This window comes from Lycium barbarum, chromosome 12 (assembly GCF_019175385.1).
Source record: "Lycium barbarum isolate Lr01 chromosome 12, ASM1917538v2, whole genome shotgun sequence".
In the NCBI taxonomy this organism is placed as follows: domain Eukaryota; kingdom Viridiplantae; phylum Streptophyta; class Magnoliopsida; order Solanales; family Solanaceae; genus Lycium; species Lycium barbarum.
In genome coordinates, this window is record NC_083348.1 from 66,652,519 (window position 1) to 66,723,389 (window position 70,871).

Sequence of the window (70,871 nt, forward strand, 5' to 3'; positions counted from 1 at the left end):
TCCTATTTGAGTTCTTCAGAATCTAAATTATTCCTTATATCATACATTAAAAGTATTTGTTTTTAGCAAGATGATAATATTTACGATATAACCATAAACTTCATCAATTTACTCTACAAGGGAAAATATGTAATTCTTTTTATTATTGATAAGTAAAATAAAGGCATAGCATTTATCCCCGCATATTAGCTAAAAACAAATATGTTTCTATTAAGAAAATGTCATTTTATAATATTAAAAGAAAGAGATAAATACAAACAAACAAAACAACAAAAGAAATTATGAACAAACTACATATTTGTTAAGCTGTGAGAACCTTCATGGAGGACACCTGAAACAAAAAACATAAAAAAGCAAAAGAATATTACAATCGCACGCACACACAAAGTAAAGACACTTTTTTTTAAAAACATTATTAGTAGTACTGTAGTAGTAGTTATAATAATAATAAAGAATAGAAAAATAATAAATTGAGACATTTAAGATCTTATTTATTAAGGAATATGAAAGATTAAGAAGTTAGGATTTTTACCCGTTAACGAAGAGAGGCCATGCTTTTTCCTGGTAAAACATATTGGAAGAAAATTTAAATATAAAAGGAAAAATTTATATTTGGTTTAAAATATACAGAATCAATATGAGAAGCTATTTTGGAGCAACTCAAAATTTAATTGATGGCAACAAATCAGTAAAAAGCTAAGAGCCCGTTTGGATTGGCTTATAAGTTAGCTTATAAGTTGTTTTCAGCTTTTTTGAGTGTTTGGCTGGCCAGCTTAAAGTCATTTTATGCTTAAAATAAGCTCAAAAAAATAATTGGACTCATTTGACTTAGTTTATCTAAAGCAGCTTATAAGCTGAAAACAGCTTATAAGCCAAAAAAAATAAGTTGGACTACCCCAACTTATTTTTTTCAGCTTATAAGCTGCAAACAGCTTTAAGCTGTAAGCCAATCCAAACGGGCTCAGTCTATGCATTTTATTGTTAACTATATTTGATAAAGTTTAAAATTTTAAAAACACATCTCTTGGAATCTATATATAATATAAAGCTAGGCATAGACAAGGTGATGTGACACCTCTCTATGACCTCCATTCCTATTTATCTTTTTTCTCCTTTTTTTGGCTTTTTCTTTATTTTTCCCTATTTTTCTTCCAACTAATCACTCATTTTATCCATTCAATGTTGAATAATTTACTTCATATTGATTAGATCTTAAAGCTCTTCAAACCCTCATCAGTACGTCCCTTTGCTTTCTCATTGTCTTTTTTTTCCCTTTCTCCATAATAACTGTAAATATTTTGGTTTCCTTATTCTTTATGATTAATGTCAATTATTCTGTGTAATTATACGTAATGACTAACCATTATTCCTTTTAATTTACGTTACTAACCATTCCAAAAGTGACTTTCTTCATCCCTTTTAATTTCTCTTTCTCTACTTTCCGCTCCACTTTGTATTAATTTAATGTATATTAAGGTAGTATTCACTTTGTATTCTTTAACCATTGTGTGTATAAAGCAAACAATATAACAACAATTTGGCATTCTACCTTTTCATCTATTAGTTGCACCTATGTATAATAGTATATGGTCTTTTGTTTATTTGTTTGTTAGATTATCTTTTTATACAAGGAAGCTGACCAGATGAGCTAATTCTTAATCCCTTTTTACTTTTTGCTTAACATATTTTATTTTATTTTCTTGATTATAACACCTTCTCTTCCTTAATTTCTACGGCCTTATTGTTTGAATTTTCATGTCACCTTATAAAAAAAAGATTTTTTTTCTAATCTAAGTGAAGGTGTTGTTTGAAGAAAATATTAATATATATATTTTGTGATGAGAATATTTTAAGATGACGAGGCTTATCCACACTCTGGTGGAAAATCTTCATCTGAAAGGTAAGTTGCATAAGATAAATGCTTTTATCATATATCTTTCTACTCATAGACATAGCTATTTCAAGTTTAATTTGACTTATGTTTGTAATTTTTCTAGGAAAACAAGCCCTGGATAAGCTATCCAGTTGACACAAAAGTTGATTAGTGAGAATGATTTCATTGCGGTAGTCTTTATGACCTTTGCTATATTTACTTGAATATAAATTCCACAAGAAGTAGTCAAGAGTTTTTTTTCCTTCTGTAATTCCTTTTATTTTTAGTTCTCTTCTCGTATCAAATAGAGATGTTACTATTTTCAATAGTTGTATAAATGCACTTTAGTTTTTATCTGGTTGAAAACCGTCTTTCATTATCAATTACTTCATTGTTCTTTGAGGTGAAGGATGATCCAGACAAGGGTCAAACTATTACTAAGTTGTGTTTTCGCTAAAGGCATGCTAAAAAATCTTTATTGTCACTGATCTGAAAATTGATGTTAATGAGTCCTTTGTTACAAGTTGTCATTTATTTTGGGAATTGTGTTAGCTTTTGCTTACTATGAAGTTATTATCTTCAATCCTTATATATGTGGAAGAGTAGAGTGATTGCAACACACGTTTGTTGTTTGTTGTTAGCCTTCTTTTTTCCATTTTAGTTCTAGAAGTTGATGGTCAAAATCTGTAAAAATCTCAAGTATTCATATTTTACTTCATGATTCACTGCTTATTGAACTAAATATTTATCGGTGGAAGTGAAAGTTTTAAAGTACTTATTGAATTGAGTACAGACTACTTGATTATTGTCAATAGCAATGAGACTATTCTCTCTTAATGTATTGACAATCTAATCTTAAATTAGTATCTATAGGCAATCGATGTACGGGCCTTTGGCAATATCTTGAATGTTAAAGGTGTTTTTAGGCTCGAATATTGCACATATATTTATACATTAGTGTTTACAGTCCAATTGACGCAAGTGCCTTTTGCACTTTCTTGAATGTTAAAGGTGTTTCTAAGCTCGAATATTGTACATATATCTACATGTGAGTGTCTATAGACCAGTTCATGATGCAAGAGTGTCACTTTCTTGAATGTTAAAGGTGTATTTAGTCTCGAATATTATACATACATCTATACATGAGTGTATACAGTCTAATTGATGCAAGGGCGGCCTTCGACACTTTCTTGAATATTAAAGGTGTAGGCTCAAATATTGTACATATATACGTGAATACTAGGTTGAAATTAATTTAAAAAGAATATTCTAAGTTGAAAATATAATTTTGTAAATTTAGCTATACGTTGATTTGTACTTCACTTAGCAAAGGAAAAAGGTTTGGAAAATTTTAAGCCTGGTATGGCTTCAGCCTCTGCTTTGTATTGCTGCACTTGGTAGTTAACAAACCTAATAATAAGTTGGTATTTTTTTTTAGTTTTGAATTCACGTGTTCTCTTATTTGAATATAAGAAAAATGATACTTAAAGTAAAGCATGTATTAGAACTCTTCTTCTTTTACTATTTCTTTAGAAAGAAATTGATAATGAAAAATGCAGTTCAACTAACAACTAATTCCAAACAGTAGTATCTTTTTTATTTAATCAATATAATAAAATTAAACTTTCTATGCATATACAATGATTTTTTTATTTTATTTTTATCTATTCTATCTAAATTAATTTTATGAAAACTTATTGGTATTTTTATAATCGCGCGAAGCGCGAACAAATTTACTAGTTAAATAATAGATCATGAGAACAAATCTTTCTTTAGCACTTGGGGAAAATGGCCCTCTTAAGAGCTTTAAAGACCGGCTATTTTCGGGTTCTTCTCATAGGCGCAACATAAAATTATGTGTAAAAATCAATTAAAATTACAATACATAATAGATATAAATTCATAACTTTGATATATAATGGGTTCAATGTGAATCTTAAAAACAAACTCATACAATTTAAGTCCTAAATCTGCCTCTAACTCTTCTTATACATTTTTTTTCACCTGGCGTGGACATGTCTTTGACAGTTGATGCTCAACTAGTCAAGGATTAATGACATCAATCACCACCTTCATGATGGACGCTCATATTTTATCCCAATCACATGATATGACTATGTGTTTGTAACACTACTTACATGAGGATCATATGTTTACCGTCTAAAATTGGACGGATACAAAAATTGAAAAAGATATTAAAGAAATAATTGATCCAAAATATACACAATATTTGCACCTTCTGGGCTAAAAATACTGACATCAAGGAATATGAAGTTCTTTTTGCAATTATAAAAAAAAAAAAAAAAAAAGAAGTTGGAGAAGCTCATGAAAGTTGCATAACAAAGGAAAAACTATGCTACCTTCTCACCATGTATTATAATAGTGCATTCCTTCAATTTCTTTGCATTCCTTTTGTTTCTCAAATCGATCATGGAATAACTATAGAGTTTTGAAGTTTATCAGATCACCAAATTTTAATTACAGAATAGCTTCTCTAGCTTGGTCGGAAAAATAAATCTCCCTTTCTGCAAAATAATTGAAAAATAAATTAAACAATCTATTTAAATAACTGTATATGCTCTATCATACATATAAAGAGAGCAAGCAAACAAAAGATTTGTGAAAAAATAAATTTTCAGACATAAGATGAAAACGACAAACTGAGCATTGCAATGGCAGATGAATGACAAATTTGAGGGGAATAACTAATCTGGAAGAAAATAAAAGGCATAGACATATTAATTGTTCAATTTAATTGGAGGTTGAAATTGTTGTTGACACATGAACAGAGGCGAATCTAGGATTTCTGGAATATGGGTTCACCACTAAAGAAAAAAAAAGAATGTATTGGGACTTGATCTCTAGTCCTCTAGGTAAATAACTCAACCTTCAATCAAATGCATCATTTAGTCTTTTTGTAGCATGTGTTCCAGCATATAGTATTATACTAATTTTAGAAAATACATACATAAGAATCCAATTTTACGGAGAGACCATGTGTTCACGTGCCCCAATTTTAGCACTTAAAATCGCCCCTGCACATGAATGGTAAAAGTAGCAAGATCCATAGAATATAGAAGAAGATGAAAAGCATAGTCATTAATATGTATTAATTATTCAGTTTAATGAAAATGATTATGGAGGGAATTTAAGAGTATCTAATTTTGTGAAGATTTTTAACCATAAAATAAGAAAAAAAATTAAAAATTTGAGAAAATAGATAAATAGGAATGGTGACCATAGAGAGGTGTCACATCACCTTGTTTATGCTTAGCTTTATATTATATATATAGATATAGCTAGATTAATGATTAATTGCAACAATCTTCTCAAAACCCTTAATCACGAGCTAGTACTAGTGACGTCTTTTCAGGAATGATGATCTTTAAATAGTGATCATCCGATTGATGCCGTAAGTAAGTGTTGGGAAGAAACAAGCAATAACCAAATTGCACGACGAGGTAACAGCAGAAGAAATACCCAAGTCGAAACTTCCTACACTATTTGAACAAAGAGAAGACAATAAACACTAGCACAAATGAAAATCCAGGCAGCAGCTATACCAACAATAAAATAGCAAAGCAAGCAAAAATAAATCGAATGGAAGAGACACCAAATTCACGTGGTAAAACCCCTTCAAGGTGAAGAGGAAACATCCAAGGGACCTCCGGCCCACAAAAGCTCCACTATAAACAACAAGAGTTACAACAATGTTCTCCAAATGGCTATAACAACAAAGCCAAGCACGGAGCAACAATACATAAAAGATAGCACCAAAACTAGTGAAGAAAGGAGAGAAATCACCCCAAAAAATGAGCTACTGTTCGTACTCGAAAACTGGAGCTACAGACAACAAAATACGATCTTCACCGTTGAAATCGAAGAACCAGATGTTGAGAACCCCAGTTCAAATTTCAGCACGATCCAACGGTTAACAAATCGGGAAACGCAATTTAAAGCGGACTGCTGTAGCAGAAAATTTCTGGACGAAAATCTGCTTTCTCTCTCACGTTTTTCTCTCTATAAGGATGCTATGAATTCACTCTTGTGTTGTGAAAATAAGACCTAGATTGATCCTATATATAGAGGAAATTTTGGGAAAAATTGGCCTGGTCCAAATTGGATTGGGTTTTATTAATCCAATTCCACATAGGAAGGGAAAACCCAAAAACCTAACAACTCTCCCCCTCAAGACTATGTGGAGGAAACTGCCATCCCGGCGATCAAATAACATTCTAAATCTAGACTTGCAGCCAAGCCCAGATCAACCTGAATGGATGACATCTTCACAACTGGAGAAAAGATTTCATCAAAATCAACTCCCTTCTTCTGATTAAAGCCCTTGACAACCAATCTAGCTTTGTACCGTGGAACTGGGTTACCATCTTCATGTTTCACCCTAAAAACCCACCTATTTTTCAAGGCTTTTCTATCTCTAGGAAGCTTAACCATATCAAATGTATGATTATCATGCAAGGATTTAATCTCATCTTGCATAGCATCAAACCACCTTTCTTTTTCTTCACTATCCATGGCCTTATCAAAACTTTCAGGTTCTCCCCCATCAGTCAAGGGTACAAACTCATTGGGAGAATAACGAGATGAAGGTACTTTGTCTCTAATAGATCTTCTGAGAGAACTCTCTGGAACATCAATAGCAGCTGGTTGCTGGCCAACCACATCATATTCCACTAGAGCATCAACAACATCATGCTGGTCATTCTGGACATAATCACTATCTTCATTATCAACTTGATCTTCATTATTTTAAAGATTTTCTTCAGGTGCAATAGTCACAGGAACTGGATCAACATCAACTAAGCTTTCATTGCTCTGAGAATCAACCTTCTCAGCTTTGTCAAAATCTTCAATTGTTTGGTGTTCAAAGAACACAACATCACAGCTTCTAACAAGTTTGTTCTCAACTGGATCATAGAAACGATAGCCAAATTCGTCTTGACCATAACCAATGAAGATACATTGCCTAGTTTTAACTTCCAGCTTTGACCTCTCATCCTTAGGAATATGCGTAAAGGCCTTACACCCGAAGACTCTCAGATAAGCATACGAGACATCCTTACTAAACCAAACTCTGTCAGGGACATCACCATCCAAAGCAACAGTAGGAGATAAATTGATAACATAAGCAGCAGTATTAAGTGCTTATGCCTAAAATGAATCTGGCAACTTAGCATCTGAAAGTAAACATCTAACCCTCTCAACTAGAGTTCTGTTCATCCTCTCTGCTAAACCATTTAACTGAGGAGTCTTTAGAGGAGTTTTCTGATGCCGAATACCCTGCTGTCTACAATAATTATCAAAGGGACCGATGTATTCACCACCATTGCTTGAGCGAATGCATTTTAGTTTCTTCCCTGTCTGTCTCTCAACCAAGGCCTGAAAAGTCTTGAACACATCAAGTACTTGATCCTTGGACTTCAAAGGAAATACCCAGAGTTTGTGAGAATGATCATCAATAAAAGTCACAAAGTAAAGTGCACCACCACGAGAGCTTACTTTAAAAGGACCACACAAATCAGAATGTACCAACTCCAGCAAATCCAGCTTTCTTGAAGGTGAATGACTCTGAAAAGAAACTCTTTTTTGTTTCCCGGCTAAACAATGAACACATCGCTTTAACTTTACTTGTTTCACTCCAGAAAGAAAATTCTTCTTAGCCAAGTTATCAATCCCCTTCTCGCTCATATGACTCAGCCTTCTATGCCATAATTCTGATGAAGTATCATTGTCCACCAAATTTACTGAGTCACCACAAATGGAGCCCTGAAATAAGTACAAGTCAGATATCTTGTTACCTCGAGCCACAATCATTGAACCTCTAAAAAGCTTCCACTGGCCACCACCAATGGTTTGATCATAACCATCATCATCAAGCTTTCCTATAGAAATTAAATTTAGACGAACATTTGGAGCATACTTGACATTGTTAAGAACCAACCTTGAACCGTTCTTATGTTTCAAGCAAATTGTGCCAATGCCAAATACCTCAACCTCACTATCATAGCCCATTCGTAACATTCCAAAATTACCCGGAGTATAAGAAGAAAATAATTCCTTCTTTGGCGTGACATGAGAAGTGGCACCTAAATTCACCAACCAAGTAGACTCGTTACAAACAAGATTGATATCATTTTTACCACAAGCAACAAGAAGATCATTTTCAGCAACAACAGCAACACGATTTTCATTATCGCCTTCTTTCTTTTGCCTTTTTTGGTCTCTCTTAAACTTGTAGCAATGTTTCTTGATGTGCCCTTTCAAGTGACAATAGTCACATGTAAGATTCTTGTACCTGGAGGATCTTGACTTGCTTCTACTTTTGCCTCTGTCATTCTGACCTCTGAAGTTACTTCTCCCCCTGTCTTCAGTAACCAAAACATCGAAGTGTGAAGTTGAAGAAGACGAAGCTTGAGATCTTCTTCTCATCTCTCCATTCAAAACACCACTCTTAGCATATTCCATAGTTACACCATCACTGGGAGCAGAATTAGTCAAAGAAACTCTAAGGGTTTCCCAAGAGTCTGGAAAAGTATTAAGAAGCCAAAGTCCCTGTATTTCTTCATCAAACTTGACACCCATTCCAGACAGCTGATCAAGGACACCCTGAAAATCATTGATATGAACAGAAATAGGGCTGCCTTCTTTGTATCTAATATTCATCAATTGTTTCAGTAGGAACAACTTATTATTGCCAGTTTTTGAAGCATAAAGTGTCTCGAGCTTTTCCCACAAGCTTTTAGCATTTGTCTCATTCACAATATGATTTCGAAAATTATCTTCAACCCATTGCCTAATATAGCCACAAACCTGTAAGTGCTCAAATTCCCAATCCTTATCTTCAATAGACTCGGGTTTCTTAGAAGCAAACACAGATAAATGCAATTTCTTGACAAATAGAAGATCTTTCATCTTGCTTTTCCAAATATTGTAATTACTACCATTTAAACAAACCATCTTGCTCATATTTTCCTCCATCATTCAAATAGACAATCAACACAACCAAATACAACCGCAAGCTCTGATACCACTTTGTTGAGAAGAAACAAGTAATAACCAAATTGCACGACGAGGTAACAGCGGAAGAAATACCCAAGTCGAAACTTCCCACATTATTTGAACCGAGAGAAGACAATAAACACTAGCAAAAATGGAAATCCAGGCAGCAGCTATACAAATAATAAAATAGCAAAGCAAGCAAAAATAAATCGAATGGAAGAGACGCCAAATTTACGAGGTAATACCCCTTCAAGGTGAAAAGGAAACATCCACGGGACTTTCGGACCACAAAAGCTCCACTATAAACAACAAGAGTTACAAAAATATTATCCAAATGGATACAACAACAAAGCCAAGCACGGAGCAACAATACATAAAAGATAACACCAAAACTAGTGAAGAAAGGAGAGAAATCACCCCAAAAAATGAGCTACTGTTCGTACTCGAAAACTGGAGCTACAGAACACAAAATCCGATCTCCACCATTGAAATCGAAGAAAACGATGTTGAGAACCCCCATTTCAAGCTTCAGCACGATCCAACGGTTAACGAATCGGTAAATGCAATTTAAAGCGGAATGCTGTAGCAGAAAATTTCTGGACGAAAATCTGTTTTCTCTCTCACGTTTTTCTCTCTATATGACTATTATGAATTCACTCTTGTGTTGTAAAGCACGATCCAACGGTTAACGAATCGGTAAATGCAATTTAAAGCGGAATGTTGTAGCAGAAAATTTCTGGACGAAAATCTGCTTTCTCTCTCACGTTTTTCTCTCTATATGACTGTTATGAATTCACTCTTGTGTTGTAAAAATAAAACCTAAATTGATCCTATATATAGAGGAAATTTTGGGCAAAATTGGTCCGGTCCAAATTGGATTGGGTTTTATTAATTCAATTCCACATAAGAAGGGAAAACCCAAAAACCTAACAGTAAGAATAATAATATTAGTTCATGAAAATGAAAATATGATATAATAATAAGTTTTTTTTTTTTTAATTTTAAATTTGGGGGTAGGGGAAGGGAAAATGGGAGAGGTGATTACAATGTGGGAATCAAACTCTCACCAATAAGGTGAAAATTCAGATAGCTAACCAACTGAACTACTAAGATCCCCTCTGAGTTAATAAATCACTCAAAAGTAAATAAATAAATCAGAAATTAATGCTTTGTAAAGTTGTACGGATTGGACTATATAACATATTACTGAACTAATTTGGTTCGGCATCATAGGCCAACTAACTTTTGTATAGGATTAGGCAATAACTTATTTATTGGTTCAACTCATTTTAACCTGTGTAAATTTCATCCAAGTCGATCATTTATCGCGCCTTGACCATAAGGTATCAATCTATTCATCTTCATGCGTTGGTAATACTTTCATTTGTCCCAAACTAGTCGTGTTAACAAATTAATTTATTTTAAAATATATATTTGACATTTTAAGTAATAGGAGATATTTGTTACATTTAGTTTCACTATTTAACCTAATGCTATATTCATTGAGACGTTTAAGAAAGAAAAAGAAAAGAGCTTTGATCAATTTACAGGATACTAATTATCTCACACCAGTATAAATATCGGGTAACATTACCCTTCAAGACTTATATGGATTGTAAGAAATTACTTTTATTTTAATTTTTTGATGAAATTTAATTCTGATCTTCAAAATTATTTTATTGACCAATAGGTTATATCCTTTCGGTGGAAATAGGCTCATTTTACCTCCATTGATTACCATGAGCTCGTCTTTAGTTCTCTCTCGTTAAATTTAATGGATTATTTTGAGGTAGACACACTCATTCATACCTTATGTATTGTCAAACTGTGGATTTCTTCGATGTCTGATAGCAACTTTCAGAAGTTTCTAGCTTATATATGTACATCTATATATAGCTAAAAGATATGAGTTATGAGGGGAGAGATATGGTTATTTGGCCCTTTATAATTTTTTTTAAAAGTTTTATGACCCTTTTGCAAGAAATCTTCAGTTTCCTCAATTTCTGCTATTCAAATTCTAAGAGGCCAAGAAATTTTATTTTCTCAGTTTATGAGGGACAAATTAGATAAAATATACATAAAGTGGAAGGAAAGATGAGAAGATTCCCACTAGTTGAGTTCTTGACCTCTTTCTAGTAGCAGATTGAAAATTCAGTGTTCTCACATATATATGTGTACGCCGTTGGTTTACAATCCATAGCGTCGGTTTGGCCTTTATTACCCTCAACATGCCTTCCATGCAATAGGCTCGACTTAAGTAATACTACTAAGTAAGATGTCGATTAGTAGTAACAAAATAGGGTCAGAGAAATATGACCCACAATCTGTTCAAGTTTGAAGAAGTTAATGATCCGTCCATTTATTAACTCAACTTATTTTAATCCGTTTAATTCAGTGCATAAAAAAATTGGGCTGAGCTGGTGAAATATATAGTCAAATATATATATATATATATATATACATTTTGAAAAGAAGCAATAAGCTCAATTGTTATTCAAATAGTAAATGAGTAAATCAAAGATGGGGGATGCACAATTCACTCCATAGCATCAGACATAGAACCTGCAGCCCGGGCTAACATATGGGCACACTGATTCGCTGGCCGTTTAACAAAAGACAAAGATATAGATGTAAAGTCACACATGATTGCTTTACAATCTTGCACAATAATATCAAAATAAGAATTGTCGTTCTCAGGTCCAATGCTTGCTTCGACAAAAGACAATCCATCTAAAAAACAATTGGGGATGTGCAGTAATAGTTCTTCAACCAGCTCAAAGCTTCACGGACTGTTAGGATTTCAGCCATTAGCGCATCATATGAAGCTTCCGGTGGTGAGCTAAATTCTCTAACAAAATTTCCATGAGTATCACGGATTAACATACCGGCCCCTGCCCTTCCAGAGTTAATATCACACAAAGCATCAATGTTGCATTTCATAATAACCGGATCAGGAGGAAACCACTTAACAATAAAATCAGGTTCAGATACAGAGTAAATATTACCACTAATACGTGTCGCAGTCCACTCTTTCCAGAAACGACTGGCTCTATGTATGACAGTGTGTGGCCGTGTATTTTTACCATTCCATATTAGGTTGTTGCGAGCATTCCATGTCTCCTAGAGGAGCATGATAGCCTCATGAAGTTGATCATGCATCACAACATGTACCAGTCCATTAACGATTGTCCCACTAGCGGCCAGCCCAAAGAATACTTAAGCCAAACCTGTTTTGCTTTATTACACTTTACTAGACAATGAACGATGATTTCGGCTTCCAGAAGGCATGCCGGGCAAACATTCTGCTAAAGGACCTATCGAGCAAGTAAGTTATCACCTATCGGTAATACTCCTTTCAATACTCGCCGAGCAAAATTTAAGATCTTTGGTGACATTTTTAGCTTTCAAATTTTCTTCCAAATATCACCATCCAAACTAGGGATATTATTTTCTTGTAGCACCAACTACCCACTCTTAATAATATATCTTCCTTGTCTATCTAGCCTTCACATCCAACCATCATCCTGGGACGTAAATCCCAATGAATGGCTTTGATACAATTTATCTCATCTATAGTAAAGAGGATTTCCAAAAGATGTAGCTTCTATTTTCTTGTATCTTATATATCAAGTCCGCAACACAAAGATTCATGGACTCATCATCTGGAGCACTTTGAATAAACATAGCTTGGCCTGTTGGTAGCCATGGGTCATAGTAAATCCATGTATCAAGCCCATTTCTAATTCTCTTTACACATCCCTTCTGAAGAAGATATTTTTCCGCATAAAGAGACCGCCAGATAAAGATAGGATTTGACCCGTTACCTGCATTAAGAAAGTCCGAGTTGCGATAGTACTTAGCCCCAAGGACGCGACTTACAAGAGAAGATGGTCGTGTTAAAATCAACCAGCCTGTTTTGGCTAGCAATGCCGTATTTGTATGTCGATGACTCCGAAATCTCATACCACCTTCATTTTTGTGCTTGTTGAGACGCTCCCATGAAATCCATTTAATTCCAGATCCCTCACTACCTCCATTGCGCCACCAAAAGTCATTCATAGCCCGTTCAATAGTAGTACGGGTGTCAATAGGCAATGCAAAGAGGGACTATCATGGGTGGCTTTACCGCCATACCCAATGACCCCTTGGTCGCACCCCATGGCCCCAGTGTCATGGACGACCCCGTGGTCTCGGTCGCACCAAGCGACAAGAATGCCTATTCCAATGTCGCCCTATCGTTTGCTCAGGACCGAGCCCACCAGCCGGCAGTGCCCAAAGCGCCCATCAGCAAGCAGCGCCCTCAACGCTTGCCTGCAGTCAGCGCCCAGGTGCCCATGCCAGGCAGCCCGCGCGCAGTGCCCGACCCTCTGCGCCCCAGCGCGCCCGATGCCAGCGCCCCAGCGCCTGCGCACAACAGCCTGCGCCCAAGCGCGCCCGACCGTGCCCGCACCCCGGTGCGCACGGCAGTGCCATGATCCGAAGATGCTGTAATGGACCTGCTCTAGTTTAGGTAATTTTTGATGTAAATATAGAGTAGTTTACTTCCTGTTCTTGTATTATGATTTTCTAGCTTTCTTATGTCTACTCGTGTAACTTGGGTTATTTTTTTTAAAGCATTATTAGGGGGGATATAGTCGGTGAAATCAAAAAGCATTCAAATCTTCTACAAAGGTGTTCTCTCCCCCCTCGAACACCCCAACTCTCTTGTAATCAATTCTCTGTTAATACAAGCAAGCAATTTTCGTTTTCAATTCTCTCATTGCAATTGTTGACGACACGGTTTTCCTACACGACATTGACAGTCTAGTCTAGCGTGTAGAGGGGACCTCAGGTTGGCGGATAGTGATCACACGGAAGTCGGATTACTTAGCCTTATGTCGCCCTTCTAAACATCTCAAGAAGGCGCCACGTAACAGTTGGTATCAGAGCCAAGTTTTGGACTGGCTAGCAAACGAAGGAAAAAGTTTCGACGGGTTTTGTCACCAGCCATGGTGAGGACTCAAGGGGAACGTATTACGGACCTTGAAGCAGCTGTCGAGGGACTGAGACAGCTAAATGATACTGTGCCCGCTCTGAGGGCCAGTATGGGTGAAAGGATGGATGACCTGGACCGAAAGACAACGATGGCTAGCAACGACATCGTGCACATGAGTCGTGATTTTGAGGGAACACGACTGATTGTGGAGGAGTTGCGACAAGGAAGGACTGAGGATGCAGCTACCATAGCTGTAATGCAACAAACTATTGATCAGTTGACGGGCCAGCTTAATATCTTTCAAGTGGCCCTAAATGGAGTACTCTGAGGAGGAGGAAATCAGGGTGGGGGCGCTGGGAATCATGCGCCTGCGCCCCAGAAAATCAAGATACCGGAGCCAAAGGCCTACCACGGTGCTCGAAATGCCAAGGAAGTTGAAAATTTCATTTTTGACGTTGAACAATACTTTGAGGCCGTGGGGGAGTTGGAGGAACCAAAGAAGGTAGCAACTGCTACCATGTATTTGCAAGGTGATGCTAAGCTTTGGTGGCGGGTAAAGTTTGAAGTCATTAGGGCCGGGGAAGAGAATCTAACGACATGGGAGGAACTAAAGGCGGCTATCCGCTTGCAATTCTTTCCAGAAAATGTCGAGTACAATGCGCGCAGGAAGCTCAGGGAGCTGCGCCAGACCAAGTCAGTTAGGGATTATGTGCGTGAGTATTCCGCACTCATGCTGAGTATTCGGGACATGAGTGAGAAAGACAAGCTTTTCACGTTCATGGAAGGACTGAAGCCTTATGCCTGCGCAGAGCTGCAAAGGCAACGGGTGGACACAGTGACAAGGGCCATGCAAGCTGCTGAGTGTCTTGTCGACTATCAGGTGGAGCCCCGAAAGGACAAGCCACAACAACCTCCTAGGGAAGGGAATATAAGAGGAGGCCAACACAACAACTATAACAACAACAACAGGGGTGGCCCTAGTAGAAGTGGGGGAGACCGAGGGTCTAACCAATCTAGGGCCTCCTCGTCTGGCAGTGTGAGTGTTGCGTCTCCAAACAAAAATCGTGGGAAAACGCCCTATGTTCCAAAGGGCGGATGCTTTGAGTGTGGTGGACCGCACATGAGGGCTGATTGTCCTCAGGTTAGAAAGTTGAATGCTGCCCAGCAGAGCCAGGCAGAGGAGGAAATCGAAGAAATAGAGGAAATGGAGGAACCCATGGGTGCCTTCACTCAATTTCTCAATGCCATATGTCAGGAAGAGGGCTAGTCTAGTGCCAGCCTTCGCAAGAAGAAAGATCCTACTCCTGCTGCCATAAAGAAGGCCCCAAAAGAGAAACTCCAACGCTACGTCAGTAAAAGCAAAACTTTGATGTTCGTTGATATGCGAGTGAATGGTAAGCCCGTTAGGGCCATGGTGGACACAGGTGCTACCCACAACTATCTAGCTTCTACTGAGGTGGAGTATTTGGGTCTTGTTGTGGAGAAAGGCCAGGGTCGCGTCAAAGCAATCAACTCCCCAGCCATACCAGTTGGGGGAGCGTCAAAGGGAGTGCCGTTCAAGTTGAGTTCTCTAGAGGGAAAGATGAATATGTCCATTGTCATCATGGACGACTTCAAGCTGATACTGGGATTGGAATTCATGAGGGAAAATTATGTCATCCCATTTCCATTTGCGGATGCACTGTTGGTGTTGGGAATAAATGGGGCCAAGACTTGCCTCATCCCTGCGCTACCAGGAAAGATGAAGGACGGGAACATCTCAGCATTTCAACTGAACAAGGGAGTCAAGAGACAAGAGCACACGTTCTTGGCTACCTTGTATATTGAGGATATGGAGCGTTCTTCTGGCCCTATGCCTATGGTCGTGAAGAAGCTCCTGAAGGAGTTCGAAGACGTGATGCCACAGGAGCTGCCAAAGCGCTTGCCACCAAGGAGGAATGTGGATCATGAGATCGAGCTGGTGCTGGGTGCGAAGCCACCTGCTCGTGCACCTTACAGAATGTCACAACCCGAGCTCACCGAGCTTCGGAGGCAATTGACGAAAATGTTGGACGCAGGGATTATAGTGCCATCAAAATCTCCGTATGGTTCACCAGTGTTGTTCCAAAAGAAGCATGATGGTACCTTAAGGCTCTGTGTTGATTATCGAGCCCTAAACAAGATCACGGTGAAGAACAAGTACCCTATCCCGCTGATGGCGTACCTATTTGACAGGTTGGGTGGTGCCACGGTATTTACAAAAATTGATCTTAAGACAGGGTATTGGCAAGTTAGGATTGCCGAGGGTGATGAACAGAAAACGACCTGCATAACACGATATGGGTCGTTTGACTTCTTGGTCATGCCATTTGGCTTGACAAATGCTCCTGCCACGTTTTGCACTTTGATGAACCAGGTATTCCGCGAATATATCGACGAATTTGTGGTGGTCTACCTGGATGACATTGTAATCTATAGCAAAACATTGGCGGAACATCTTGGGCACCTGCGGAAGGTGTTGACTCGGCTAAGGGAGCACGAATTATATGTGAAGCTATCCAAGTGCTCCTTTGCCCAGAAACACATTGACTTTCTTGGTCACGTCATTGAAGAGGTGCGGATCAAGATGGACCAGCAGAAAATTCAGGTGATTGCGGACTGGCCGCCGCCCAAGGATATTCATGGCTTGAGGTCATTCCTTGGTTTATGCAATTTCTACCGCCGGTTCGTGAAAGTTTACTCGCTCATTGCTGTGCCGTTGACAGAACTTTTGAAGAAGGTCACGCCGTGGGATTGGTATCCCAGGCGCCAGGAGGCCTTTGATTTGCTGAAGAGGGCTATGTCTAGCAGCCCAGTCCTGGCCCTTCCTGATATGGCCAGGCCTTTTGAAGTACAGACTGATGCCTCAGACTTCGCCTTGGGTGGGGTGCTGTTGCAAGATGGGCACCCGGTTGCTTATGAGAGCCGGAAACTAAAGGATGCAGAGCATCGCTATGCTGCCCATGAGAAAGAGCTATTGGCTGTCGTCCATTGTCTACGCCTTTGGAGGCACTACTTGTTGGGGACCGCGTTCGTTGTGAAGACGGACAACACGGCTGTCAGTCATTTCATGACCCAGCCAAAGCTGAACGGGCGACAGGCCAGATGGCAGGAACTTCTCGCAAAGTTCAACTTTAACTTGGAATACAAAAGCGGGAAGACTAACCAGGTTGCTGATGCGCTGAGTCGAAGGGCTGACTTAGCGTCGGTGTGTTTACTCGCCGCCCTTAGGGGAAGCGAAGTTTCCACACCCATAAAAGATCTGATAAGGGAGTGGCTCCCCAAGGACCCTGCTGCTCAACATTTGATTAGCCTCGCAGAGCAGGGAAAAACTCGCCAGTTTTATATGGAAGATGGGTTTCTCAGAGTCAAAGGGAACCGTCTTTATGTGCCTAAGGGAGGTGATTTGCGGTGGACCCTTCTGAAGGAATGCCATGATACTCTTTGGGCAGGCTATCCGGGAGAGGAAAGGACCATGGCGCTGTTGCGTCGTGCATATTATTGTCCCCAGATGGCAGATGACGTCGCTCAGTATGTGAGGACTTGCTTAGTGTGTCAGAAAGACAAGTCCGATCGATTGACCCAGGTGGGTCTGCTGCAGCCTCTAGCTGTCCCAACGAGGCCTTGGGAAAGTGTCTCACTAGATTTCATCACTGGCTTGCCCAAGGTCGGAGATCTGACCACCATTCTGGTTGTGGTGGATCGGTTTTCCAAATATGATACTCTCATTGCGGCCCCTAAATATGTTTCAGCAGAAGAGACGGCTCGACTCTTCTTTGCCCACATTGTTAAATATTGGGGTCTACCCAGGGATATTGTTAGTGATCGCGATTCTCGCTTCACTAGCAACTTTTGGACCCAGCTCTTCAAGTGCATGGGTTCCAAGTTGAGCCACAGTTCGAGTTTTCATCCCCAATCTGACGGCCAGACGGAACGGTTCAATGGCATGCTGGAGGACTATCTTCGGCACTTTGTGACTGGTTCTCAGAGGAATTGGGTGAAGCTCTTGGATGCTGCTCAGTTGTGTTTCAACGCCCAAAAGAGCTCGAGTACCAACAAGAGCGCTTTTGAAATTGTTACCGGGCAGCAACCACTCCTCCCACATACCGTTGATGCCCCAAATGTGTCTAAATCTCCTAGAGCTGCTAGCTTCTCTAAGGAATGGAAGCAGAACCTAGAGATAGTGCGGAGCTACCTTGAGAAGGCCCAGAAGCGGATGAAGAAACATGCTGATCAAAATCGCCGTTTCGTGGAGTATCAAGTTGGTGACAAGGTGATGGTGAAAATCCCAAAGCGGTACCTATTTGCGGGGACTAGCGACCCTCGCCTGTTGCAAAAATATATTGGACCTTTGTCCATTGTGAAACGCATTGGGGAAGTGGCTTACCGTATTGATGTCCCAGCTTGGTGGAAGATCCATCCAGTTTTCCATGTTAGCCTATTGAAACCTTTTCAGGAAGACAAGGATGATCCCTCAAGGAGCCAGCTCACAATACCCGGTATTCGAGCAAACAAATCATCTGGCAAAAGAGCAGTAGAAGCCATACTTGATGATCGGGTGATTCATGCATCACGGAAAGACCACCAAGAGTTCTTGGTGAAATTGATAGGATGCGATGTTGAGGAGAACACATGGGAAAGGGCGAAAGACTTGAAGGCCTTCCAGGATTTGATTGATGATTATCTTGCAAAGAAGGCTTCGAGGACGTCGCCAAATCAGGTGGGGGAGAATGTCATGGGTGGCTTTACCGCCATACCCAATGACCCCTTGGTCGCACCCCATGGCCCTAGTGTCATGGACGACCCCGTGGTCTCGGTCGCACCAAGCGACAAGAATGCCTATTCCAATGTCGGCCCATCGTTTGCTCAGGACCGAGCCCACCAGCCGGCAGTGCCCAAAGCGCCCATCAGCAAGCAGCGCCCTCAACGCTTGCCTGCAGTCAGCGCCCAGGTGCCCATGCCAGGCAGCCCGCGCGCAGTGCCCGACCCTCTGCGCCCCAGCGCCCGATGCCAGCGCCTGCGCACGACAGCCTGCGCCCAAGCGCGCCCGACCGTGCCCGCACCCCGGTGCGCACGGCAGTGCCATGATCCGAAGATGCTGTAATGAACCTGCTCTAGTTTAGGTCACTTTTGATTTAAATATATAGTAGTTTACTTCCTGTTCTTGTATTATGATTTTCTAGCTTTCTTATGTCTACTCCTGTAACTTGGGTTATTTTTTTTAAAGCATTATTAGGGGGGATATAGTCGGTGAAATCAAAAAGCATTCAAATCTTCTGCAAAGGTGTTCTCTCCCCCTCGAACACCCCAACTCTCTTGTAATCAATTCTCTGTTAATACAAGCAAGCAATTTTCGTTTTCAATTCTCTCATTGCAATTGTTGACGACACGGTTTTCCTACACGGCACTGACAGTCTAGTCTAGCGTGTAAACGGGACCTCAGATTGGCGGATAGTGATCACACGGAAGTCGGATTACTTAGCCTTACGTCGCCCTTCTAAACATCTCAAGAAGGCGCCGCGTAACAGATAGTTTGGGATTGTTTGTACAACTATTTTCAGTAAAATCTCTTTCCCTGCTCTTGACAGGATTGCTCGTTTCCAACTCTGAAGCTTTGAGCGCACCTTATCCATTACATAACTGAAAACATCTTTCTTGTTATGACCCACGGCAGCTGGTAGCCCAAGATAGTGATCAAGAAGAGGATCAACCATCGATACATTTAGAATAGAAGCAATTGAGTCCTTTACTACACCATTAGTGTTTCTACTAAAAAAGATCTTCGATTTAAGAAAATTCACCTGCTGGCCCGATGCTTGCTGATAGATCATAAGGCAGTGCTTAATAGTATTTGCTTTATTATCAATTGCCTTAAAGAAAAAGAATGCATCATCTGTGAAAAAAAAAGGATGAGAAATAGGAGGGTAATGCAGTGCAATCTATACACCATGCAAACTACCACGTTATGTATAAAATCTCAATAGTGCCGAAAGACCCTCAGCCACAATAATAAATAAATTAACGTGATAGAGGATGACCTTGACGGAGGCCTCGCGATGGAATAATATTTCCAAACTCCCTGCCCGCATGAGATATCCGATACGACACTGCGTTAACCATCCTCATGACCTTCAAGACCTACTCTATAGAAAAACCAAGTTTAAGCATGATGTTCTTCAAGTAATCCCACTCCACTCTATCATAGGATTTGCTCATGTAATTAGTTTTCAAAGCCATAAAACCTGTTTTCCTTGTGTTTTTCGTTTCAAGTAATGATTTATCTCCAACGATATCATGGCATTATCAATAATAAATCTGCCTGGGATAAATGTACTTTGAGCCTCAGAGATAATATCATTTAAACACGATTTGTCATCATTTTACAAGTAATGCGGTCAATAACATTACATAAGTATATAGGCCTAAGATCAGACACTACCTACGGTTGCTGCTTTTTCGGGATTAAGACGATCTTTGTATTGTTATGGTCAAGTATGTTGCCATTGTCATTAACACAATGTAAAATCGCATCTGAAACATCCTTACAGACCAAAAACTAAGATAGAAGCCCGAGTTTAGTCCATCAGGTCCTGGAGCTTTATCGGGGACCGCGTCCTTCACCTCATTAGCAGTAAAAACTCTATTCAAAGATAGGTTATGGGTCGTCTTCACTTTTCTCTCAACCAAGCCAAGAATTATATCTATAGCATCTTGTTTAGATGTGAACAAAGCATCATAGAAACCCGTGATCACATCTTGTTAGCCGTTATCCCATCCACGCCATTGTCCCTGTCACGACCCAGCTAGGGACCGCGACGGGTGCCCGGGACTAACCACCGAGCACCGCTCGTACTATTACTTCTTAGACCCGTTCCACAATCATCATCAATTTCATGCTTATTTTACAAAAGAAACTGCTTTCCATTTCAAAACATCATGCTTTTATACAACAACATATATCGATATATTTACACAAAATCCACGTTGTGAAACCACATGACCCACATTGAGTATCTACGAGCCTCTAAGGGATGATATCTACAATTGTACACAAAATAATCATCAGAGGCACCTCCGGAACAATGGAGTGCCTTCAGTCAGCTAGCGGCCTCTAAGAATCCGGAGCAAGGTCTCCTCCCTGTCTACCTGTGGGCATGAACACAGTGTCCAAAGAAAAAGGACGTCAGTACGAATATTGTACTGAGTATGTAAGGTAGGAATGAAATAAACAAACATAATGGAAAGATCATGCGTCATGAGACAAGGACATAACCTACACAAGTGTCATAGGCAAGTGTAATACTTACTTATATCACATTTTATACAATCATAGTATACATGTTATCTCATCCCATACATCATCGCGTACATCATCATATACATCATCACATCATAATCTGTATCGTCACCCGCGTCCGGGTAACCCACATATGCCGCCCACTAGTGGTGATCATGCCCGGCCCTCTAGGTTCGGTGTAACATCGCAGCCCGCATTAGCGGTGACATGCCCGACCATATAGGCGCGGTGGAATCATACGCAGCCCGCAATCACGGTGACATGCCCGGCCAGATAGGCGCGGTGGAATCGTATCATCACAAAATCAATCATAACATATCACTATTTCACATCGTCATCATATTACCACTAGCATTGTTAATCATCTTTTAGGCATCTCATACATTAGCATTAAGAACATACATTAAGCCTTAAGGGCAACCACACTATGTCGGGGTGACGTAAGGTCGTGAACCCCCGAGTGTATTATGGACCTTTATGAGTATCTTGCCTCGCCTTGAAGGAAATAAAGCATAAGGCGAGTGTTAACAATAGTAGCATCATTAGCATTGTAAGAACATCGTGTCACAGTTTATCGAATCTCTATACTCTAGCTCATTATCATCATTATCATGTTCATGGGTGATTCAATATATAGAAGGGCTCATAAGCTTCATCTTATAGAAGGATTTTGGAAAACTTGAAGGATTCATGCCTTTTTGGAAGAAGAGTTAAGCCTCACATACCTTTCTCGCTTAAGCAATCTAGCGTTCGCTTATTCTTCCTCAATGTCGCGTCTCTACCTTCAAAAGAGGATTCGTACTAACATTAGTCAATCAACCATAAGAACGCACTACTAATTCTAGAGAAAATTGGGCAGAACTTCCTTTGTTTATACTACCTTTCCCGTATTTCATATCAACTCCCAAACATCTACAACACAACTCACAATATCGCAAGCAACAATCATCATTTATATACTTTAGGCAAAATCCACCATTTCTCTCCAATTTCTTCACATTTATGGTTATAGGTTCACTATCGTATTTTCCCACGTATCACACTTATCTCATGGTCTACATATCATTTATAACGTATTCATACTCACAACACCCTAACATTCATGATTCAATTAAACTACCATTCCAACTTGACACTATTCACTCTTGAATGACCCATTTGCTATGCTTCTATACAAGTCGGGTACCTTAACCTTCCAATACCTTAAACAATATGTAATGGTCATGAAACTTACCTTGGATGATGGTTGAACAAGCCTTGAGTGGAGTTTCCCTTTTAGCACCAAAACCCTATCTCCTCTCTTTTGGGTTTTCTTGAATTAGATGCACTTTGGTTAGGTTTCATACACTTGGGTTCATGGATTTGATGTTATTGATCATGGATTTCCCTTGAATTCTCTTGCAGATGGATGTTAGAGAGGGTTCTAGAGGGTTTCTTGGCCAAAAATGATGAAAAAAATATGATTTTGGACGAGTTGGGTATATTTAAAGTGGTCCAGAAAATTCTGGACCGACACAACATGCGGCACGCTTTGCGAAACGCAAAGCATGCTATGCGAGCCGCATGTTGGGTCGCAAAGCTTGACAGCTGACCAACTTTCACTGGCACACTTTGCGGTGGAACTGTGTAGCCGCATGTCGTACTTGCGAGCCGCATGTTGCGCCGCAAAGTGCGCCAGAATGTGATATTTCGCCCCGAACTGTCTGTCGTAGAATGGCCATAACTTTTGATCCCGATATGCTGTGAGGGCCCACGACCTATGGTTGGAAAGCTATTTCAATTATCTACAACTTTCATTCTTGGTGTTTGCCCAAATTCCAACTTTATAATAGCTTTTTGGCCCCTCCAAACCAGATCATCTGAAAATGTTTTCCTTTACTCGCCCTTTTGGATGGCCTATGCCCATATTTGGCTTATGGGTCCTTCTTGAAACTTACTTGACACTTCATTACCAATATAAGGGACATTATAATTCTTCTCTAAAATGTCATTAAGACATCATTAATTCGATACTCGTATTTCTTGCCCGATACACAACATATACCTTGCTTTCCTTAACAACTTTCGTCTCTTACCTCAAATGTCCTTAAAATCTCATTCAGAATCATTAAATATTATTTCTTACTTATCAAAACATCGTATGCATCATGCCCTTCGTCAGTCAATTCACTGTGCATGAACGAAAAATTTTCCGAGGTGTAACAGTCCCGAACCATCTTTCAATTACGTGCAATGTATTTTTGTTTCGCCTATTCGAGGCCATAACATGAAAAAATCTTGTGTTGGTGTCACCTTCTGTCAACCAATGTTGCTTAGCTCTCTATTTCCAATAAATATTTTGTTATTCAAGTTCCTGTAAGTACACCTCTTTAGCTGAATTAAATAACTGCATATGATACGGGTTTGAGCTATTTCTATATCTTGTCATCTGCTCCTTGGCTTGCTTCAACTTGGCCTTAAATTGTTATCTTTTGTTCTTTCCCCATTCAAGGAGATAAGCACCACAACTCTTTATCATCTCGTCTATAGGCTGGCCTTTTCCATGTTCTCACGCGGTCTGGACTGCTTGCTTAATATCTATCCCTTTCATCAAGGAATTTTCAAACCAGAAGGGTTTTGCAGCGTAGCAAATCACATTCACACCCAAGGTTAAAAAGATACATACATGATCAGATGAGGCCGATTCAACATGGAACACTTTGGCATTTGGGAAGTTATTTTGCCAATATCTTGTTGCCAAAGCACGGTCGAACCTCTCTCGAACCCAGTTTCGGGTGTTTCTTCATCGTTGTCTCGTAAAGCGGTTGCCATTGTAACCAAGATCAAAAAGCCTACAAATATTTAATGCCTCTCTGAATCTGTTTATCCTCCATTCTGGCTGTTGTATTCGACCAACTTTAACCCCATAGTCGAGTATATCATTAAAATCATAACAGATACACCATGGAAGATTGGATTTGTCCTTCAGGTATTTTAATAGATTCCACAATGCACGTTTTTGGTGTGTTCCTGGATAACCATAAAAACCTATAAAAAGAAACGTGGAGTACCAAGTACATGTACTTCTACGTCAATAAGCTGCTTGTGATAACTAATAAGAGAGCAGGAGCTCTTTTCCTTCCAGAGAAGTGCTAGACCCCCACTGGAGACACAATAAATAATCCTTCATAATTTAATTGAGTCCGAATTTGATTTAAAGTGGTCTAACATTGTCTTCATCTCTTGGAGAAAAATGATACTGGCTGCTTTGAAGAGACCATGTCCTTCAATTCCTGAATTGTCTATGGGTTCCCGAGCCCACGACAATTCCAACAGAGCAAACTCATTGATACTGACGGGCCTGGGATCCAGAACCCGCCACTAACAAGTTTTTTGAATCATCCACAACTTTTATGGCACCCAACTCATCGAGTTTCCTTTTTTTATCCAAAGGAATTTGCTCTCCCACTTACTATCGTTTGTTGTTCCTCCTTAACATTCATGTTTCCCTCATTCCCCTTACGAGTACTCTTTCTTCCCTGATTTTCCGGATATTTTTCTCTCACAACTCCCTCATCTCTCGTATTTCCCTTCCCAGTCCCCCTTCCCCAAATTCCCATGATTTTCTTCCCTCATTCTCGGCATTGTATCAGCAATATCACGTGGAGCTTCCATCTTACCATACGTACCTTCCATATTTGCTGCCCCATTCCTCTCCGCCCAATCCCCCATCCGTATCCATCTGGATCCCCCTATACTCGATAGTCGGCATTCTGTTCGTAAAGAAATATCATATTAATATTGTGATTTATCCACTCCCCGAGCCTGAAAAAGCTTGCGGCAGAACTTATCAGTATGGCTTAGCATACCACAGTAGAAGCAGAAGGTTCCTAGCCGCTCATATTTAAACGTGACCTCAATGCATGTTTCTTCTGGTCGCCGAATCTTCATGTTCTTCCTCAAGGGATTACACACATCAATGCTAGCTAATCATGACTCGTATATACTCCCGCCAAATGGAGTCATGGTTTTTTGAATCAGCACAGACAAAAACTCCAATTGTATTCCCAATGTCTCGAACAACCTTTTCAGATCGTAGGCCACCTACTAAACCATGTATTTGCACCCAAATGTTCAACCGTGTCAATTTAACCTGTCTAGGGTTTTGTCCCAATAAGAGTTGCCGCATGAAAATAGGGCTCTGCATAAAGTTCTAGGAAGCATCGGCCAAGGCTCTCTCATAATCTAATTCGTCAAAGAACTGAAAGGCAAACACATTATTCCCAAGTTCTTTCAAAATCATACCTTTCATCAGCCGTATGGCGTTTCCCATCGCGTCTTGAAACGATCGGAGCACCATATTTCTTTCAGTAAGCACACGACTGATGATACAGAATTGTGGATTATCTTCATGTTTGTCAGATATATGCGGCAACGTCTTTGTCATCAATATAATCCAGTTCGACTGGCACATCATTGATATTCAACCCCGCACATCTCTTCCAAAGGCGTATTGTCAATGTTTGGTCGAGAGGAGGAAGCCATTTTCGTAGTTGTAGGTGGAAAAAATTGAAATTAGGGCAAAAATAAAGCAAAACTAGGGCTTGTAGTCAACAAGAGTTCCGGCTCTCACGTAGAGAGAGAAAGAAAATATGTAGCCCTAATAAAGAAAAAAATAGTAAGTAATTATACAAATCAAATAAAGAAACTTTTTAAATTCTGCAATTATTAATAAAAATTGCTAATAGGCATAGCCTGTTAGAGCACAATTTAACCAAAAAAAAAAAAAAAAAAAGAATCAAGAAACTATGTAAGATTTGAACGATTTGGGCATTGACCGATATCACTTAGACTATTGATGTAGTCCATCTTAGCCCAAGTAACATTAGGGAGTGTCATTTGACCCGCGTATTTTAATTCGCCCAAATTTGATTCAACCCGCTTATGTGACACTTATAGCTATCTAAACATTCAAAACATAGGTAGGTGCGCGAAAAACTACTTTTACAAAGGAGTAATATATACTCTAGTGGATTCCATATTATACAATTCTCAAGTGGACTTTTCAGTTTTCTTTATGAAATAATTTGAATTTGAAGTTCAGACTTTCAGTTACAACTCTAATGTGAACTACATTAATTTCAATTTTAGTAGACATGTTTACATGCCAACTGTGATTCTCATGAATCATAATTAACAACTTGTCCGATGAATTAGTCTGAAGTGCATACGTACACAAATTCGAATGTTACTGTCACGAGGAATTAGGAGTGGTGGTGGATTTTTAAAGGGTTATTTAAAATGTTATGTAGGCCATTGAAGGCTTTACACTGACCTGTGGGAATTTTCTTGAGACGTGTGAAGGTAAACTGCAAATGGATCACAGGTGCTTAATGCTCACATCACCCATTGCTTGCTTCAATAGAGTTGCACCTGAACGGCTGATGTTTTTATCTGGTCATTACGATCATATATATTTCTTAACTGATACGTTCTAAGTGTCAGCCATAATCCATCATCACGTGGAGGCCCATGCTTCTTCTTGACATGGCTGCACAACTGGTATAAAGTTTCTTTTAAATAAATAAAAAAGTTCCATTAAATTGGCCGGGTATTGAAGAAAAGAGAGGATATTTCGAAACAAACTTGTAGATAATGTGAGAAGTACTTATCAATATCACTGCATTATAAATAAGAATTGGGAAAGGAGGATACATAATAGAAACATGAAGTCATACTTATTATGTGAGCGAACACCTACTGATATTACTGGACTGTATTATTATGCGAAAAGAAGTCACACTCGAAAAAGAAAAAAAGTAAACAAAATCACACAGACAAAGTTAGGCATAAAGAATATCTAGAGCAAGCTGTGAGTTGCTGCATAAGATTTTATTATTCGACTTATATATGCTTTAGTTGATACAAGCTTGAGGACGCAAATACACGATTGAGTCAAATTTGGGCGGAACAAAGCAGCTCAAATCAGTAACATGTCATGGTCCAATCAGCTAAAAAGTTGTTTGAATCGAAATGAATTTAGTTGGTCAAATAACGGGTTATAACAGTATTCATCCAATACGGCATAACTTCTCCTATTTTTTATGTTGGTTTTTGAAAAAAGAAAAGGAAAATTATAGCCAAATATCATTTGGCCATCTAGTTTACAAAATATGTACATAGCGCATAGGTAGTGTATACTTTATACTAAATATACATATACTATACATATAATATGCATAAACTATACATACATATACACAATATATACGGCTGAAGTGCAAAGACGGAGTCAAGATTCGAAGCTTGTGGGTTTAAGGTTCTAATTCTTTAAAGTTAATGGATTCTTAATTAATAATTTGTACATATTTGATAAAAAGATTAATATAAATATATGATTCAGACAAAAGCTACTGGGTTCGGCGTAACCCACACTGGAAGGGCTAGCTCCACCCCTGCTGAAGTGTATACTTCGGCCATGTTGGTAAATTAGTTGGCCAAAGAGTACATTCACTTAAGTTTCCGGAAAAAAAATGTGAAATCTAATATATTATTTCTACAATTGTTAGTTTGAGTTTTTCCAAATTTCCAAATTATCAATATTTGGATTGTAGCGCAACCCGTTTAAACTTGAGGATTAAACGGGTTACTAAATATTACTAGTTGTTGATTTTGCCACCTCTGATACAATTAAATGATAATACAAAAAATCCAGTAAAATAAGAGATTATAAGGGTCATGTATACGGATTCAACTATCAACTCTTTCTATCATTTTTAGTTTTAAGTTTGGATACAAGATTTTCATATTCTATTTCATTTTCATTTCAAGCTTAATTTGTTGATGGACAAATCAGATTGCATTTATCAACTGATATTTGGTATTGAAAGGTTCAGTACTCGAGAGTTATTTTGCCGTGAAGGGGAGAGCCCCCCAGCCTCCGTTATGGTACTTCTAATGTAATACTTGTACCTATTTATGCAGAGGCGGATCTAAGGCCCGGAAAGGATGTTCACTCGAACACCCTCACCAAGAAATTACACTATATATATAAAATATTTTTTAATTTTTTATGTACATACATAGATTTTGATAACTCTGAATACAAGAGAAGAGGTTGGTTAAGTGGTTTAGGGGGTTCAAAATTCACCTTAAAGTTTCAATGAAATCCCAGGCTGTATATATTTACTAGAATGCACGCATAGTTGAAAATTAAAATAAACGAACTTACATTTCAGAACGAAACTGTTATTACAAACTAATCTAACAAGTCAAAATAGTAGATAATCCTCTTGACCACCCCACACCTTTCACCAAAAGAAAGGAACAAAAGAAAACAGAGTTTTGATCTCTGCATGAGAATTAATATAAGATATCTCTTTCTTAATTTTCGTTATGGTAAATGTGATGGCTAGAGGTGTATAATATAGAAGTTTATTTATTCTGAAATAATAAAATGGAACATATATTGTACGTGTACTAACACGCACGTCCTACTGTGCAACCAAGTGATCCTGAGAACTTAGTAAGAATTCCAACTCTATACGATGGCTCTGCTGGCATCAAATTGAGGTTCTTCAATTTGCTTAGTGCATTTTGATCACCAGAAGTTCTAAAGAATGCACCATTTTGCATATCATCATCTACTGATAACCAAGTCCAGTTTTTCCATTCTGATTCAACTGCCTTTTCCCTGTGTGTCACCTCTTTAATTGCAATATCCTGTTGAGCAATAAAACGATTTCCCTGGCTAATGATTGTTGCTTCACTGCTGCCACCAATAGCGTACCTGTTGGAAATATAGATAAATAGTTTCAGTGGATATGACAAGCCTTTTGAATTTCTACTGACAAAATTGTGTTTAAGTAATTTCAAGGATTACCTCATCCAGTGGGTGTAATCGTTGTTGACAAGATGGAAGAACCCAAGCCTGCATCTAGGCATCCTTTGATCCAACCTCTTACCAAAATGGTTGTAAGCTAAAGTAATTTGCATTTTCTTGTCATCGAGGTAGTTATCGTTAGCACCAAACAACATTACTTTATCGTGATCGGTGAAGTGACAGTTGGAGATGGTGATACCGGTTGATCCTTGGACGGCATCAATGAGCCCATCCGCAGCACGTGACATGGAAACGTGGTCGATCCAAATATCATGAGATGCGAAGATACTGATGGCATCGCCTTCATCATTACCCCTTATGCCAATGTGGTCTACTGAGTCCCTGATCATGCCACCTGAAGAGATACCAATGTTGTGAATGTGAAGATTAGTGATGATAATGTTGCTCACACCTTGCATCTTAATTCCAGCTCCTTTTTCGATATGGACATTGAATCCACGGGCATCGATGGTTTTGTAGCTTTGCATGAGTAGTTCCCTGCTCAGCTTAATATGCATGTGTTTTGCGAATGTGATCCACAAGGGCTCCTTTTGGATCACGGCATGCCTGAGGGTACCTGTTTGAAAATTTACCAATAAATGAATGAAATGCTTTGATGGATATAAGTATTTGTTTAATTTTAAAACTTGAATATACATTTACCAAATTTCTTAATATGTCAAATGTTCAAAGTCATTTTCTTGAATTTTGATGTTGTCCAAATACACTTTATATATATTACAAACCAGTATGTAACAGTACCTGGTTTGGGATTCTGGACGTCATCGTCAGAATTATCAGTGACAACGTAAACCCGTCCACCTTTTCCACCCATAGCATTGCGGCCAAAGCCCATGGCACATGAAGCATATTTTTCGCGATAATCAGCCCAACGAGGGTCACATCTCCAGCATTTGTCAATAAGATTAGCTGCTACACATGGTCCTTTGTATTTTTTGGTCAAGTGCCTTCTCGTGCTGTTGTCTGGCACTGCTGCCCCTACAGTGACAAATGTGATGAACAAGAGGACAAGAAGCCCATTCATTTTTGTTATGGAGATTTCCATATTTTTGTTTTGTAATTTTTTTTTTTTTTCGGGGTTTTTGTGGGAAGTTAGAGTTTGGTCTATGGTCTTGGTAAAGTTCGTAGGGCTGATGACTGATCTTCGTAGACCAAACTCAAGATGTTCCCTATAACATTATGGCTTCTTATTTCACGATTTGTTTATGTTAACAAAGGGTTCCTTATATATTGATTCTTATCACTATTTACATCCATAGCTTGAAATAAGGAAACGAAAATTAAGGTGGATCATTTATCAATTAGTGGATTCGTAGAGATCGATGTGTCTTGGCTTAAATTTTTATGGCTCTCTTGTTTTCCTTTTTCTGGCAGTGAGAGTGAGGAAAATACAAATGAAAAAGGAAAGTGTTAGAAAGGAAACAGGAAAAATAGAAAAAAATATACGCCCTATCAAAAATGAGTTTTAGTTATACGGTATTGACTGATTCTACAAGTTATATTATCATCCGCTCAAGCATTTAAATTATTGTGTTTCTACTGCAGTTGGACTGTAGAGGAAGGGTAGGTATTAAGCCAAATATAATAAAATCATGTCCCGAGTTGAAATATCCTTCAGTGTTTTAAGTACTTCAATAATAATAATAATAACCATGATATATGAAGATATATGCATTACACTGACATTATTGATGATTGCAAGCAGTCTGTCTTTACTAAAATCTAAAGTTGGGCTTGCCAACGCCCATTACTCCAATCACGTATGTCTGAAGTTGTCATATTGCTTGACCAGTTCAAACACTAGACATTTATGCCTAAAATTAATTAGCTTGAACTTCCAGATATGTATAGCTAAAGTTTGAAAGCCTTAATGTCCTTTTATTTTCAACTTTGATATCGATCAAATACTCGTACTTTTCGCGACTCCGTTGGAAAAAGCTATCAATTTTAGTAAAGACAGACGAAAAATACAATTAATTGTTTCGGTTTCGCATGGTTCCGATCAAAACTAATTCCTAATTCGTGATTCCTACTGGAATGGGCATCATAATTAGCAATTACAAACGTTAAATTATCTCTAGAGGATCAAAAGTCAACAGAAGAACACTTCCAAGACAAATATATATATATATATATATATATATATATATTCAAGAAGAGAGCAGTAAGTTTTGTATGAAGTTTATCAACCCTAGTTACAAATTAGGTATTTTGAAAAAGTGAATATAACTTAAATATTTCGGTGGCGAAGCTTCCCCGAATGATACTATAAATAAAGATCTCCATCTATTTTGAAGCAGGGCCTTGGAGATAATAAGGATACAGGTGCAGACCATGTAGATCAAGTGATGGATTGTCAATCAGAATTTTACAGACCTGAGGATGTTCAGAAGTCTCAAGCCAGTGTAGAAGAGATGCATATACAAGCAGCTGAGTCATCTATAGGGGCAAAAAGTATTGAAAAGAAGCATATAAGTTCACCAAATCTTGCAGAGAAGCCATCCCATCAGAGTGATAATGATGCAAACCAAGTCATGGTCAGCAGTCCTTGCAATGTACAAGTTTCATTATTGAAGAAGTTTCAGTCCTATTTCAATCAATTGATACCTCTGGGGGGCAAATAGTGTAGAAAAGAAGCATTCTGATCTCTCTCTTCAAAGTTCACCAGGAAACATTCTTGCCGATAAGACAAATCAAATAGTTGTGAATTCTTCAAGTCCTGGCAGTGTTAAAGTTTCAATGTTGAAGAAGGATTCTCCAATGAGGAAGTTGCATGATTTAATTTCTCATGATATCTCAAAGGAGGAGATGATTCATTTGCTAGAAAATTCTAATGCAACAGTCATAGGTGAGGATAAAGAGGAGCTGATACAGGATAGAGAATCTCAAGTGGCTAAAATGGCAGATATCTCTCCAAAATCAATCTCCAAGGGAGGAAAAAAAGGCAGGAAACCAGGAGCAGCTGAAGTTCAATTATCTACAAGGGTATTGCCAAAGAAAGGTACCACTAAATCTAACTGTAAATGATGATGAAAGCTTTTATATGGAATATCAGGTCAGTAAGGACACAACAAGCTTTTCATAGGCTTCAGATGTTGCATGGGCATCATAAATTTAGTATTATAGCATTGGTGGAGCCAGTTCAACAAGCTAGATACATAGACAAATACATGAGGAAATTGGAATGCATCAGGCTAGGGGCAAATTGTTCTAGCAAATTATGGCATTTTGTTGAAGACAATGTGGAAGTGGAAGTTGTTTTTTATTCTTCACATGAAATTTCTTTGAAGCTACTGTTGTATGAGCAGAATAAACCAATGATTATTACATTGGTTTATGCCAAATGTGATGAATTTGAGAGGTTACATCTATGGGACAATATTTATCAGGTAGCACATTCTACTAATCTTCCTTGGTTGGCCGGGGGAGACTTTAATGTAGTGCTTAATGAAGAAGAGAAGATAGGTGGTGTGCCCATTCAACCTCGGGATCATGAAAATTTTGCATTTTGTGTGAATTCTTGTGAACTCTTTGAAACAAGCTTTAGAGGCCGTCATTTTACTTGGTGGAATGGTAAAGCTAGTGCTGATTGTATATTTGAGAGGTTGGACAGGATTTTTGCAAATCTTCGGTTGCAACAGTGGTTTGAAAAAATTGATGTGGAACACCTCTCCAAAACTGGTTCAGATCATGCTCCATTGCTCATTTCTATGGGAGAACAAAGACAAGATGATATTAGACCCTTTAGATTCCTGAAATTCTGGATTGATCATAAGGATTTTTTGGATACTGTCAGGAATAATTGGTCTGGAGCCTTTGCAGGATATTTTGAAATTGAAGCATATTAAGGGAGTTTTGTTAGCATGGAATAGAGAAGCCTTTGAGGATATTTTGAAGTAGCTTATTATCAGATAAGAAGTTGTGAGAGTTAAAGAAGAGTTGTTTGAAGAGGATCATTCACCCTTAAATAGAATGGTGTTTCAACAGGCTCGAGCAGAATTGATGAAGTACTTGCATTATGAAGAAGAGTTTTAATTTGGAGACAAAAGGCTAATGTAACTTGGTTTGCAGAAGAAGATAGAAATACTAAATTCTTCCATAATCTGGTTAATGGAAGGAGGAAGAGATTTCAAATTAAGAGGATCCAAAATTCAGAAGGGGATTGGATAGAGGAGGAAAATTAGTTGGCTAGTAAAGCATAAGCTTTTTTTAGAAAGCAGTTTTCTCAAGAAGAGGATGCTAGATTTTAGTATGCTGAATCATATCCCTTCTATGGTTTCAGAAGAAGATAATGAGGTCCTTTGTGCAGCTCTTTGTATTGAGGAAGTGAAAAAAAAAAACAGTTTTTGAAGTAAATGGGAACAATACATGTGGTCCTGATGGTTTATCTGGTTCTTTCTTCCAAACTTATTGGGAATAGTGGGATCAAATGTGGTTAATATTGTGAAAGTCAATTACTCACACAAATCTGGTTCCTTTACCAAAAAAAAAAACCAGTACTGCAGACTTATGCAGATTTGAGACCTATTAGCTTAAGCAACTTCATTAACAAAGTTATCTCAAGAGTTGTGCATGGGAGATTGGAGTATATTGCCTAGATTAATTTCTCACAATCAATCAGGTTTTGTGAAAGGAAGGAACATAAGTGAAAATGCTCTCCTTACTCAGGAGATTGTTACTGACATAAAGACGAAAGGCAAACCAGCAGATGTGATCATCAAATTGGATATGGCCAAGGCATATGATAGGGTGTCTTGGTTGTATTTGATCAGAGTCCTTAAAAGAATGGGATTCTCAGAAGGATTTATTGATATGGTATGGAGACTCATAGCAAATAACTGGTATTCTGTGATGATGAATGGTAAACCTGTCACGACCCAGCCCCGTGGGCCGCGACTGGTGCCCTACTTGGACACCCAAACAGACATACAAACCAAATCATCATATTATAGCTTGACTCAGATTTCATATTCGTCATTTTAAACAGAGTTAAAAACAAATATTATCTTGCGCGATTGCGCGTACAAAACATCACATCAGAACCAAAAGAAGCGGCGGAATATGCATCGCCGAATATATGCACATATACAAATATACAGGCCATTCTGGCCGTATCCAAATCTGATAGGTTGGTGGAATATACATCGCCAGATACATATACGTATACAGACAGATGGGCTGCCACAAATCATATCAAACTGTCTCAAACACAACCATATATGTACATATATATCAGAAGCCGACTAGGCTATCAAATGGCACAACGGCCCAAAACATATACAAATGCACGCCGACGAGGCTGCCATGGCGAGTGTGATCATACAAACACACCTGAACAGAAGTAGGCACAACCCACATATACGTCTACAGACCTCTAAACAGACCAACCGAGTCATATGGCGGGACAGGGCCCCGCCGTACCCCTGAACAAATACATACATATGTAGCGAACGAAGATATATACCAAAATGTAGGCTCCGGAATAAGAGGAGCACTCCAAATAGCAAAAGAGGGTGTCCTAAACTGGTGGATCACCAAACTGTGCGTCTGTACCTGCGGGCATGAAACGCAGCCCCCCGAAGAAAGGGGTCAGTACGAAATATGTACTGAGTATGCAAAGCAGAAGATGCAGAAAACAAATCTGAGGCATAAACGAAATGGAAGTACAGAACATAAGTGCAAACCCAAAATATCAAAATGTTTACTCTCAAAATATAAGTCATGCATAGGGCACAGAGAATATGGTCGCCCGCCCGTCGATGGCGCCATAACACAACATAACACCAGAAGGTTTCAAATCTCCGTATCCCCGTCACACATCATCACAACATATCATAAGCCATATCACAGCATAACTCCATAAACGGAACCCGGCCCTATGGCGAGGTCTCGGGAACCGTAACACAGCATACTGCCGAATATATCATAGTGCGCACGATCACAAAACCGGCCCGGGAACCGCGAACGATATCATAATAATGGGCACGAGCAGAGTAGTGCGGAAACTAATGCCATTTACATATCAAAACATTTATGAGACTGGACATAATTATATGACAACCCGTTAGGCAAACTAGTCCGGACAACTGATCAATACGGAGTTTGTCTCACAAAAGTACTTCTGAAATCGTATTCATAGTTCAAAATGTAAATCAGAATATCATGGAGTAATCAAAACATTATTCTTTAATAGCTAAAGTCATAAGCAAAAGTCTCTTTATCGAACAAAGTTAAGTCAATTAGGGCAACGAAGGAGACTCGGGGCTAGAGGGCCCACCTCGGTCCAAGTCGAGGCAGCGTACAAATTTTACAGACATTTGACCTTATGGAATCAACCATGAAAGCTTAGGGGTGATTCGATCATGTTTACAAAAGTTATGAATGTTCGAACGTTTCCTTTCAACAAAGCATAAGTTTCTAATTCAATTTCACTGAATAGAATAGTGCTAAAAGTAAACTCGGGTTTCTATCAATAGAATGATCCCCGAGGTTCAAACTCAAACCTAGTACATCTAGGACATGCCAAGAGAAGAAAAGGGATAGCTTCACATACCTCGCTTGCGCCTTACGCTCGTCCAAACTCAATCCCCGTTTCGTCCAAAATCTACAATTGGTCATAGTTGCCAAATATGAGTTTCAAGCTTTTAGAATTTCAAGTCTTAAATTCATATTGTCTACCGAAATTTCGGCAGCATTTCCCTTATAAATTCCACATCCCCGAGAGTCATCTCGGCCCAAAATATCAACAACAACAACACAACAATACCAACAACCACAACCAAACACATTTTAACACAACTAGTCTTCTTTTCTACATAATGTAACCCTTCCATTCCAACTCCACAATTCCAAACTAATATCAACACTTTCCATATTCATTAACTAGTTCAAGATTATTCAAACATATTTCAATAACATTCCAATCAATACCCAAGGATATAAACAATTCCGCCAATTCCATATTCTATCCGAAACTTCAACGAATGCAACAACACCACCAACTCGCCTGGTTTTCTTTCAAATTCATGAACAACAACCATAATTCACATCTAGAATCTTACTTCCACAATTACATAAAAATCATATAAAAATCACATAATTTCCCATAATAATATACAACCATTTTCAATACCAACTTAGCTCGTTAAACCTTTATTTACGTCATAAATGCCATGACGGCACAACTAACATATCAAACAAAGTTAATTCATTTCCATTTCAACTTCCATATACCACACGGCCAACATCTTTTTTTTTTCCCCTCCCAATTTTTAGGAGGATTTATAGTGTTTCCACACTTCCCCTCCAGTGTGACTCGAACCCAGGACCTACCGGTCGTGGGTGGAGGTGCTTAACCACTGAGCCATCCCTCACTTGTCCACGGCCAACATCTATATTTCCAACTTCAACCAAATTCATTCAACTTTTATTTCCAATATAAATTTCACCATAACCACAACTAGAATACAACATAAAATTCAACTCATCATATTCATACAACATCACACACACACGGCTACATGCCTACACACACACCCACTTTGCAAACTTCCATATTTCCATAATTTCTACTCATTTCCACATACTACAACACAAACAAACCTTCATAACATAAGAAAAAAGAATTGATTCTTACCTTTTCTCTTCAACTTCTTCTCTTGACCAAAGAAACACTCTTTTGCTTCCAAATTGGTATCACATAGAAGAGGACCTTGAGCTTAGTATTAATTCAACAAGGGATGAATTTTGGACTAAAGATTTGAGCTCAAAATTCTTTTCTCTTTTTTTTTTTTTTTTTGAAGGGGGCCGAAACCCCTCTTCTTGCTCTTGCTCTTTTTTTTTTTTTTTTTTCTTGAACTTTCTAATGGGGAATGACTAATGGTCCCTTATATTTATTTGTCACATGATCATCATGTGACATGGGCTTGGGCCAAGGCTTGTTGGCCACCCCTATAAAAATTGGGCCTCATTTTCTCTTTTATTTTGAACCCAATAATTCATGGATCTTTTTTTTGTAATTCCCGAAACTAATTTCCAAAATTCCAAATTTTGCCCTTGGCCTTCCTCCGTATTTCCGCAACAATATTTCTCATAAATATCACACACATATGTTAAATAAAACAAAAACATAGCCTTATTTCCTACAAGGCAAGATTATTCCAACTTTTCCAAATGCGCAAAAACGCGGGATATAACAAAACCCCATGGTTTCTTTCACTCTACAAGATGTGTTAAGCAGGGAGATCCATTATCTCCTACCTTATTTGTATTATCAGCAGAAGTATTATATAGAGCATTGAATGGTTTGTTTGATGATGGAATGTACAAGAACTTTGGCATGCATGCCTAAATGGAGTGCTAATCTTAATCATTTGGCATATACAGATGATATCATTATCTTTGCATTTGCAGATAGACATTCCTTGGAGTTGATCATGGATGTGCTGTCGAATTATGAGAAAATTTCAGGCCAGTTGATGAATAGGGACAAGAGTTGTTTATATGTGCATCAGAACAGTGCAGCAATACTATCTCAGGAGATAGCTCAAATCACTGGTTTTTGAAGAGGTAGTTTCCCATTCAAATACCTTGGCTGCCCAATAATTCATTCAAGGAAGAAGAAGGTTTATTACAATGATCTTATAAAGAAGGTGAAGGATAAACTGTAGAACTGGAAAGGGAAGCTGATGTCTTTTGGGGGTAAAGCAGTTCTCATCAACAGTGTCCTTCAAAGCAATGCCAATGTATTTATTGTCTGCAATGGCTCTTACAAATCATACCATACAGGAGTTGCAGAAATTGTTTGCTAGATTTTATTAGAGCTACAAGGAAGAAAGAAGAAACAAACATTGGTCTTCCTGGTTAAATATGTGTTATCCTAAACAAGAAGGAGGCATGGGATTTAGATCTCTTTTTGATGTATCCAAAGCTTTATTTGCTAAGCTTTGGTAGAGATTTAGAACTAGTTGTACTTTATGGTCAACATTCATATGGAATAAGTACTGCAAGAAGCAAATTCCAACTATGGTGTAATGGAAAGGAGCATCAAAATTATGGAAGCTAATATTAGAGGCTAGAGATGCAACTGAATAAGAAATTTGGTGGGAACTAAAAAATGATTCCTCTAATTTCTGGTTTGATAATTGGACCAAGCTTGTTCCTTTGACACATATTGTTCCTATTGATTTCCAGATTGGTGAAAAAATAGAAGAAGTGAAAGATGCTATGATAAATGGTTAATGGAACTATCAGATTCTACAAAACACAATTCCTGAAGATATAGAAGAACACATCAGAAGTGAGCTTACTATGAAGAAAGGAGAAGAGCAAAGAGATAAAGCATGATGGATGTTAACTAGTACATGAAAGTTCACAGTGAGCAGTGCTTGGGAGTTATTAAGGAAAATAAAACAACAAAGTTGGTTTTACAAGTTGTTATCGACAAAAGGATTGCCATACAAGATTTTCTTTTTCTTATGGAGAGTGTGGCATTTGAAGTTACCAGTAGATGATGTTTTGGCCAGTATTGGTATAAACATAGTTTCTATATGCAGGTGTTGCACTTTTCCTCAGCAAGAAAGTATGACTCATCTATTCTTAACATGAGAGCTTATTACAGATATATGGCATATTTTTACTTCTGTAGCAGGTGTTCAAGGTCCATTTGTGCATATTAATCAAGCAGTTTCTAAATGGGGGACAACAGAATATAATGCTAAGCTTAGAACATTATATTAGGTTGCTCCTGATATCATAAAATGGCAATTATGGAAAGGGAAAAACACAAAAGTGCATGGAGAGGTAATGTCAAGAAGTAGGGTGTTATATGAGATAAATTTGAATCTATGTCAATTGGAAAATGTTAAATATCCTTGGATGACATTTCCAAATACATAGCCTCAACTGGTGCAGTTTCTGGAAGAGTACAGACCTTAGATTATGTGCAAAATTATGAAATAGAGTTGTCCACCTGTTGGATGGTTCAAATGTAATACTAATGGAGCTTATAAAGGCAGTACTGGGCAGAGTTCATCAGCTTTTTGTATCAGAAATGTAGCAGAGAATTTGGTGCATGCATGGGCAAGTATGATTACTGACTCATCATGCATTGTTACTGGAGCAAAAACAGTCTTAGAAGGAATTGCATATTGTGTTAGGAACCAGTTGCTTCCTCTCATTATTGAAACTAATTTTGTATTGATGCAAAGAGTGCTTGATGAGGAATGGGAGGTACCATGGAAGATTTGTATGGAGGTGAACATGATCCAGACATGGAGAAAGAAAGAAAGCATACAAGTAGTCTTAGAAGGAAACAAGCTAGCAGATTTCTTAACTAAAGGGTTTTTCATTTTGCAGATACAGTTCAATATTCATCATTTCAGGAATTGCCAGTTGAAGCAAGGAAGATTTTGAATGCAGATAAGATGCAGTTACCAAATCTGAGATTCAAAATTCTACAAGAAAGAGAACAAGATTGATATTACAAAGTAGTGTTATACAGTAGGATCTACATCAGACTAGAAAACTGAAGAGAAATCAGTCAGGAAATTCAACAATATGGTGCAGTATTGGAGGCGGCATCATTTCCATAACTTGGTTGCTAAAGAAATTCTATTCAATTTGTGGTATCAACTTATAGTTCAATCTATTAGAATAAATTCATTAGCATCATTGTATATAGTGTGATGGTTGCATGGATCATTCCCACTTGTTGAAGTACATAAGTCATAGAGATTGTTTCTGAAACTGGAAAGAATATAACAGCATGTTTCAAGTTAGAAGGATTATTTTGATGGTTCTTATTCCATAGCACCTGGTGAGAGCTTGTGAGGTGACTTGTGATGGCATCAACTGAACACTTGAAGTTCAGCTGAAGTTTTATCTGTTCCAAGTTTCATTTATCAGTCTCTAGTTCATTTTAGAGGCACTTTTGGCCATTTTTGTTCTAGGCTAGATTTATTTCTTCTTGTTTTTGCTTTTCTATACAGTTGGACCTATTTTATTTTCCAATAAATGACAATCAGCTTAGAGCTGATTGTTTTAATTAAAAAGAAAAAAGAAAAAAGCAGGGCCTTGGAACAACGGTAAAGTTCTCTACGTGTGACCTATAAGCTGACGGGTTCGAGCCGTAAAAACATCGACTAATGTTTGCATTAGGTTAGGTTGTCTACATCACACCCGACCGTGAGGTGAGGCTCTTCCTCAAACCATGCTAATGCAGGATGCTTTATGCACCGAGCTGCCCTTAAAGACTTCCATCCACTGGATTCGCCTATTTTATGGTCTTCTTAAAGATGATATAAATAAAAACACATATAAGCTATAACCATGGTAATATTTGATATTAGAAAAAATATGATTTGGCCCCCTAATTTTTAACTAGTTTCATTTAGTCATCGTGATAACTAAATCAACATATTTAACAATATTCAACTAATAAAAGTTGTTTAGATTTTCATCAGTAATTTAATAGAATTACTTGTTAAACCATGAGCCTCCTCTTCCCAAATTGTTTTGATACCTTTCTTAATTTAAGAGAAAAATCCATTAAATTTGGTAAAAGTTACTCCATTAATTAATAGAAGACTTAAAAGTGCACATTTCATGATCTCTAACGGTCGTATGGTACAAGGGTGAGATATTCTAGGGGCCATATGGGATAGCTAATTCCACAATTTAGTATAAAAATTATTCCAAAATTAGCTAATACTTCAAATCAAATATGGGATTAAATTAATCCCAAAATCTATCCCGAAATTATTATCCTTATCTCATGTATCAAACAACCACTAAAGATTAAAGCGCGTATTTAATTGAATATAGCATATATAAGACTTAAAGTTATACTTCACTAATAAACATATCAAAAAGTGCAATATCCACAAAAAAAAAAAAAAAAAACTATGTCTTTGTCAGATCTATTTTTCGTAGTGTTTGAATAGTACATGGCATCATATATGTTATGCATTGGTCAAATTTAATTTGTCTGACAAAATCATCACTGTCTAGCCAGGTCCAACTCTTATATTTAGCTATCTCAGAATGTGTCCACGATCGAATGTCGTCATTTATATGATCTGAGCCATCGTGGTACTACGCTTAATTTCAATAATTACTTTTCACAATTTAGCTGGTAATGTCGTAGCATCTATGCATTATATATGTTTAATTTATTCGGCTTTAAGATAATTATACAATGTTATTAACTATGGGTTTCTGAAGACTGAACTCCAATAAACTCATACTAACAATTCATTTTTATTCTCTCCGATTCCATTAACATGTCAATGTCTTTCGGAATTCGACATTGAATTATTTGTTTTGGAGCCCCTATGTGCAACAATTTGTAGAAAGGCTTAGGTGTACAAGTTGAGTTGTGCATGGTTGTACTTCGTTAGTTACTAGCAATAATGAGTTGTACATGATCAGTTGGCAATTAGTTGTAAATGTCTTAGCTAAGTTAGTTGTCAAGTGTGTGTGTGTGTATATATATACTTGCATGTACAGATACAAGTAAGGATCATATGAATGAAAACTCTTTCATCATTTTTCCATCCTAGCTCTAGTAACCGCCTCACATATATTCATCTTCCCCATCGATCCTATTGCTCAATATGGTATCAGAGAGCAGCTTTAATGGCGGTCCAAGATCACGTTCGATGCGATGTGAAGATTGCGAGGACGAAGGTACAAAGCTCATTTTGCATCTGTTTTTGTGATCGATTTTTGCTTGGACAGCAAGTTTTTTACTTCAATTTTACAGTTTTATAAGTAGAATCGAGTGTTGGTTTGTGATTTCTCTTCTCAATATCGATAAAACAATCGCATGCAATGGAAGATTTGGATCAATTTGAAGTTGTTATTATTGATATACCTATTGATACACACCCTAGGCATCATTTATATCTTCATCCAGTCGATACACCTGGTAGTATTTTGATTACGCAACAATTAACTAGAATTGAGACTTATATGGTTTGGAGTAAGTTCATGATTAATGCGTTATTAGCGAAGAATAAGATAGGTTTCATAACTGGAAAGTGTCAAAAATCTCAATCCAAAGGAGATTTGGAGTACGAGTGGGAGCGATGCAATGCCTTTATTATGTCTTGGATAATGAACACTATGTCAAGAGAATTGGAAGTGGTATGGTGCATTCGAAAAATGCAGCTGCTGTATGGAAAGACCTAAGGGAGAGGTTTGCTAAAAGAGACCTCACTAGGATATATCAAGTTCACCATGAGATTTGCACAGTAAAACAAGGGAATCTATCCATATCTGAGTTTTTCTCTAGATTGAAGATAGCATGGGAGAATTACTCAGCCCTGTTACCAATACCACAATGTTGTGATAAGTCTAAGGTTTACAATGAACACATGGAACAACAAAGGCTAATGCAGTTCCTCATGGGGTTGAATGAGACATATAGCAATGCTCGTATCCAGATCTTAATGACAGTTCCTGCACCTACTTTGAATCAGGCATATAGTATGCTACTACAAGATAAGAGTCAAAGGGTGCAGTCAAGCTTGATGTCACAACATGTTACTAAGAACATTGAGCAGATGCAGCTGAATGATACCACTGCATTAGCTACAAGATAGTATAACAAGTTCAAGAAAAACAACAATGGTTTGTACTGTAACTTTTGTCATAGGTCAGGACATGTACAAGAGAAATGCTATAAGTTGGTAGGATATCCACCAGGGCATAAACTCTATAAGCCTAAACCAGATGACAGAAATGACAAGCCAAGGTTCTATGCAAACAAGGCACCATCTGCACATCATGCTTACTATGGTGGGCATTTTGACAAAGCATGTTATCAGCCTATGCAACCTTATCATCGTATGCAGCATTATCATGGTCCTAATGGAGGAGAAAGATGTAGTTATGCTCCACCATCTTACAGAACACAGGGTAGAGAGTTTAGTCATGAAGCACCTGTTAATGCTGGTTTTGGTTTTCCTCAACACAATATGAACTCTGCTCCTAACCATGTTGAAGCAAATGTGTTTAATTCATCTGGAGGATCACATCATGGCAGATTCCACAGCAAGGAGTTGCGGCCAATAGTCCTGGTCCTACTCAATACCAACATATGATGTAGATCATGGATACGGATTCTAAATTTGCTGAAGTCAATGCTAACATGGCAGGTATACTTAACTCTTGTGATCACTCTTCTTCTTGTAGTTGTTTTACTGTAGCTAGGACTTCTAAATCCTGGGTGGTTGACGCTGGGGCAACTGATCACATGGCTTCTATTTTGGATCTTGTTACTAATCCTCAAGTTGTTACTTCTTCCACCTCAAACAAAGTACATTTACCATATGGCTCCTACACTAATGTTTCTCTCATAGGTAGTTCCACTATTTCAGAGTTCCTACAGATAGACAATGTTCTATATATTCCTCATTTCATATATAACCTTTTGTCCATCTCAAAACTAACTAAGAGCCTACACAGTTGTGATTCCTTTATCCTGAATTCTTTATTTTACAGGATCTATGTACTGGCAAGGTGAGGGGGATTAGTGAGGAGAAAGGAGGACTTTACATCCTTGATCTAGCCATCTCACAATCACATACCAATGCTTACAATCAAACTTTTGTAAGTACACTGTTTGTAGGAGTAGACACTTCAAAAGGTTCTTTTAGCTTTTCGGGTTCAATACCAAATTTCTTAGCAATATAAGGGGTGACATAGGATAGGGTGGATCCAGGGTCCATGAGAGCATAAACATCGAAACTGAAAACGGTAAGTATACCTGTGACAACATCAGTACAAGCATCGATATCCTGACGCCCGATCAAAGCATACAAACAGTTTGGGCCACCGCTTGTGTTGCCGGATCTAGCTGGTGCACGTCCTGCCTGAGTCTAGTTATTATGAGGAACTGATGAATTTACTGACTGAGTTCGGTTACCTCCTGTGCCCTGTTTAACTGAAGGGCAATCTCGGTGAACATGGCCCGGCTGGCCGCACCCATAGCAAACATTCGATCCAGAGCGGCGCTCCCCAGGGTGCCTCTTCCCACACTTAGCAAAAATCGGATTTTCGAAGTTACTCTGAGTCACACTGGCCTGAGATTGGGAGCCTGACGACCTGAAATTCTGCTGACGGTTATCTTTCCTGAACTTGGAAACTGGAGCACTTGCTGTGGACGGAGCAGGTCTGGCTGACCTGTTCTTAAAGAACTTTCTGTTTCCATTATCGCTGATCTGCCCGGTAGACTTGACCCTCTTGTTGAACTCCTTGTCTTTCTCTTTATGTAAGGCTTCCTCCTCCTTCAGCCTTATCTCGTTCCCTTCTATGAAAGCAACCATCTTGGAGATAGTCATCCCCCCATTCTGTGCAGCAATATTGGCCCCATCATACAAATGGGAATCAAGACCCCCAACAAACCTCTTCACTCTTGCCCTCATGTCCGGTACCATATTTGGAGCATGCTTGGCCAGACTGATAAATTCTAAATAATAGTCCTGAACTGACCTGCCATTCTGTTTAAGCTTCAGAAATTGCTCAGCCTTAGCTTCTCTGACTTCTATTGGCATGAAGTGGTCCAGGAATGCACTTGTGAATTCATCCCATGTAGCATCAGGTGCATCTTCACCTCGGGACAATTCCTAAGATTCATACTAGGTGTTAGCAATGCTCTGCAGCTGATGAGCTCCAAAAGTAGTTGCTTCGATTTCCGTAACTGTCATAATCCTGAAGATTTTCTGAAGGGCATCAATGTAGTCCTGAGCATCCTCATCTTTCTTTGTCCCCGTAAAGACTGGAATTCATTCTGAGAAAATTCTTAGTCTTAGAAGACTCTCCATTATTCCCTGAGCTTGACCCAAATTCCTGACGCCTGAGCTGCTACCAGTTGTGTGAGCATGTTGATAGCATTCCTAACATCCCCATACGAATCACTAGGAGGTGTAACTATAGGAGCGGTTGAGGCTGCTGTCTAAGTTGGAACGGTCTCTTCGCGAGTTGCTTCTGCAGTAGCCCCCTGCAGGTGGTTGTGGCCTTCCTGGTGTATTTCCTTTTCGCAGGCATTTTCTGAAAATACGTACACGCACGAATTAGAAAGGCATCCTGAAAATACTGCTCTAACTGCACGATCTAGAGTATGAAGGAAGTGAGACAATCCTAAATGTCTTGGTGGTCAACTATTTATATGTATGGGGCCCTCACACATATAAAAGTGACCCCACTGGACACGGTTTCATAGACTCCTTAAAGACACTTGAACCTAGGCTCTGATACCAAGCTTTGTCACGTCCCGAACCATAGCCTGGGCGCAACACGACACTCGGTCCTTGCTTGCATGTGTCCGAGCGAACCTCGTGGCTTGCTTGTCAACATGGGCATCGAAACAACATAATCTAGATGATGCAATTTAAATGAATCATGAAAACATAATTGCGGAATAAAGTCTTGAAATAATCTCATAGCATGACATATCATGAAAACGTAATAGTCTGCAAACATAAAAGCACAATTGACTCCGTGTACTAACATATGTCTATGAAACCTCTAAAACATGTCTGAATACTAACTGCCATGACATGGCCCTGGACTACCATAAACTGAATACTAATCTAGACTCCATGTTGAACCCCGAGGGAAGTGGGGCTCACCAATAAGGTGATTACTGAGGTGATCCTACTGCGCAGGTGTATGCTCCTGAAAATCGGTATCTGCACCGTGAAGTGCAGGCCCCCGAGCAAAAAGGGACGTTAGTACATAGTGAATAGTACTAGTATGTAAAACCTGCTGAGATGAAAAACATGGCACAATATAAGTATAGGACATGAACTGAAACTGAATATAACTTGAACATGAGCATGAGTAAAGTTTGAAAACAATAAACCAATGGAAATATATTTATATATAACTGTTTCTAACGTGGGGAATGCTATAGTATAACCGACAACATGATCTGGTACTTGCGTCCTACCAGCAGAACACTCACACCTTGCTAGGGATATGAGATTTAAATAATAATAATAATAATAATAATAATAATAATAATAATAATAATAATAATAATAATAATAATAATAATAATAAGCATGTAAGGATCCAAACTGCATAATGAAGGTGTTGCCTCCTTGCTGACAACCCTTATCCTACAGTGGCTACGTAGTTTCAGGCTTTACTAATCCTTCTCGGTTAACTAAGCAAATCCCAAAACATGTGAATTATCATGATAGCTTGTGAGATCATGGTTTCATGAGATACTTGTCATAGTCTTGCAAACTTGTTCTTGATTCATGAATAATAATAATAATAATAATAATAATAATAATAATCATAAATACTTATATAGTTAACTTGAAACCATGCTTGTAACCTGCTAGATAAAATCATGAAGCTTCATATAAACATAATGAGAACACATGAGGAAGAATTCATGATTCATGGATTAAGCTAGGGTTCCTAATAACTGTAATGGAAGATTAGGAATACAATAATGAATATAGATACAAAATTCATGTTCATAAATACATAAATACGGGCTACCAATTTGTTGGGTTTAATGCCCTAGGATTTGAACTTCATGGATATCAAGAAACAGGGCGTGGGGAAGGACGTAGAGATTCCCACACGTAGATAGAAGTTCTACATACCTTAATCGCTCCAAAACTTGAATTAAAGACTTGAATTTTGAAGAAGAACTCCAAAAGCTAGAATCTTGATCTTTATGTGGGTTTTCCTGAAAACCCTAGGTTAGGAATGATGAATTCTTGATTAGTAATCATGGGTACATGTTAGAATTAACTTGGAATGACTTAGAATGGCTTACCTTAGAGTATCTTGAGTTTCGGAGAGAAGAATTATGTCCTTAGGGTTTGGGAGAATGCAAAATAGGAACAAAATAAGACCATACCCATTCTAAACGAGTTTTCTGCCAAAAACAGGCAATGTACGTCCTAGGATGTACGGCCCGTACTTGAAAGTACGTCCAATACTCCTTGAGCGTACATTGGGTGAAGTTTCCAGTGAAGATTCAGCTCTGCCACTCTTCAGTAAAATGGCTATAACTCTTTGTACGGATATCTGTTTGATCTCTACAATATACCGTTGGAAAGGTATTTCAATTATCTAAAACTTTCAAGAAGGAAGTTTTTTCAAATTACTAAAGCAAATTCTCGAAAACTTGCCATGAATGAAGATTCAGCTCTGCCACCTTCAGTAAAATGGTCATAACTCTTTGTACGGATGTCCGTTTGATCTCCACAATATACCGTTGAAAATTTATTTCAATTATATACAATTTTCAAGAAGGAAGTTTTCTCAAATTACTAACGCACATTCTCGAAAACTGACAATGAATGAAGATTGTCTCAGATTTAGAAGGCCTTAAGGATTTCACTTTTTGGTTTGACTTCAAAACGCCTATCTATCGCCCAAAATCATCCCGAAGGGATTCATATAACTAACATGTCATTGTAATACCAATATTACCCATTGGGACCTAACTCGAACTTACGGGATGTTACCGATATGGTTTAGTATGAGAGTACGAGGTGTTACACTATGAGTCTCCACTGTGACAACAAGGCAGCACTTCAGATAGCATCTAATCCAACGTGCCATGAAAGAACAAAACACACTGAGATAGATTGCCACTTCATTAGGGAGAAGATTCAACAAGGGCTGATCAAGACCAGTCATGTTAATACAAGGGAACAGATTGCAGACATATTGACTAAAAGCTTGGGAAGACAACAACATGTTTATTTGATGCTTAAACTGGGACTTATTATGTGTTCATGGATTCAACTTGAGGGGGAGTGTAGAAAGGCTTAGGTGTACTAGTTGAGTTGTGCATGGTTGTACTTAGTTAGTTACTAGCATTAATGAGTTGTACATGATTAGTTGGCAATAGTTTGTAAATGTCTTAGCTAAGTTAGTTGTCAAGTGTGTATGTGTGTGTGTGTGTGTGTGTGTATATATATATATATATATATACAGATACAGTTAAGGATCATATGAATGAAAACTCTTTCATCATTTCTCCATCCTAGCTCTAGTAACCGCCTCACATAAATTCATCTTCCCCATCGATCCTATTGCTCAACAATTGTGAAGATACAACAAATTCTTCTATAGCAGTGTGCCATTTTTTTACACTATCACGTAATATTGACAATTTTGATACTCTTATTTTTTTCTCTTTTTACTAAAATTTACTCACTGATTTTTTCTTTATTCCCTTACTCTCTCTTTCCTCAAACGTCCATCATCATGCTCTTAAATAATTGATGCTTTCTTTCTCTCTCTTTACTTCTTTGTACCACCGTAAACTTCAGTTTCTCCCTCAATCCCCCCATATTCATGAAAATCTTTTGGAAGAGGATGACTTTAAAATGGATTTCGAGGAATTCAATTTTGAATTGCATTTTCTTTTTGCTAAAGAAAATTTTCTTTTCCTTAGATCTATTATTTTTTTGGTCTCTCTTTGCTTTTTCTTATCGTCTCATCTCATCTTCCATTCTTAAAGTATTCAACCTTAATAAAACTTCAATTCAAAAAGTTCCATCCATCTAAAGAGCATGGCAAAATATTGGGGAAAGTATGAAAACCCTTTTAAGATACAATGATCCTTTATATAGTTATAAAGGGAAAGAAAATATTCGATATTTCTTAGAAATGCATGAGGAATTGTTGTTAAACAAAAAGAAGCTCCCCAGGGTTCACAATATATGAGGTGTTTTAAGAATTACTTGTTACGAGGTTCACAATTTTTGAAGATTTAAAGAATCACTTCAGTAATGATCCTGAGAAAAATCATGAAAAACTCAAAACTGTAAACAACATTAGAGAAGGAAATTAATTTCGTTACGAGCAAATAAGGAGATGATTTTGGTTAGAGTACAAGTAGGACTCAACTTTCCTTTAATGTTATTTATCTTCTGTAAATTACATTCTTATTAAATAAGGCAAATTATTAATATTACTTAAGCAAGTTATTGTATTTACCTTTAAAACTACCTAATGATGTAAAAAATTGGTACACTGACAGTGCACTAAACTTAAACTCATTAGAGTAACTATCGGTACTCAACCAACCAATTCATACTTAATATGTAAAAGTTCAGTTAGTATTTTAGGAATTTATAGTAATCTAGTTTTTTATACTTCAATTTTATTATTCATAGTGTAAAAATTATTTACATTATTATTATGAAGCACGATGTCAGAAGCTAGGCTACAAACGGTTGTATTGAATCAAAAAGGATTTCTTTTCCATAACCGAAACATTGATTACAAAACTAGATTAATCCAAAATTGAGAGGGTCTCGATTATGTACAGGTTCAAAAATATAAAGTCATTAGAACAAGAACACAGTATAATCCCATGTGGAGTAATAACTGTTTTTGATATTCTTTCTGCCAGCTGTTTTCTAACAAGCCTCTCCTACCTTGCAACCAAGTGCTCCTGCAAACCTTGTTATCCAAGTGACTTGATCTGCCGGTGCTGCTGCTATGCCATCGTAAAGATCTTGATGTTTCTTTGACCAATCAGGATCACCAGATTGAACAAAGTATGCTCCATTCATGTATAAATCTCCCTCTGATCTCCATGTCCACTGCATCCATACTGATTCTGGAGAGTACTCCCTCTTTGTAATCTGTGTTTGTACATTCATAATTACAGGGAAAAAATTAGTAGGTGTTTCCACAATATTTAGTGGAAATTGAAAAAGTTAAAGAGTCTTTGAAATTCACCCACTCAACTAATTTGGATTCACACTAGGCAGCCCCACTAAGTAAAATAAAGTGCTACCAACAACGGTGGACCTAGAAGGTTACTTACAAGTTCGGCCGAACCCAGTAATTTTAGTCCAAACATTGTATTTGTATTAAGAAATTCACTAAATATGTACAAAAAAATAAATTTTGAATTCAAATACTAACCCTTGATCTCTACCCCACAAAGGTAAGGGTAAGGTCGGCCTACACCCCATCCTCCCCAAATCACACTGGGTATGTTGTTATTGTTGTTGTAATTACTAATGCCTGATGTCGATTTCCTAGTAATTAGAACCCATAAAGATTAAATCCTGGCTCCACCTCTTGCTACCAGAAGGTTCCATGTTCCTAGACCTAGTTGAAACTTTTGTTAAGAATGTAGAGATCCCGACTATCCTACACTATCCTTTTAGTGGTATGGACCAAATATTTGAAAATGAACAAACAAAGAAAGGGGAAAAAATACCTGCTTCTTGAAGATGTCAGGAGGAGCAATGAAACGATTGCCCTGGCTAATAATGGTGGGATTTTTACTACCACCAATAGCATACATATTCCAGTGAGTATAGTCATTATTAACAACATGGATGTATCCCCATCTGCACCTAGGCATTCTCTGCACCAACCTCTTTCCAAAATGATTAAATGCCAGTGTAATTTGCATTTGTTGATCTATTGAAGAACTGTCACTTGCACCAAACAACATCACCTCATTATGATCTGTGAAGTGCCCATTAGATATGGTGATACCGGTGGATCCTTCAACAGCATCAATGATCCCATCATAGCAATTCCACATTGACATATGATCAATCCAAATATTGGACGAACCAAATATGGAAATTCCATCTCCATCACTCATTGTGCGGATCCCAATGTGGTCCACTGCATCTCTAACCATTCCACCATTCCCTTGGACAATATCGTGAATGTGTAATCCGTGGATGATAATGTTTTTCGTGTACTGAATCATGATACCTATTCAGACATGATATAAATAAGTAAATAAAAGTATTATGATCTCTTTATCAGTTACGTCTAAGTTCTTAAATGAGATGATCAGACAACTCAAAATTACCAGCACCGCCAGAAATGTGAACATTAGCACCACGAGCATCGATAGTTTTATCGGCCTGCATAATCAGCTCCTGGTGTAGCCTTATGTTCATGCTTCTGTCAAAAATGATCCATAATGGCTCCTTTTGGATAACAGCATGACGGAGGGTTCCTGGTTTTGGATCGGTATAATCATCTGAAGAGTCGTTGACAACGTACAAGTTGCCGTCCTTCCCCCCGGTGGCCTTGGACCCAAAGCCCATAGCACACTCTACTAGCTTTTTCCTGTTGTCAGCCCAATTAGGGTCACATCTCCAACACTTATCAATTGGATTTGTGACCATGCAAGGGCCCTCGTAGTGTTTAGTTCCTAGCTCCCTCCTTGTGTCATTCTTTGGTATTACACTACTTAATTCCTTCACAGCACTGCATGAATAAGAGGACAAATCTTAGCAACATAACAACAAGAAAATAGGCGTTGGACCTAACTAAACCATAAAAGCCTGTTCACGAGCTGAAGATTAACAACATTACATTCCCTCAATTAATGTAGCTAACATCCCCATCTCGCACGCCTAGTCTTGGAAAAATTGAGCGTAAATAACATAACATGGGCCTCAACATTGGGAAACACAATAATAATGATTGATTTGGCTTTGAAACCATGGCAAAAAAAATGGATATTGGATATACCTCAATACCAAAAATTAGCTCATGAAGTATAGAATTCTCCTAATGTGGGCAATCTAACACAAAAGGATATGCTAGCTGCCCTGTTCTCTTTCTTTTGCTTATAATGCATGGGTGGAAACATCATTAAAATCTTGAATTTGTAATACAAGAAAGTAGATTGAAAGTAATTAACTTGATTAATGTTTTCAAATTGCATCCTAAGTCCGAATTCTCATGTCCTCAATCTACGTCCGTGGAATTTTTGCATTATAATCCACAAGATAAATCCTATAAATGTTAGCTATAATTATGCTTTTGCATTTTTGCTATTGAACTTGATCCATCAGAAACAAAAGGATGTAACGTGTGCTAATAATAATTTGCGCGAGAAAGAGAGAGAGAGAGAGGAACTTGACATACTCGCGAGTTTTCTTGTTAAATGCCAACGTGACATTTGCAGGTTCGCTCTCATAAGTCTGGAGAGCGAACTTTCTAGCTTCCTCAGCTCTCCTCCTCCACACTTCATCAAAATCGCCAATATGAGCGTTGAAGGTTGGAATCATTGCACCAACTATGAAAAATAAAACGAAGAGTGAATGCATCATCTTAGGTTCTTTCATTATTTTTTATTTTTGTTGTATTACTGGTGGTCTAGGCAGGGTCGAACCGATGACTCAATAAAAGGTTCAGACCCTACACCCACAATTTTTATTTTGATCTTAGTTAAGCCTCTCTGTCTCAACAGAGAAAAGATAAAACTTTATCTTTGGTAAAATGTGGCTTAAATAGGTATTTGTCGTAACAATGGACATAGAATTATCGCAAGATGCGCATATCCATTATTTACTGAAGTGAACAATCAACACTAATTCGTTGTTGAGTTTCCTTGCTTAACTCTGGTCCAAAGATGCTGACAAGGGTGTGATATTTGAAGCATTAAGCATATTTTTTTCTGTTTCTTTTCGTGTGACACTATTTTATTTAGGAAGTTAAAGAAAAGATTTCCTTTGACCATGATTTTTTTTTTAACTTTTGTGACTTATATTACATAGATTTATATATATTTGCCAAGTATGTAATTTATTCTAATTCACATCAAAATTTAAGTATTGAACTCTACCGCATAAAATAAAAAGAAGAGGGATCGGAGTACTCCGATTTGCTTGTTCAGATAGGAAACTATATCCAGTCTTTTCTCGTTTATTAGTCTTATATTTTTAAATGGGTTGATTCGGCACATTATATTATGATAACCAAATTATATTACCTTTTAAACGGGTTGTTAGTTAGGCCCCCCAGTGAGTATATTTCTTCTTGAATTATTCAAATTCAATTCAATGCCGAAAATAATTTGGTATACAAAAAGTATCGTTCATAAATGTTACTCATGTTTGGCAAATAATTTCCCACTAAGCAAGAAAGAACTCGACATTGTGTTTAGGCAACATTTTTGTTCCGACAAAATTAGTCATTCAACTAAGGATATGATCTGGTGATCAATGAAGTGATTTGAGAACCATGAAATTTTAAGTTCAAAATTTTATGGAGACAAAACTACATAGTAGGTGATTTCCTCCATCTGTCAAGGTCTTGATGGACAAAGTTACCTGATACGTATTGGTGAGAGGTAACATATATCTCATGAAATTAGTTGAGATGCGCGCAAGCTAGCGCAAACACCATAATTTAAAAAAAAAAAAAAAACAATGCAAATTTACCTTTGTACTTTGTGTGAAGGTCTGAATTTATCCTCATTAGAAATTTGGCGTATCCATATCCTCGCCATTATAATTTTGGCTTAAATCGCTCTTGGCCACTAGCTAAAGATAAGGTCATGGCTGAACCTATTCTTTGTGGTATTTTTCATAAAATTGTCTCAGATTTTCATCCTAATATTAACTAGTATATTCTTGATTTAAGTTTTCATTTGCTATATGATTTAATTCTTTCCTTGAATGTTATACCAGCCTCTTTGGACTTAATTGTTTTTTCCTTATTTCAGGAAAACATTAACAGGTCAATGAGTAATTTTTTTATATTGGAATCAGAATCATCTAATTTATAAGGGCTACCTATAATATTTACTGCGACTTAGTCTCTTTTGTATATTAATAATATAACTTACTTTACGCAAAACAAAAAGGTCGAGTCCATGGTAGAATTGCAACGTCTTCTAAATTACGAGGAAATTAGGTTTTTTTATCTAAAGGTATTTCTAAAAGGGCATATTGAAGATATTTTATTTATCAACATACGCTACAAAAGAACTTGAATTAGCTATGAACTTCATTGCTAAATCACTAGCTTGTAGCTAATAGAATTTTGTGACAATTCATCGCTAATCGGTTGCTAAATAGGATTAGCACGCAGAATGAATTTTGCTGTTTAGTTACAGAATTTGTTGTGGATTCCTGTTTTTTTTTTAGTAGTGCGATTAAAATTGCTGTTACAAGGAAATTAAAGTGGAAGAAGGAATGTGTAGTGAAAATGAGCGATTTTTTTGTGTAATCCATTTCGCTAAAGGGAAAAGTTAGACCTTTCACCACCATAGGGTGAAGTTAGACCTTTCACAAACCATGTTGCTCCCAAACGCACACACAAGTATACGTGGTCGTACAAATAATATAGACTGTTAAGTCCAGATATCGATCCCACAGAGACTTAGATTCTATTGTTAAACTAATTCAAATCCGAATAAAACTATTCAAGAAAGTGAAAATCAAGGTGTTTGTTGTAACTAAACTAAAACTAAAAAGTAAACAATTTGTGATAGGTGTTTTTGTGACTGAGAGTATTTTGACAAAGACTGTAAGATTTATCAGATGAGAGAAAGTTCCAGGGTCGTGGCTTTCGACAATCCAGTTGATCTTCTGACAATTCTACCTATCTTATTTCCTGGGTTACTAGTTGACGGGTTAATTATAACTTTATGAATATCTTCCGAGTTGCTCGCAAGCCTGTAGATGCTACTATAACGCCTATATCTCTATAGTCGCCAGAGGTAACAAGAACGCATTTACTTCTCCGTATTCAACTAAGCAAGGGTAAAGGGTATATTCCTATCCTCATTAGCGAAACAATTATATCGAACAAGCCCTATTTATTCTTATTGCGCATGCAAATTCCCTATCCCTAGTTCAATTCACACGCCACAGATAGTGTTCAACTATTGGCCAGATAATCAAACAATTAAGATCAAGAATAAGTAAGCAACCCAAAATATGGAAATTTAATTGATAGAAAGTGTCGCCAAACCACCTATCATGTCTTTCACCACAACCCTAGAATTAAGGAGTTTAGCTACTCATGATTCTCAATGAACAACAAGAATTTATGAATAATCTAGGGTTGAAAAGATGAAAATAAAATAAAATCTAAAGAGAAAGTAATATGGCGGCTTACAAGTCTTGGAATAATCCCAACACGTCATTAATAACGAACAAAACATCTATTTATAGTTTAGGATTGTTAACCAAATAAAAGGGTCCTAATCCTATTTAAAATCGGACAAAATTGGGCATTCCTGCGTTGGCCAAGCGTCGTGGGTCCAACGCGGGGTCTTCAGTGATTTGGGCCCTCAAATGTGCTGAGCTCGCGACGCGGGTTTGACACGGATTTGCCAAAATTCTGCAGCTTGGTTTTCTCATTATGGCCAAGCGACGTGGGGCTAACGCCTGATTGTGAACCCGCATTGCATCCGCGAGACGGTCTGGCACAATTTCCTTCAATTCTTTCCAGAAAATCTTCTAAGTGTCGCACGCTCCTCTTGTTTACTCGTCCACACCAAATCACCTCCAGACTCAACCAAAACTGCTCGATTTCCTATTGTTTGTCCTCATCATACCTATACACATGAAATATAATGACATAAGCTCAAATACGACGATTTCATCATAGATTAAGCGATAAAAGTCATAAGAATAGGATGTAAAATGACACGAAACATAGATATTTGTGCCAAATATCACAACCCCCCACTTAGACTTTGCTCGCCCTCGACCAACCACAAACCAACACCAAACTACACTTCTAGCATAACTCATTCAAACAAGTCTGCAATGGGATTCGGCTAGTATGGCTATCTCAAAAGAAAGATTTCAAAACCAAAACAATGAGTCAAGTTATGAAAGCCATGCAAAAGATTTGAAATCTCATTTTTAGCAACAATGACCATCTTCGTTAAAAACACTTTCACTTTTAAAACTAATTGACCCAGCGACACTACTTTAAAGCATTTAAACATTCTTATGATCAAGAAATCAACACTTCACCGCTCTATTGCTAATTATGTGCCCTCACCAAAAGAAACTAGTCCATATCTTTCAAGAATCACATATGTTTAAATCAATGGACATAACATCGATAATTACGCTCACTCTCACAAAGAATATCACATGCAAGGTACGACGTACCATAGGCTTTCCCGTAGTGTAACCACTCAACTAATACAAGTAAGACGAACCTAGAATCAAGTAGGACTTCGAGAGTTGTAATGTAGGCTAAGGGACGGGTAGGAATTATTTGGATAATAGTGACTAACCTCCGTAAGCACTTTAATACATATATGTATATCTTTCTGGCACAATTTCTTCATTAGCCCTTATTCAACACCAACCACCCTTTAAATTTCTCCCAATTCACCCATTTTTCTTTGTTTAAGCACCACTCTTTTAAAAGTCACAAAAGTTAGAAGGGAAAACTTTTCGCTACATGTTTTTTTCTTTTAGTTCCCAACTAACAAGTGAATTAGTTCTTTTCATTCGGTGCTCCCATAGTCTTCCTAGATTACAATTAACAGCCACTTCCCCTTTTTCCCTTCACATCCTAACTCCTATTATATATGTAAATGATTAAAGTGTTCATAGAGTATTTGGATAAAAAATCGAGTTTTATAGAACGAAGGGGCAAAGGCTAATTAACTGCTATCCAAGAAAAGGCTAAAGGCTCAAAAGGGTTATCTAGGGTGCTATTTACAAGTTGGTAGGATAAACATTTTAGGCTTTTTAATGACTAATAAAAGAAACGCCTCTATCATTTTCTAGTCTCAACTGAACTTCATTTCGCTTTGCGAACACACAGGGCAAGTTCTAGACGTCAATACCACACATGGGTACAAATGTAAAACCTTACACACACATGGCACACAATTAACGCAAGAGGGATCCGATTGTCCCTCGAATCAACAAACAATAAGAATCAACAATGCCAAGTGGCTCATAACGAGTCAAACACAAAACAATTTGCAAGTGCTTTCAAGAAATCGATACAATTTCAAGGCATGCTTTTCACAAAGAAAAAAAAATTAAGATCACTCATATGCCAATACTTCACCTAATCCGTGCACCTAGCATTTGAATACGCCTATCCTAAGGACTAATTTTCCCTCAAGCAGGTTGTCATCAACCTAATTAAAAAGAAAGATTAAGCTAAAATTAAATCCTAAAAAAAATCCTAAGGCATAAGCATCCTCTATATCGAGACGTACTCCCACCCCACACTTACTTTCATGCACTGCCCTCAATGCATATGAAAAGATAAAAACAAAAGTAAGGCGAGAGATACTCCATGGGGCCCACTAGGGCCTAGTCATCCTCATCAAAATCATCAGCCTCACCATCCTTAGGCTCGGCTTCCATCACAGCATCATTGTCATTCTCTTCCCCCATCTGGGACTCTACCTCCTCACCAACGGCTATATCAGCCTCAATCAAGTCCGCCGAGTTCACATCCTCATCGGCAGCTAACGTGGCCTCTTCTCCCACAAGATCTCGGGAGTATAGGGTGTGCGGGACCGCAGCAAATACACTGGACAGATCGACATCGAAGTGCTCGGCGGCCACCGTCATCTCTCTGTAAAGTTGGGCCAACACTGTGGATGGGGTTGCCCTCTCCTCGGCGGGGGTGAGCTGCTGCTTCTTGCTCAACTCTGGTGCCTTGACATTTGAAATATCAGGGGCATCCTCAGGAGGTGGTAACACTCTATTAGACGGTTGTGCTAATCTGTCATTCAAGTTCATCAAGTAAGTCGTGAGAGTGTTGCCGAAGCTCAACTTCGGCGGGGTGTGTAATCAAACCTTCTGTATCTCCTTCATCATCAAATACCCAATGTTAACAGGCTGTCCTGTCATAAGGAAGTATACAATGCATACCCGCTCCTTGTTCACCTCAGAATAGTGCTCCAATGGCCAGATTCGGTAATTCAACAAACGCAACCATACCCGCACCTCCTAATTGAAATTACTCATCTTCATGTATTTGTGCTTACGATATTTTCCCGCATAACAGGCCCATGAGGCTTTGGAATCAACACCACTCAACGTTTCCCGAATGGCCTTGTAATCAGGCCGGTAAATGACATCCAACAGCGGTTCGGTAGGATAATCAGGCCTCCTAAGTGTGCACATAAAAGGGATGGTAAAATGGGTATATCCCCTCCCCTGCAATAGATAGTCGGCTCCCATTTGTCATGTCGAGTGAACGTGATATTGGCGTAGAACTCGAGGACAAGATCGATGTTAAATGGCCCCGATGTCTCAAAGATGGACACCCACCTCATGTCTACAAGCCGATTGTACACATTCCTGAAACGGCGTTGTAATAGGGTGCCATTGATGGCACGCTCCTGGACATACCCCGCTGTGGGGTTAAATATGTCGTACCAATCCTTCCTGGATGCACGGACATCTGTCCTGGGTCTGGGCGACGGAGCACGAGGGATAGGGACGGTTGGTTGCTTACCCCTCGATAGCGATTTTACTGTCTTTTTAGCTTTGAGAGGGTTGGCTCTCCCCTGTTTTGTGCCTTGGAAGGTGGAAGTGGCAGTCGATTTTTCCTTACCTTTGGTGTTAACCATTTTGCCTACAAAACAACACAATACCAAATAATGAATCCAATTTAAAAGAAAAAAAAGAGTCGTGAAATGACCCCACGCTTAAGTCTTTCCCATGTTTTCAAGCTTAGAGTTGTGTGGCCCAACTTTGTGTTCCTCCGGGCCCTTTCATGATTAACACCTAAGTTAGGGTTGAACCGACCCCACGCTTACTTCAAACTACTTACAAAAGAGGAAAACAAAAAAAAAAACTAAGTTGGACTAGACTAAAGAACAAAAATCAAGAATCTAAACTAGTTTCATGTTTTAGGACTTGGGGTTGGTGGTTTATGTTTTTTCTCAACCCAATTCTCAATTACTGGCGCACAATCGATGTCAAAGGATTCGGATAACTAATTAATGTCATATTGCTACTCAAGACTTCACAACTGCACATAAAAAATGATTCGAGCATTTTTACGAACACCTTGCGGGCATAGAATCCTCCCTTTGAATTTGAAGAAACATTGGTGGGTTTAAACCCTCCCTTTCATAATGGGAGTCATCTTCTATCCCTAGACATCAATAACACACAACCAATACCAATTTCGTCCAAACCCAACAACCCTAGTTTCACAACTTCAATCTTCAAGAACAAGTGAAAAAAGAAAAGATTATGCTTACCTCTTTATGTTATGAGATGAAATCACAAGTTCTTGAAGTTGTAATTGGGTTTCCTATGGATTTTGGGGAAAAGGAGTGGAGGGATTCAATTTTTTTAAGAGGGGAGGGGAGAAAGAAAGGTGTGTGAAGTTGGAGTGGGAGAGGGAATGGGGGGCGAATCTGGCCTTTTAAAAAAAATAAAAAAAAATAACCGCCCCACCCGCGTTGACACCGTGTCGCTGGTCTAACGCTGAAACCTTATGTTTTTGAAAAAAATATCAGATTTGGCGTTACACCGGCGTCGCGGGTGCAACGCGAAAAAAACAGCTGCAGAATATTTTTTAAAATATTATAGTTGGTGTTACACCCGCGACGCGGAAAACACAGCTGCAGAATATTCATTTTCAAGTGTTGGCCCCGCGTCGCGGGTCCAGCTCATAAATCAAACCTGGACGAATTTCAATTTTTTTTTTTGCGTGTTTTGTGGTCCTCTTCCTTCCCTAGTCCTGCAACATGAACAAACGTGACCGATATACACAAAAACGTTGGGTTTCCTCCCAACCAGCGCCTTAGTTAAGGTCGTGGCACGACTCTTTTTGTATTTTTCTCATTTTTTTCATTTTCTTATTCTTTTTCTCATGCTACTTTTACAAACACGGGCTGCTTCCCGAGAAGCACTTGATTTAACGTCGCGACGTAGGCTTTTTTTTTTCAAGCCTCCTCTAAATCCACCAAGGTCTTCTCTGGATTGATGACTTCTCCAAAATAGTGCTTGACCCTCTGCCCATTTACCAAGAATGTTCGCTCTGCATTCAGCGGTTTCAGCTCAACTGCCCCATGTACGGTTACCCGAACAACTTCAAACGGACCAGACCACTTGCTTTTCAACTTCCCTCCGAAAATCTTCAGCCTCAAGTTATACAACAAGACTAACTGCCCAGGCTCAAAGTCACGAGGTTGGATGCACTTGTCGTGAATTCTCTTAGTTCGCTCCTGTTATAGCCCGTATTTTATACATTTGGATATTTCAAGGGAGTCGTGGTAAGTTAAGGGCAAGACTATTTTCCAAAATTATTTTAATGTACAAGTTGTTCATTAGTATGGAAATATTTAGAAAGGCTAAGGGTAAAAAGGGAAATTCACAAAGTAGTTCATGGTAATATTGTGGAAGGCTAGGGGAAAAATGGGAATTTCACAAAATATTCAAGAAGGTTCTTGAAGGGGCCATGTTGGCCGTGTGGCATATAATCATATGTCCACATTTTTATTTAATGGGGGCTAATTATAAATATATATGGACCAAAGCTTATATAACAAGACAAGTGGTCATATTTGTTTATTTTAAGAAAGTTCAAGAAAAGGGAGAAGGGGACATGTGTCCACCTTGTGTAGCTATATATATATATATATATATATATATATATATATATATATATATATATATATATATATATATAATTGAAGACAAAATAAGGCATAATCATCTTTTAAATCAAAAAGCTTGGAGAGAAAAGAAAACGAAGAAGAGAGAGGGGGTTCGGCCATGGTTGGCCGAACTTGGAGCTATGGAAAATTGATCAAAAAAATATATTTTCTTCTAGATTTTCTACCAATTGGAAGGTCCTCTATAACGTGGAGTAGTAGTTGGAGCAAGCAAACCATCCATTCTTGCAAGGCACAACTCTAGCCAAGTTGAAGAGTTAAGTGGAAAAGGTAAGGTTTAATCCTCTTTTATATGTTATGGATGGTTTATGCATGTTGTTGGGTGTAGAAATGGATGAAATTCATGAAAGTGTGGATGCTATGTTGTAGCCGTGTAGGTTGGTGCTTGGCCGTGTATGTGTTGTGTTGTGTAGATATGATGAATTGATTTTATTTGGTGCTTTGATTGTTGTTGTTGTGGATTCCATGATGAAAATGAAGGTTTGATAACTTGAAATGAAGTTGTGATCATTGTGGGGTTATTGAAGGAATTAATATGCAACTAGCAAGGTTTCTTGTATTTGTGAAGATAATGTTGTCAACGTGTGGTTGTAGATATAATGCATGAATTTGGAGGTAAGAAATGTATTGTCCTTATTAAGTTTGGAAGATTTCGGATTATTGTTGATAATGTGGCCGAGTGGAATTCTCGGATTATTGTTGATAAATTGGCCGAGTTGCATTCTCGGGTTTGTTGTTGATGATTTAGCCGAGTTAGATTCTCGGGGATGGTGTATTTACAGGGGAAATGCTGCCGAAATTTCGGCAGATTATAAATGAATTCATTTGAAGGATTAAGACAAGTATATGATGATGAATCTAATGATTATGTAAATCTTCTTGAATGTAGACTAGCAAGTTGGACGAAAAAGCGTAGCTAATAGGACGTGGAGCAGGTATGTAAGGCTTACCCTTTCTTTCTTTTGGCATGATCCTTATGAAATAAGCAGATGACGTATATGTATGATTTCAAAGAAATTCCTATTCTTAGAGCCACTAGGATGACTAATGTTCTTGATTTCCATAAGCTACTTCATATGGTTTTGATACGTATCTATGATCTCCGAAGCTCTATTTGATATGTTTCCGAGTCTATCTATGATTCTCATTCACTTCTTGATATGAGTATTCTCAATATGATCGAGTTTATTATATGATTGGATAACGAAATGAGCATAAAGAGTTTGGTTTCTAAAAGAGTTCTGTAAGTTTTAATGTCCCTAACTTTTGTAAACGATCTCGGATTGCTTTGAAATGTTCGTAATGGTTTCTGTACCAAAATGTCCATAACTTTCTCATACTATACCGGATTGACTTGAAACATGTTTATGATCCTTCAAACGTCGGTAAATGTACGTATCTATCGAGTCTTGATTTATGTGCATATGGTTTCGCACTACTCTGCTCGTGCAAGCCTCAGTATGTCCTTCACTGCGCCCCGGGCCAGGTTCTGTTATCGTGCGTCTCCTCTGCATTGTTCACCGCGTCCCTCATTGGAGAGCCGGGCTCTGTTATATGTATGTCTGTATATGATATGGAGATGGCGGCCAGGATGGCATGTGATGATCTTATTGACCGCGTCTCTCCCTAGAGGGCCGGGATCTGTTATATGCATATGTGATGTCGGCATATATGATGACTCCATTCACCGCGTCCCTCACTAGAGGGCCGGGATCTGTTATATGTATATGTATATGATGACATATGATATCGGCACGCATGGTCTGTGTTTGGAAAGTAAGCATTTTGGCACTCTGGATGATTTACTTATTTTCTGTACTTCTTCTGACATATGACATTGGTATGCACGATTTGCGTTCAGAAGATAAGCACCTTGGTATTCTGGCTAATGTACTTACTTTTTGTACCGTTGTTCCGATTATGGTTCTGTTTTTTGTATTCTATGCCTTACATACTCAGTACATATTCCGTACTGACCCCCTTTCTTCGGGGGCTGCGTTTCATGCCGCGCAAGTACACCCAGATGAGTAGAAGCCATTATAGAAGACGTTCCAGCGGAATTGGCAAGCTCCGTTTGCTCCTGGAGCGTTGCTGAGTCAGAGTATTCATGCTATGGTATCTTGGTCGATGTTAGAGACTTTGCAGATAGAGTCGTGGGTATAGAATGTCAGTCTTGTAAGCGGCTCCATTAGCCGATGTGTCATTTTGCGTTATGTTATAAATTCCATATGATTACAGATTTTGTTTGACTTGAGAACGACAAAAAGAATGTTTCTAAAAGCTCTTATTATGTATTTCGTTTTATCTGAGTTAGGAGTCCAAGCGAGTATGTGTGTAATAAGAGTCAGCGGGTTCGCTCGGCTCCGAATATGGGGTCGGGTGCCCATCACACCCTAGCGAGATTAGGGTGTGACAGCTCCTTGTACATTTTCGCGTTCTCGTAAGCATGATAGCGAAATTCCTCCAACTCATGCAACTGCAATAGTCTCTTTTCTCCATCTTGAACCATGTCTAAATTCAGCTTCTTTATCGCCCAATATGCTCTATGCTCAAGCTCCACTGGTAGATGACATGCCTTACCAAAGACGAGCTTATAGGGAGATGTGCCAATAAGAGTTTTGTAGGTTGTTCTGTATGCCCACGGAGCATCATCGAGCTTCAACGACTAATCTTTCCTACTTACGCTCACAGTCTTTTCCAAAATCCTCTTAATTTCTCAATTCGATACCTCCACTTGACCACTCGTCTGAGGATGATAAGCAGTCGCTATCTTGTGTTTCACCCCATACTTGAGCAACAATTTATCAAAGAGCCGATTGCAAAAGTGCGTACCTTGATCGCTGATGATGGCTCGAGGGGTCTCAAACCTTGTAAAAATGTTCTTCTTCAAAAATCTTGCCACCACACTAGTATCATTGGTGGGAAGTGCAATGGCCTCCACCCACTTCGAAACATAGTCTACAGCAACCAATATGTACTTATTCCACTTGGACGGTATGAAGGGTCCCATGAAGTCGATACCCCACACATCAAATTTTTTTATCTCTAAGATGCCATTCAAAGGCATTTCATGACGCTTGGAGATATTTCCAGTTCCCTGGCAGTTATCGCAGGCTTTCACAAATTCATGAGCATCTTTGAACAAAGTGGGCCAATAAAACCCGGACTGAAGTACCTCGCAGCTGTTCTGTCACCCGCGTGATGACCACCATAGGGTGACGCATGACACTACTCAAGAATCTCGGGGATCTCTTCCTCTAAGATACATCTTCTAATCAGTTGATCTGTGCCAAACCTGTATAGATAGGGCTCGTCCCATACATCGAAACGGCTATCATGCAAAATACACTTTTTCTTCTCGTGATTAGTGCCAGGGAGGTAAATCTCATTTACTATAAAGTTCACCATGTCTTCATACCATGGTACCTCAGCTGATTGAAGAGAAAAAAGTTGTTCATCAGGAAAAGTCTCTTTAATCACCACTGCTTCATTTACATGTTTCCGATCTTCCAATCTCGATAAGTGATCTGCTACTTGATTTTTTGTGCCCTTCCGGTCAAGAATCTCAATGTCAAACTCTTGCAGTAGCAACACCCAACGAATAAGCCTCGGCTTTGCATCCTTCTTCACAAACAAATAACAAACTGCAGCGTGATCAGTATATACAATCACCTTCGTTCCCACAAGATATGATCGAAATTTGTCAGAGGCGTAGACAACCGCCAATAAATCCTTCTCTGTGACAGTATAGTTCATCTGGGCTGCATCAAGTGTCTTGCTAGCATAGTAAATAGGATGAAAAATCTTGTCCCTTTTATGACCAAGGACAGCTCCAACAGCAAAATCATTTGCATCATAAATCAAAATAAACGGCAGAGACCAATCGGGTGCGATGCTAATAGGAGCAGACACTAACCTCTGTTTCAACTCATCAAAAGCCATCAGACAGGCTTCATTAAACACATACTTCACATCTTTCTCTAAAAGCTTGTACATTGGATTAGCAACTTTAAAGAAGTCTTTGATGAACCGTCGATAGAAGCCTGCATGCCCAAGAAAACTGCGCACTCCCCGAACTGACACGGGTGGTGGCAATTTTTCAATTGTTTCAATCTTTGCCTTGTCAACTTCTATTCCCTTGCTCGATATCTTGTGCCCAAGAACGATGCCCTCTCGAACTATGAAGTGGTATTTTTCCCAGTTAAGTACCAAGTTCATTTCTTCACAACGAGCTAACACGACATCAACATGGTTCAAGCAGTCATCAAAAGAATCCCTAAAAATAGAGAAGTCAACCATAAATACCTCCACATAGTTTTCCACCATATCGGTGAAAATAGCCATCATGCATCCCTGGAAAGTACCTGGAGCATTGCACAGACCGAAAGGCATCCTCTGGAATGCAAATGTACCATATGGACATGTAAATGTGGTTTTCTCTTGATCCTCAGGTGCAATCATGATCTGGTTGAAGCCCGAATAGTCATCCAGAAAGCAATAATAATCGTGCCCAACCAATCAGTCGAGCATCTGATCCATGAAGGGCAAAGGAAAGTGATATTTTATGGTGGCATTGTTCAACTTGCGATAGTCAATAAATATCCTCCAATTAGTAACAGTTCGTTGAGGCACCAACTCATTCTTCTCGTTTTCTACCACAGTCATGCCCCCTTTCTTCGGGACATATTGTACAGGACTTACCCATTTGCTGCCAGAGATGGGATGAATAATGCAGCTGTCAAGCCACTTGATTACCTCTTTCTTCACCACCTCCTTCATGATCGGGTTCAATTATCTCTGGCACTCAACACTAGGCTTGCTGTCTTCCTCCAATAATATCTTGTGCATGCAAAACGAATTACTAATACCTCGAATATCAGCTATCGACCACCCAAGGGCTTGGATTCGATCTCTTAGCATTCTTAACACACGTTCAACCTGCACATCAGTCAAATAAGAAAAAAGGATTACAGGAAATGTGTCTCCACTACCCAAGAAAGCGTAGCGAAGATGAGGAGGTAATGGCTTCAACTCAAGAACTGGAGCCTCTTCAATAGATGGTTTCGGCTTCTTCCATGACTCTGGTCTGTCTAGCTCCTCAAATAGTGTGTTTGCTCGTAAATAAGCACATGAAGTGTCAAGGATGCTAGGGCACTCCTCGACTTCTGCATCAATCATCAAGTCTTCCACATACACCAAAACTGTCTCCAAAGGATCTCGCGAAGCTAAAAAGTGATCTAACTCTGCATTAGTGAGCTCGAGCTTCACCATGGCAATCATCTTCAGCTCCTCATAATGGGCTGGAAGCTTGGTAGCTTTAAACACATTAAAAGTCGCCTCTTGTCCATCAACTGTCATGGACATCTTCCTATCTCTCACTCGGATCACAGCATCAACAGTAGCCAAGAATCCTCTCCCTATAATAAGAGGAACACTTTTATCTGTCTCATAATCAAGTATTACAAAATCAACCGGCAGGATAAATGGGCCTATCTTCACAAGAACATCCTCAATAATACCATCAGGATAAGCAACAGATCGATCAGCCAGCTGCAACGTAATAGTCGTTGGCCTAGGTTCACCCTAGCCCATCGTTCGAAACACAGAAGTGGGCATCAGATTAATACTAGCACCCAAGTCACACAATGCTAGCCCAACTTCCATGTTGCCAACTTTCAACTTTGGAGGAATTTTACTCCTCACTCTAGAACTGCACTCCTCGATAAGTGCAACAGTCTCAAACTCTGTCCAACGCCTTTTGTTCGCAACCACATCTTTGATATACTTAGCATATTTTGGAACTTCTTACAAAAGCTCCACCAAAGGTATGTTGATGTGTACTTGTTTTAAGAGTTCAAGAAATTTCTTGCAAGTCGAATCTGCTTTTTGTTTCTGAAGTCGATGTGGAAAGGGAGGGGGTGGTCGAACCACTTCCTCTAAGTGTTGCTCCGCGACTGTCTGCTTTGGCTCAGCTCGCTTAGCAAGGATGAGTTCTGCTTCTGCTATGTTCTTCTTTTTTGGAAGCCCTTCTTCAAGTTCTCTGCCATTCCTCAAGGTAACTGCCTTCCAATCCTTTGGATTATTCTCAGTATCACTTGGAAGAGCACCCGGTGGTCTGACATTCTGCGTAAGAGTCATCTGCCCCATCTGACGCTCAAGCTCGTGAATAGATTTCTACATCTCACTCTGAACTTTCTAATTTTGCTACTGCGTCACTTGTGTTTGAGCTATGAGCTGCTTCATCATTTCTTCCAAATTGCTAGCTGGTTGAGCCTAAGGTTGCTGATAATTGTTCGGTTTGTGGAAGTCCTGCTTCCCGAATGGAGTGTTATAATTATTTCCATAGTAGTTTCCCCGATTTCCAATGCCACGGTTCTGCTGCCCCACAAAATAGACAGACTCTGGATTCAATGGACAATTGCTATAATCATGAAGCTCACCACAACTTACACATGTTGCCTGTTGAATATGTTGAACTGATTGAATCTGCTGAGCTTTACGAAACACCCTCAACATCACATTAGTAAGAGTACTTATATCAGCCCGAATAGCTGCAACATCATCAACTTGAAGAACCCCAGCAGTTTTCTGTGGTAACCCCCAGCTAGTTTCGTAATACTCATGATGACCTTCGGATATCATCTCAAGGAGAGCTTCCATCTCTTCATATGTTTTGTTTAAGATCTGCCATTGAGTTGAAGCATTTAACAAGGCCCTTGATTCATGGTTAAGTCCTTCTACAAAATAGTTTCCAATGATCTCCTTTGGCTGCATGTGATGTGGGCAATCTCGCAAATAACCCTTATACCTTTCCCAAGCGTGTGACAGAGATTCAGAATCTCTCTGAGTGAAGTTAGCAATACTTCCTCGCAGCTCCTTTGTTTTCTTGGGTGAGAAAAACTTGTTGATGAACTTATTTGATAATACCTCCCAAGAAGTGATAGAACCTGCAAGCAGATTCGTCAACCATTCCCTTACTTCACCAATCAATAAGAACGGAAATAAGGACAGCTTCACATAATCATCGGGAACATCTCTATATTGGAAATTCTCGCTCAACTCCACGAACTGCATCAAGTGCTTATGCTGGTCTTTACTAGACTTACCCATATACTGGCACGTATGTTGCACCAGCCGCATTGTTCCTTCTTTCAGCTCAAAATTTCCAGTAATGTCAGGCCTAACGATAGCCTTAGCAATAGTTGCTAAACTAGGTCTAGCATAACTGGACAAAAGAATTTGTTGTTCTTGTGCCCTCGCAGCTCTCTTGCACCCTGTTCATCCCCGTTTCTGTTTCTACCCCTTTCTGCCTGTTCAAGAGCAAGTCTTGCTGCTTCGTCAGCCATTTTTCTCTGTCTGTGAAAAGTTCTTTCGATTTCGGGATCAAGATCAACTTACGGTTTTCCTGAACTTCTAGTGCTTGGCATAAACCAGAGAAACCTGAAGTGACACGAGTAGAACAATGGAAAAAAAAGAGTAAAGACTTGAATAGAAAAACAAACTCAAATTAGAAAAACAGTAAATTTTTCTAAGTCCCCAGCAACGGCGCCAAAAACTTGTTACTCCCAAACGCACACGCAAGTATACGTGGTCGTACAAGTAATATAGACTGTTAAGTCTAGATATCGATCCCACAGAGACTTAGATTCTACTGTTAAACTAATTCAAATCCGAATAAAACTATTCAAGAAAGTGAAAATCAAGGTGTTTGTTGTAACTAAACTAAAACTGAAAAGTAAACAATTTGTGATGGGTGTTTTTGTGACTGAGAGTATTTTGACAAAGACTGTAAGATTTATCAGATGAGAGAAAGTTCCAGGGTCGTGGCTTTCGACAATCCAGTTGATCTTCTGACAATTCTACCTATCTTATTTCCTGGGTTACTAGTTGATGGGTTAATTATAACTTTATGAGTATCTTCCGAGTTGCTCGCAAGCCTGTAGATGCTACTATAATGCCTATATCCCTATAGTCGCCAGAGGTAACAAGAACGCATTTACTTCTCCATATTCAACTAAGCAAAGCTAAAGAGTATATTCCTATCCTCATTAGCGAAACGATTATATCGAACAAGCCCTATTTATTCTTATTACGCATGCAAATTCCCTATCCCTAGTTCAATTCACACGCCACAGATAGTGTTCAACTATTGGCCAAATAATCAAACAATTAAAATCAAGAATAAGTAAGCAACCCAAAATATGGAAATTTAATTGATAGAAAGTGTCGCCAAACCACCTATCATGTCTTTCGCCACAACCCTAGAATTAAGGAGTTTAGCTACTCATGATTCTCAACGAACAACAAGAATTCATGAATAATCTAGGGTTGAAAAGATGAAAATAAAATAAAATCTAAAGAGAAAGTAATATGACGGCTTACAAGTCTTGGAATAATCCCAGCACATCATTAATAATGAAAAAGAACATCTAATTATAGTTTAGGGTTGTTAACCAAATAAAAGGGTCCTAATCCTACTTAAAATCGGACAAAATTAGGCATTCCTGCATTGGCCACGCGTCGCGGGTCCAACGCGGGGTCTTCAGTGATTTGGGCCCTCAATTGTGCTGAGCTTGCGACGCGGGTTTGACACGGATTTGTCAAAGTTCTGCAGCTTGGTTTTCCCGTTATGGCCACGCGACGCGGGGCTAACGCCTGATTGTGAACCCGCGGTGCATCCGCGAGGCGGGTCTGGCACAATTTCCTTAAATTCTTTCCAGAAAATCTTCTAAGTGTCGCACGCTCCTCTCGTTTACTCGTCCACACCAAATCACCTCCAGACTCAATCAAAACTGCTCAATTTCCTATTGTTTGTCCTCATCATACCTATACACATGAAATATAACGACATAAGCTCAAATATGACGATTTCATCATAGATTAAGCGATAAAAGTCATAAGAATAGGATGTAAAATGACACGAAACATAGATATTTGTGCCAAATATCAAACCACAAGGATAAATTTGAATCTTTTCTCTGATAATATTGGTCGTTACTAATTAAGGACAGCGTCGAGTTAATTTTAACAGCGATAATATGAATAAATCAAACCTCTAACGAACGGTAAAATTAAACCTTTTCATACAGTACAAATTTGGATGTTTTCCAAAAAAAAAAATAGTCACCCACTCTTTGACTTTTTATTTTCAAGACTTTTCATGAATCTAGTGCATATATAGTAGTAGGCCATTGATGTCCTCATGTTTGCTCTTCAATGATATCATATTATCATCCTTAGTGTAATCATTTTGGCATATGTTAAGAAACCAAAAATGATGTCCCTTTCTTGACATATTTTCCCTTTATCATAGTAGTCCTCCATCGACCATGCGACAAACAAAACTCACTATAGTCCAAAAATGAGGCAAGGAATGTTCAGCCAAAAAAAAAAAAAAGAGAGAGAGGCTTTTCCCAAACTTTTTTCAACTGAGAATTTCGATACCGAAAAGTTTTTGTCAATCTACTAGTGGAAGTTCTTTTGTAAATTAGTTAAACTCGAAGTTTTTTTCTTTTCTTTTCTTTTTTGTAATAAACTCAAAGGTTAATAGAATTTGATTTGCTAAAACCTACTGCATAAATTAAGCACAAAGAATAGAACAAATATCGAGTACATCTTTTTGGTCCAGAGCTGAGCACCTTATATTATTTGCTTGGTCTAGGCTTGAAAGCAAAATTTGTCACCATGTTATATATATATATATATATATATATATATATATATATATATATAGCTGGAAAGACCTACAGTATCCTTTTAGGACAATATTCTATTCTCTCCTTTATGCTGTATTAAAAACACTTTTTCGATGGACAATCCATCTTTTACTATCTTATTCGATACGCTTAATGCATAATTAAATTAGAATATATATCAGCATGTTGCTAAACTGAAGATGGAATATTATGTAAGTCGGATTGTGTTTGATATACACACTTGAAAACGAATTCAGGGGTTCAATAGGAACAACACTTAGTTAAGGTGCCAAAATGAAAAAGGGGGCAAATTTAGAGGGCCGCATATGAATTAAGGCTATTCGATACTACTGGAAAGAAACTTAAAAAAAAAAAATGGAAAAAAGTACCCACCACCCAATCGAGTACATGAGATACGCTACTATTTTACATATGTTATTTTCTTATTTCGCTTATTATTTATTCACTTAGGGCAAGTTTGGTTGGAAACAACTTATACCGGGTTAATCCCAGGATAAGTTATCCCGGTATTAGTTATTCCATCTCAAGGTGGGATAAAAAAATACTCTAATCCCGGGATTAGTTACCCCGATTTTTTTTTTCCAACCAAACGTGCAATAAGGCGGTACTAATTTTTGTCCCAGGACTACTTTTTTCAATCCATCATACCAAACGAGCCCTTAGTTTTATGTTCCATATAAGTATAACGTCGTTG

At 38.4% G+C, this 70,871-nt stretch overlaps 2 protein-coding genes across 2 annotated transcripts; both read right to left on the reverse strand.

Annotated features, from left to right (window-relative positions):
* Window positions 1-28,364: 28,364 nt before the first annotated feature.
* On the reverse strand, window positions 28,365-30,262 carry LOC132622299 (pectate lyase-like). Its single transcript, XM_060336884.1, has 3 exons — window positions 29,804-30,262; window positions 29,042-29,618; window positions 28,365-28,948 (listed from the first exon to the last, which is right to left on the reverse strand). Exons 1-3 carry the CDS (start codon window positions 30,105-30,107, stop codon window positions 28,639-28,641), a joined length of 1,191 nt encoding a protein of 396 aa, XP_060192867.1. The 5' UTR covers window positions 30,108-30,262; the 3' UTR covers window positions 28,365-28,638.
* An 18,929-nt stretch (window positions 30,263-49,191) lies between these two features.
* On the reverse strand, window positions 49,192-52,293 carry LOC132622407 (probable pectate lyase P59). The gene is made up of 4 exons (XM_060337013.1): window positions 51,968-52,293; window positions 50,898-51,301; window positions 50,286-50,797; window positions 49,192-49,698 (listed from the first exon to the last, which is right to left on the reverse strand). The coding sequence occupies exons 1-4, from the start codon at window positions 52,165-52,167 to the stop codon at window positions 49,471-49,473; spliced, it is 1,344 nt and encodes a 447-aa protein (XP_060192996.1). The 5' UTR covers window positions 52,168-52,293; the 3' UTR covers window positions 49,192-49,470.
* Window positions 52,294-70,871: the final 18,578 nt, after the last annotated feature.

Bases quoted from the DNA above. Each gene is read 5' to 3' on its own strand.
- LOC132622407 (XM_060337013.1), bottom strand. From the start codon at position 52,167: ATGAAAGAACCTAAGATGATGCATTCACTCTTCGTTTTATTTTTCATA. The intron at 51,302-51,967 runs GTATGTCAAGTT...TTATTCATGCAG, and splicing joins TTTAACAAGAAAACTCGCGA to TGCTGTGAAGGAATTAAGTA. The intron at 49,699-50,285 runs GTATTTTTTCCC...GTACAAACACAG, and splicing joins CTGACATCTTCAAGAAGCAG to ATTACAAAGAGGGAGTACTC.
- LOC132622299 (XM_060336884.1), bottom strand. From the start codon at position 30,107: ATGGAAATCTCCATAACAAAAATGAATGGGCTTCTTGTCCTCTTGTTC. The intron at 29,619-29,803 runs GTACTGTTACAT...ATTTTCAAACAG, and splicing joins CGTCCAGAATCCCAAACCAG to GTACCCTCAGGCATGCCGTG. The intron at 28,949-29,041 runs GTAATCCTTGAA...TATTTCCAACAG, and splicing joins GATTACACCCACTGGATGAG to GTACGCTATTGGTGGCAGCA.